The 61,322-nt window shown below is 43.2% G+C and overlaps 2 protein-coding genes across 2 annotated transcripts in view; one reads left to right on the forward strand and one right to left on the reverse strand.

Annotated features, from left to right (window-relative positions):
- The window catches only part of LOC121047480, a 2,769-nt gene extending 1,528 nt beyond the window's left edge, over nt 1-1,241 (reverse strand). The window contains exon 1 of the mRNA XM_040502727.1: nt 1-1,241. This exon is cut by the window's left edge and continues 1,528 nt beyond it. Coding sequence (XP_040358661.1) covers nt 1-996 — 996 coding nt within the window. The 5' untranslated portion in view covers nt 997-1,241.
- A 15,924-nt stretch (nt 1,242-17,165) lies between these two features.
- Nucleotides 17,166-60,494, forward strand: LOC120843835. The gene is made up of 6 exons (XM_040215280.3): nt 17,166-17,425; nt 37,086-37,224; nt 37,899-38,041; nt 54,511-54,628; nt 57,099-57,224; nt 59,830-60,494. The coding sequence occupies exons 1-6, from the start codon at nt 17,389-17,391 to the stop codon at nt 60,107-60,109; spliced, it is 843 nt and encodes a 280-aa protein (XP_040071214.1). The 5' UTR covers nt 17,166-17,388; the 3' UTR covers nt 60,110-60,494.
- The last annotated feature ends 828 nt before the right edge of the window (nt 60,495-61,322 follow it).

Here is a 61,322-nt window from a genome sequence, read left to right on the forward strand (position 1 = left end):
CTGCACGTAGTCAATCAAGCAAAGAATCAGCAAATAAAGGCAGAGTGATAGGATGAATAGAATGATAGTTACTGAGGAATTTGCGAAAATATCGCCGGGTGTTAAGACGCGAGTGGCATTTGCCTTGGCGTAAAACGTTGGATAGTCGTACAACAAAATATTTGGAAAATCGAAATAGGCGAGAAAGACGTGGGCACAAAATAGTTTGTGAATGAATACGTCAATCGAACCCTCGGCCAATCCTTCGCTGATCAATTGGATAAAGTTGGTATGGCGGTGAAAATGAAGAGTGGCGTTTGTCGCGCGGAGCAGACTCAGGACATGCATTAATAGAAGGGAGTCGTTGAATGTGCCGAAATATTTGTTGTTGATGAAGCCGATACGAACATGTTGACCCGATAGGCTCCGAAGTTTGTTTCGATTTTCAAGGAACTGAGGTGTAGGCCCATTCTTCCTGCGGATCGAAGATTCACGAAGTGTTTCGCTTGGGGTTCCAACGGATTGAGTTGCGCGAAGAAGCGAAGTTTCTGGCGTACGAAACGCAAATGAATTTCGAATTGTTTCGTTCTCTGTTTCATTGTACGAGCTGGGTTCGATACCTTCTTCGAGCGATAAGAAGATCCACTTCACCATGTACCTGTAAACGTAGCTCCGCTGCATTTGTTCCAAACATACGGCTGTGCTGTTTCGTGGGCTGGGCACTAGGACCGTTGTGTGGAAGCTGTACATTGTGTTTGAGACCAACAAGCCGCGCAGGCCTGGCTCGTCGTAAAGCCACTTGGACGCTTTCACCGGCAACTGTTTCATCCAGAACAAGTCAACGTCGTCCCAGAAACCCTTGCAAGAAACGAGCACAACATGGGCATTTTCCGATTGGATCTGAGAACGAAGTACAGTCTCGAGTTGCGAGGGGTGAAGTTCAACGACGTGTTGCATCAAGGAGAACGAGACGCCAGCACTCACCAACAATAGAAGGGCTACGTTTGAGCAGAGCATGGTCACTCAGGAAGGTGGTTAGTTTGTGGTCGCGAAGAGATCGGCTGCAGTGGCAACTTCTGTGGTAAGGTGCAGAGTAGCTACGGTTCTTGTCGTCAACTGCTGTTCGCACAATATCCAATTTACCTAAGCAATCTTCGAGAGTACAAGCAGGCGTACGCGGCACGCAGGCACCAAACAGAGAGCCTAGATTTGAGGGATGGAGTAAATTTATCCATGGAGCACTTTTGCATTTTAATGGCGAATGCCTCGTGCACAAAGTGGTCGAAAGAGCGCATGCTTTGCATTGTCGCGGGGAGAGAAGGAAAGCGCGGTCAGACGATAGACGCTTCTGAATCGTCCTCGCAGCAAACGTGACCGACAAACCACCCGACCCTGATTGAACAGTTGGAAACACTCTGTAATCAATTCGCACTAGCGCCAAATGGTTGTTCTGCTTATTTTTAATTGGAACGCACAGAGGTGTTCTTTGAATCGTATGCGTGTATGCATGCACTTTGAATGTTGTTCTTTGATCGCACCGCACTTGCGCAAAATTCACTTCGAAGAGCACACTGCGGGTCTCGGCTTCGTTTTAACTTACAATACACTTTGTCGAACGCTACGAGCTGTGTAAGCAAATCCAGCGCTTCCCGTGCACCACGTGACTTCATTTTTCGCGCATGACTACGCAAAACCGGGAGGTCACGTGACCTGCTCCGCGCAGTGAATTGGCTCTAGTAGGTCGCAACGTTCGATGCAGTACATCAGAAGTCGAAACAGAAGACGAACGTCATTGACGAATGTAGTATGCATCAGGCAGTAAGGAACGCGATGAGCGTCATCTATAATTCACGCTGCTCTCATTGGCATGAGAAATAAGAGAACCGCGGCGCTTCGTGACTGCAAGTCACGCCAGTGTACAACAGTTCAACCAGCACTATGTGGCACTGCCGGAACACTTAACATTGTATGAGGAGACAGGCAGCACGATTAGTCGATATCCCATTTTGGTAATACTGCCTGCACTGAGATTACATTCTGCACTTTTTACATTGGAGAAGGACTCCGCTAAGTAAAAAGAGAAAGCGATGTAAAATGGTTTCGAAATGCGTATGCTAAAAAAGAACCACAAATTATTTTCACACTTCTAAATAGCTTTTCTTTGTTTAGACTTTCTTTATTGTCTGAAAAAAAAAACATATTTGATAAAAAAATAAAAACAGTAAAGATCCAATTTTTCCGTTGCAATAACATGCGACAGATTGGCATTATAATTATAAATATAAACCAAATAAAAGCAAAGTTTACCTTGATCGTTCTGATAAACCCGGAAAGCACGGAATTTGTCGTGCGTGTATTGCGCGCGCGTTATGATTTGATATGCTTGGTTCCGGGGAGCCTTGGATGGCTTCGAATGAGCCGCACGCACGACACCCCTGAAATATCCGAATTCATCGGATGAGCGAGTGGTGTTTATATTTCTCGGGGAGTAGAGTGTGACACGAGCACGTCTTAACGAGAGGTTTCCCACGCGGGTTCTGCATCTTTGGCGGGTGCTTGTCTGGTTCTGAATTCTCAGTGCTCTTGGGGACAAGGGTTCTCGCGCCCTTTACTTCTCAAATTGCCTTTTGCCCGGAGTTCTGACGTCGCACGCCCGCTCCGCTATCCCCCGCTACGTCATCGCTCACCCGCGGATGTTCCGAGCTCGCGATGGCGAGATATACGCTTTGTCGGGAACGAGCTGCGCGCGCCGACGGTCACCTGCGGACTGAGTATGCATGCCATGGACTACGTATCACTCGCCGCCGACAGCCGCCTGCAGTCTATAGACAAGCGCAGTGTTTCCAAACAAGCCCGCTTTGCCCATAGCTACCGGGTGTGGGCACTGCGCCGCGTGTAACCCGAGCAGAATGGCTGAGCGTCCAAATTCATCCTCAGCCATGGTTAAGATTAAAGCGCTCGAGGAACGAGGACAACAGAGAAGAAACACACCACAGACTAACGCTTACTCGTTACTGATCGATTCATTGTGGCCTAGTAGACAAATAAAATACAGAAAAAGAACACTCCTCCAGATCGCCTGCGCGCAACCGACTTCGATAAGAAAAAAAAAAAAAAAAGACATCTCGAAAACACGTTTGTCAACAACACACATCTAAACCACGCGGGACATGGCAGATTCAATAAAAAAAATCTGTCTCATTCAGAGCAATAGACGGATGGCTAATGCAGTTCTCTCCCCTTGTTTCAATTTCAAGAGCCTCCAAAACTTCCCTGGCCCTTCTGCTCTTTAAACGCACCCGAAATCTCGGAGCAATCAAGCAGAGTAGAGCAGTCGCACCTGCTGCAATGAGTTGCCAGGGGGCCCGAAGGTGTTGAGCGTAAGGATGCGCTGTGCTCTGCTCACGAAGTCTGTGATTGACACATCTTCCGGTCTGCCTCCCGTACACCTTTCCGCAACACAGTGGGATACAGTAAACGAATCCTGCTCGACTACTGATTTACCGGTTCACGTGCTTGGTTACACAGGAAAATTTTCTTTTTTCTTTCGCTACACGGACCCTCTTACATAACTGCATCAATTTGTTGGGCGCCTTAAAAGCCACTGGTACGTTATACCGCTTTTGCACGTTTTTTATTCTGTGCGAAATCCCATGAAGATAAGGCATGACAACCGGTCTGAGTGGTCTCTTTCGTGCCACCTGACCTGACGTTACCCCCTCCCCTGCAGCACGACTCTCAAAACCTCTTTGAGCACCCTTGAGGGAAAACCTGCGTCTTATAATTTTTTATCTTCGTTAAAACTTTCCTTCACTGCATGAAGGCAAGACTTGCTGAGAGCCGATCCAACACTGGACCTCCCTCACTATTCCTCTCTTCACCAACTTCAAGTGGGCTGAGTCGTACGGAAGTAGGCCCTTCAAAGATCGCGGGCTGAAAGACTGCAGCGTATATACATGGTCTCTTTTCAATCGGAGGGACAAGTATAAAAATTGTGTGCAACCCACAGATGGTACCTTAAATATAAACTTCAATTCCTTTCCCAGTGTGCTTAAAACGGACAATACCGGATCGATAACATCCGCCCCCGCATCTTTGTCCGCAAATATATATATATACATATATATAAAAGAGATCGTCCACATATCTAAAAGCTTTGTGTACTAGATGTAAGACTTTTGTCTATTCGAGGGAAACGTCGAACTGGCCGATGAAAATATCGTTTAAAAGGAACCAACGCAAATGTCGTTATTTTGAACGAAGAGCCTTCACACTGCAACGTCATAGACTTCAGATAATAACCAAGTAATTAGGAAATACCTTTTGAAGTAACTTCAGCAAAGTTCCGGGACTTGACTTCACCAGTCGAGTCGATGTAGTCCCTGACAGTTACTAAAAGGGTCCCTTGAGGAGTTGAATGAAAAAATCCTCAACGTCGACCGAGAACACTTGTCAAGAACCTATGTTTTCATCACTTAAAAAACTTACAACCGTTTCCGAGCTCCGTATCACAGAAGGGTCGGAAACAGCCCGCATGAACAGATGCTTCTGTAGAAAACTCGCCACCTCCCTTTGCCGCGAGCCCCGTTCCGTGACTTCATGACCCTGAACGGGCAGCGGGGTTTCTGTGTCTCCGCCGTAAGGAAAGCGTCGAGACCAAACCCTCGCTCCGACTGACCCTTAAAAAAAATGGTTTGCTCTCTCAACGGGTAATCGGTCTCTTAGCTGTAGATGAGAAATTTAGCCAGTGCAGTACAACCGCTAACCTGGGGTTTTTAACGTGCATCACGCATTGGTGATCACACGAACGCGTGCCAGTACGAAACTCATCCAGATCGAAACGGGCGGGGGCGGCGTGGATCGAACCCAGGAGGTTCCCAGCGCAAGTTTTCGCTCCACGCTCCGAGCTGAGACGCGTTGGCCCACTCGGCCACTTCCTCCCCTCCGACTGACCCTTGTAGCCAAGTTTGTTACTTATACTCTTCACCTTACTCCCTTCGCCTCTTTGAAATCTTTTTTGAATGCCAGCCCGCCTTTTCTTCGAACATCAACCTCGGGAGCACAACAAAAGAGCCATCTTTGTCCGAGACAAGTACGCTTGCATCCGTGGTCGCCAAAGAGTCGATCACCGATGGCAGGCTGCCCCTTCACTGACACATCTATCAGACTCATTCTCACCCACGATATGCCCCATTTCTAACTAACGACAACAACAGTGGAGGCTTCATAACAGGTTCGAAGGCAAACTTGGGTCTTTTCCCCAGCATTTTTATTTCATTTCATTTAATTTCATTTACTATACTCTCAGGGCCCGAAGGCCCTGAGAGTAGGGTAGTGGAGAGGAGTGGGGTAATTATATATTAATGCAAATTAACAACAAAAACAAACGCAAAAAATACGGTACAGCATTGCTATGCAACATTATTCAGAACGGTTTTAAGATCTGCAGTGCAAGTGAGACTACGGACGTGAGTGGGCGATTCCGGTCGACAGAGGTCAAGGGTAGGAAGGAAACATAAAAGGTAGAGTTCATGCAGTAGGGGATTCCTACTTTTAGTGGATGATAGGCACGCGGCGATGTGTATGATGTTTCTGAAAATAACGAGGTTCAAAGTGCTTGGTAAGAATGATCACTCTTGTGAGTTACGGAGAGGCGAGATATTTTGCCACGAAAGGAGTGGTTGAACAAATGTAGATATGCTTTCATGGAGGTGACGCTGCAGCTGTACGGTGATAGTTAGAATGTATAAAAAGTGCGGAGAGATTTTGAATGGGTTCAATGAATGATGCAAGGGTGACGCCAGGATTGCATATAGAGCTTGCATATTCGAGTTTGGCGCGAACTAAAGTTTTATATAGGAGAATTTTAAGTGAAACAGGGGGCAAAGGGAAAATTCCTTTGGAGATAGCATAATAAGCGGTTAGCGTTGTTAGTGATATATTCGACATAGTTGTTCCAGGAGAGATCGTTAGTTATATAAACACCGAGATATTTATAGGTTGACACAGAAAGCAGGTGGAGTTATTAATGCAGGAGAAGGAACAAGTGTTATTTTGACGGGACACTCTCATGGATCTAAATTTATAGGTGTTAAGTTTCATAAGCCAAATATCGCACCAGCGGGTGACGTTAATATCGGTCTCAAGAGCAGATGTTTCAGAGTAGTTAATGATTTCCTTCTAATTACAGTCATCAGCGAATAGGCTAATAGACGAGGATACGTGCGTGGGAAGATCGTTAATATTTATAAGGAATAAAAGTAGACCTTGTACGGAACCTTGTGGAACACCGGATTTGGCACGTGAGGTTGAATAATTAGTTCCTTTAGCGTGAACGAATTGGTAACAGTCTGATATAAATGATTTTATCCAAGTTATCATACTAAGATTGATGTTAAGCTCACGGAGTTTGTAAATAAGCCGCGCATGAGGAACCTTGTCGAAAGCTTTTCAGAAATCAAGAATATATGCACTCAGTCCTTGAACCCCGGTCAAGTGTTACGTGCATACCTCGGCAAACCTCACTCATGAGGGTCCTCACTCACCTTTACCTTCACAGGTGAGGTGAGGGTGAGCGAGTTTCTGGACCAGGAAAATTCATGAGTGTGAGGGTGAGTGAGGGACGTGAGGACTGTGAGCGATGTGAGGACCGTGAGTGCGTGAGGGGTACGAGTGCGTAAGGGTAGTGAGGGGTGTGAGGGTCATGAGTGCGTGAGGGCGGTAAGTGCGTGAGGGTGGTGAGGGCGTGAGTGAGTGAGGGCCTTGAGTGCGTGAGGGGCATGAGGGGCGTGAGGGCCGTGAGTGCGTGAAGGGTGTGAGTGGTATGAGTACGGTGAGGGCCGTGAGGGTGGTGAATGCGTGAGGGGCGTGAGGGCCATGAGTGTGTGAGGGGCGTGAGGTTCAGTGAAGGTGAGTGAAGGGCTGAAGGTGAGTGTGACTGTGAGGATGAGAGTGAGTGAGGGGCTAAAGGTGAGTGTAGCTGTGTGAAGTGAGGGTGAGTGAGGGGCTTATGTGAGTGTGGCTGTGAGGGTGAGTGAGGGCGACCTAAAATGCCGACCTTTGGTTATGTGATATGTCATGAGTATAGGTTAGGAATGGCTTTTCACATTAATAAAACTTTCGAAATTCATGTTGCGCTGAATTAAAAAAGGAGTTGGAGTCTCGAAAATTGAAAAGATTAGTGCAAATGATGTGCTCAAAGATTTTACAAGGAATGTTCGTTAAAGAAATGGGACAAAAATTTAAAGGGTTTCGCTTATCGCCTCCTTTGTGCAGAAGGATCGCCTCACCACCTTCCAATATTTTGGTAATCTTTATTCTTCAATTGATTGCGAAAATAATTTAGATAAAATAACGCATGAGTCCATATTAGTGTTTTCCAAAAACTTAGCATTAATATTATCAGTGCGTGCTGTTGAAGAGGTTAAAAAGTTTTCGATAATGATAGAAATATCTTCACAGTCTATGATAACGGGATACATGGGCAAAACTTCAGAAGTTCTAAATACCGGACAGTCTGAGGTTACCGTGCACAAAAAAGATATAACAAACACATCATTTAACACAAAAAGGACAGAGTTCACTGGGCATCTCTTGTCCGTCGGTGTCCCAAAGTACTATGCCAAGACTAGTAGGAGGGTTGATAACTTTCCAAAATTGACGCGAATTGTTAAGTAACATTGACGGCAGCGTATTTTTAAATTAATATAATTTTGCCTCTTCGACTGCTTTCTTGTCTACGTTGCCTACAACATGATAGGCTCCCTAGCGTTGTACATTGTCCGATAGCTTTGCAGCGCAAAATAATCGTTTCTTCTTATTTGACACTTGCCCAACAAAGTCCGGAAGCAGCGAGGTCTCATTCAGGGTTGCGGGGATTGGAATATCCGCGACGTTTCTTGGGGAGAAGGGGTCTTGTCCTCTGCCACAGGAATTCGGTGACTCCTTCCACCGTCTTCAGGTAGGTCCCGGGGGAATCCAGGCTCGTAGAGGGTCTCCGCCGGAAAACACGCCGACTTCAAGCATTCCTTGAAAAAAACGTACTTGGAGGCAAACTTCTGTAACACAAGATCTTGCACAACCGCCTGGAATGCCACACAGGCCGTACAACGGCAGGAAGTCTAGTGGAGGGACCCCCATGTCGATGTGCCACGTACGAAGGGGCACGAGACCTACAGAAATGTAAAGCTAAAATTTTCAAAAAGAGCGGGTGTTTCGGCTAGTTGGTTTGACGTCATATACAGTATTGTGCGCAGCAAGGACGAGGACAAAAGGGAGAACAGGACACAAGGAGGCGCAACTCTCAACTGATATATTAATATTTTTTTAAATACGTGTTCCGATATTTGTATTCTGAACCATCGTCAGAAAACAAAAACTACAAAAACAAAGAAACAACCATCAGAGAGCATGATTGGGAAAAACACTATCTCGTTCTCAGCAAAACGAGTTCCTTCTCCAATAGCCCAATCGAAGGCATAGCAACACACGTGTCTCCTAGATAATCAATGTTTACGGCTTCTACAATTTCACGTGTTAACGTTGACTTGCATTTTCCTATTTTTACGCATTCATCAAACAGTGGGGTACAACCGCATGTCCTGCAATGTAAGTCAAGAAAGCCACCGTTTTGTTTCTGCACGTTGTTACAGTGCTCGCGAAGCCGATCGTTTAGGCAGCGCCCTGAAAATGTTTACCAGTGAAATGGGGTGCGACAGAGCCTTGCTGGGAAAATTAACAGAGCCCGATATACAAGAAATGAACTGCAGAATTGTGGAAACTTGGGCCAGTTGGTAGTGATCCATGGCGAAGATTAAAACGCACAAGGACATATTTTCCTCGGACAGTTGAATGTTTCCCTGGAAAAAAATGAAAGACGTTTACAATCTTCTGTAACGCCCAATTAGAGCGCAGCTCTTGAGGAGGAGGAGATAAGGGAAGGGTACGGAGGGGAATTTACCGTGAAATTGTGGGACAATGTCCCGGTAAATTCCCCCGCTAAATTTAACGGCGAAAATTTTCTCGCTAAATTTGGTGGCAAGTTAAGTTTAGCGGGAAATTTCCCCGCTAAATTTGGCGGGAAAATTTCTCCGCTAAGTTTGGCAGAAAAATTTCTCCTCGAAATTTAGCCGAGTAATTGCCCCCCCCCCCCCCCCCCCCCCCCCCCCAAGTTAGCGGAAACAATTTCCCGCTAATTTTGGCGAAAAAATTATTCGGTTAAATTTGGCGGAAAAATATTCCCCGAAAAATTTAGCAGAAAAAAATTGGCGGAGTAACTTCCCCGCTACGTTTAGCGGAAAGAATTGCCGCTAAATTTGGAGCGAAAATTTCCCCGCTAATCTTAGCGGGAAAATTTTCCGCTAAATTTAGCGGGTAAAGTTTCCGCTACATTTAACGGGAAAATGTCTCACTAAATTTAGTGGGAAAATTTCCCCGCTAAACTTAGCGGAAACATTTTCCACCAAATTTAGGCGCCGTTTCGGATTGAGCGGTGACGCCGCTCAATCCGAAAACGGGCGCCGAGCTGCTCTCTAAGATACAAGGGTCTTAATCTGTAAACAAAGTTTTTAGATATATGGACGACCTCTTTATTTTTGCGGACAAGGATGCTGGGTCGGATGTTGTCGATCTGGTATTGTCCGTCTTCAGCACAGTAGGTAAGGGACTGAAGTTTACATTTGAGTTACCGTCCGAGGGTTGCATACAATGTTTAGAGATTAGTCCCTCCGATTGAAAAGGGACCATATGTATGCAGGTCTTTCAGCCCGCGATCTTTGAAGGCTCTACTTCCTTAAGACTCAGCCCACTCGAAGTTGGTGAAGGTCCGGCTTTTGATCGTCTCTCAGCAAATCTTGCTCTCATGTAGTGAATGAAAGTTTTAATGGACAAGTTAAAAAACATACAAGACGCGGGTTTCCCGTCAAGGGTGTTTGAAGAGGTTTCGATAGCTTTGCTGAATAGGTTGGGGGGATCGGCAGGTCGGGTGGCACGAGAGAGACCACTCAGACCTGTTGTCATGTCTTATCCAGTGGGATTTCGCACAACACAAAGAAAACGTGGCAAAGCGGTATGACTTACCGGTGGTTTTTAAGGCACCCAACAAACTGGTGCAGTTACGTAAAAAAATCCGTATAGCGAAAAAAAAAATTCCTATGGAACCAAGATTGTGAACCGGTACATCAATTGGCGTGCGGGAATGGTTTACTGTATCCGTTATCTTGCGGAAAAGTAAGGCTATATCTGTGACACTAAGATTTTGGCACGTTATAAAGCTAAAGTGTCAAAGGAAATTAATGGGGCGTTGTAGGTTATGACTGAAGGAAAAGCCATGAATAAGTAATACGTCCTTAGCCTTATCTACAAGTGGATACATATCTGAAATGCGGGCTGTGCCGCAATACGTTATGACTTTGTGTATCTTGATGGCTATTATGTACTTGTGTTTTCAAATAAACTTCAGTTGAGAGTGTGCCCTGCCTCGTCCCTCTTGCCTAATGTGTTTTTTCTTTGGCCCTGTTTTTGTTATTTAATACCTAACTGGCTTAGACCACAGTTGTTTAGCAAGCGCGACATATAAATATGACACACGTAACAGTTAGCACAAGATTCAATGAAAATCATAGCACACCAAAAGTAAAAGGATGGTCTTTGTAGAGAAACGTGTAAACACGTGTTATGTACCGGCGCCGCCGGCAGGTGGACTAAGCAGCCGATGCCGCCTAGATTCCCTTTGTAGGCTCCCTACTGGAGCCAGAGTTGCGCGTTCAGACCCGTAGCGCCATCTTTCCTGCACGGCATTCGGAGTCTGCTCATCACGTGACTGAATTCGGCGAGTAGCGGCGCCACGCGTTCGAGGCGCGCGGCGCACTCAAAAGCAGTAGAACGTACGCCGGGGCGTGTGCAACGTCTACTTGCCTGCACGGCATTTGAGTCTGCTACTCACGTGATCGGATCTCGGCGAATAGCGGCGCGGCGGCACGTGGAAAACAGACGCGCAACTCTGGCTCTCGTAGGGATCCTATGCAGAAACTCTAATGCCGCCAGCCTCGTGACAATCGCTTGCCAGGGACAGCTCGGGCACTTGTTACTGGACCGAGAACCGCGATGGACGCACCGTCCACACTGTAAAACTGGCAGCAAAGCTTGTAGTTATCAAAACGACAACTACACACACGTGTATGCATCTCCACCCCTTCGTGAAAGGCTCTAATCCCCGCTGTCTTCTACGCCCACCTTCCTAAGTTCAGTGGATATCACACAAACGTAAAATGGCACGAGGTATAACTTCTTTAGAACAGCTCAATTAAGCTCTCTTTTTCTGTCAACGAACCGAGGGACAAAAAAAAGTCATTCTCATTATACACGCTACTGTTTAATAGGATGCGGACTGTGCGCTTAAGGTGCCAGTTTCATTTATTATTTATATCTGAGATTATACTTGAAAAATCGGAAATAATCCGACTCTCCGCCTTAATGTACGGAGCGCCAGACCGAAGGCACGAACGTGCTGTTGTTTATTTTTATTATTCTCTTTTAGAACTGAAAGGCAATAGTAACAAGTAACAAATGAAGCTATAAAAGTGGGCGCTTGTTAATACTGAACAAAATACGGAAAACTTTCAGCCTCCACTCTGGTGAAGAAGGAAGATCAGCGGAGCTGTAGCTTCTGTTCTCGAAGGTGGCTTTCGATCTGCGCTCTTAATTCTTTCGCAGGAGAATTTGAAGCACTCGAGACAGTGGAACTTTAGGCGATAGCGACTTCACGGCGGTTGCGGGAACATTAGCGAGTTTTAGTAGACCGTGTTTCCCGCTCCGCTAAGCCCCTCCGCTACCCGGAACTCTACAGCCAAGGCCATCGGCGCGCAGGCGCAGTGGCAGTTTCTTCGTAGCGGAGGGCTAGCGGAGGGGGAAACACGGTCTACTAAAACTCCCTACTAGCACTGCTGCGCACATCGCCGCTCGTTCCGATCCCGCTCTTCTGCCTCCGAAGAAAGGTTGCCGCCATCTACGAGCGACGGTGGCAACCAGTTGTCTTGTTGCCGCCGTCGTTCATAGATGGTGGTAGCTGTCCAGAGTTCGGTGTCATCATTTCTTTGCTGGTAAACACGATATTGGGGAACCTAGGTCTTAACAGCTCCGCTGTAAAAGGCGCGGATGCCGCGTTCACGCTAGCTGTGTCGCACAGTGTGCGTCCAGTTTTCATCTTTGTATAAAGTTTTAACATGATAATCTAAAATTTGCAGACATTTTTAGCACGGAATCAGGATAGCCAGCTTGGGTTTGCATTCAGAGGTCATGTACTATCAATACTAAAGTCGGACAACATACAAGTCCCGCAATGCTTCCGCTGGAAATATAACTATATGCCCAATTCCTGATGAGGACCGTATACGGGTCTCCAGCAGGAAAATTTAGCACTTGTTTCTCCGCGGAAGTGAACGAACGTTTAGCAAACTTTTCTTGGGCATATGCCAACTACACTTTGCAATCAATCTTTCTGACTCTTGAACGTCACAGAACTGGACACAAGATAAGATATGTATAGTTGTGAACAAGCATGTGTTTAATTTGTGTCTTGTTGGTAATCACTAGAGCCGGGATTTCCGAGACAATTTTTGTTACTGAAATCAGAACAAAATCGGAACAGAAAATGCCATAATAAATCGGGAAACTTTCCGGGACAATGTACGCCTTTTGAGTACGCTCAGAGTGTTTATTAGCGTTGAAATATTTATTCTGCTTTTTTATTACCAAAACACACGTTCTACTCACGTGCCTTAAGGAAATGGTCAGGAGCATTCCAAGTGTTCGTGTGCTTAGGCTGTGCCTTTTCTCTGTTAACAAAATATTGAATTCGGATAAACATCGCTCAACTTCTACAGAGACAAGCGGCAAAAACCTGAAGGCACGTTCGGCATCCAACTCATAAACGCCATTTGGAGTTTTTCCGTGAACGTACCCATTCAATATCCGGCTTTTTTCTCAAGCGACCTAAGAGGTTTATGTTTCGCAGAGTCGTCCAACTTCTCTGCCACAAAATCCAAGATTCCAAACTGCGTGTCTCTACATCGAGCCCCGCAGTATCCAGCCTTGCAATGGCAGTTCGGAATAAATTCGTAGTTTTCGATACGGTATACAGGTCACTGGCAGGAGCCGCGCTGGTCACAATTCCTTGCAGCAGCTTCGCGGCAGTATGTCCCCTTTAATTTCTTCTCTATATTCTGCCACATTGTCCTGGTTTCCTTCGTAGTACATTGCTTCTCTTAGAAATATGCCCAATCGGGTTGCCACGGGATCTGGAAGTAAGGGTAGGTTTGTAGTGGAGGTGAGCAGCGAACGTGGCTTCGCAGATTTTGAGGGCACTTTCTTTTATGTCAGACACAAATGAATTTACCGTAGGGTGCAACTCATGATTCTACTTTTTCACGCGGTGCAGAGCGTGAGCAATGCAAGTTGCAAGCCTTGCAGGGAAGGCAGCTGACTTATATAATGGGGCGCATACGGTTTGAACGCGTTGGAGTCGTTGGCGAAACAATGCCACGCGGACTCCTTGCGAATGCAAAAATATTAAGAGTGAGTAAAAGTCACATTTTCAGCTGGCGTTTCAGTTAAGCAACTCGACACTGAATGGAAAATTGAGACAATGAAAACATATTGAATCTTTCGGGACAATTAAGGCCCGTTCACACTCTTGCAACCGAGTACGACCGAGAGATACCAGACCGGTTTTTAAGCCTCTTGCGACTTCTTAGGACCAACTCCGCAGCAGCGCACCCGGTTTTAAAGGCCGAAGTACACTTCGCGCTTTCCACTCTTGCCCGCCTCCTCCTTTCCTATAGACCTTTTCATTTCAGTAGTTGCTTGACCGGCGGGTAGAGGGCGCTGGCGCACTCGCCGCCATTAAGTTGCTTCAATTTGGTCGGTTTCGGTTTCAACGTGCACGCGATTGTCATGCTGTTTGATGCCACTTTCGATTAATTTTGCGATATAAATTTCTTTCTTGTAGCACACAGCGAATGAAACAATAGTACTGAGCCACTTGACAAACCACGAAGTGGTTTTGAGCCTAAATTGCGATCTTTTTTTACGAACACTATATGCGTCTGATTCCGTTCATCGTTAATTTCGGCCAGGTTCCGCGGTGAAACAACTGCGCTGATGCACAGGGAAAAGTACCATTGTCCACGGCCGTACTTGCGGACACCAATTTCCAGAAGAAAAATAAATAAATAAAGAGCAGGACAAGCTCCGCCTGCACCGTGCGCTCCTTGCCTGCCGCCGTGCTTTGGCTGTGCGTGCACCGAGTGGTACGGAAGGTAGATAGCTCGCGCTCAAGTCAGAGCTGCTACTGCTAACCTTATATTCCAACAGACTATATTGCATGCGTGCTTAGTGAAAAAGCAGGTCGACAACATGATTAACAATTTGCTGAATCACCAAGAACAGATGAACTGACAAGTTTACTGTTCGATATTCGGTTTCCGTACACCAACCTTTCATAACTGCGAGACTGGAAACGTCTTTTATAATGACTAGGAAAGTTTCTTATAATCACGTAGATAATATAAAAAGTGATATTGTCTCGACAGGTTTTATTTAAGGAAATTAAGCGCTCGAGAAATATTTTGATACACCAGCGTAGGCTGACTAGAAAATTTCTTTAACTAAACTACTCATTAACAGCATTTCAAAATATTGGCCTTATGAAATAAACTTTTTTGTTCTATGGACATTTGCTTACGATATTCTCAAGGTATGAAAATCGTGCGATAAGTGAATGCCAGACTTAAAATAAAGTCTAATATTCATCTTCCGTAAAATTTGCCGAATGAAATTAAAGAGCGCAAAAGAAATGATCTCCGATAAGCTTGACTGAAGTTGAGCGCCAGGCGCCACCCAATGAACGAAAGCTGTTCACTGATTTGAAGCGATGCGCTTTGCACATTTTGACGTCGCCAGCTACTGAAAGTAACTTCTTATTCGCCGTCGACAACCGGCAGCACTCGGGTGATTTTCATGGTGAAGTATTCTTTTCGGCGTCACATTTTGTGAATCATAGGCACTATCAAGCTGACTGTGACAGTTTCTTACGCGGGGAGTCCAAATATTTGTGTTGAAATAAATTAATTAAATCTGCATAGTTATATTAAAAAAATTACTTAAGCAATTTAAAGACTATGGACATGGGACCGCACGATATACAATTCCGTGGAATTCATAAATAAACCGATAAAGCGAATGCTTATATCGCACACGCGATTAAGAACGTAAAACAGATATAAGTGTGATATAGCGAACAAACAAGTTGCCTAATGTTAAAGTACCGTTATTTCTAGCATTAAAAATAATTCAAACTAAACGTTTGTTCCCGCGTCTTGTCCACAAGTTCTCTAGTGTAATCGAAAGAAACTGTTTTCGATTTGTTGTAACTACAAAACACCATGCTTTCGGGAAAAACACGTGGCTAATTACGCTGAGTGTTTTTGTTTCCTTCCTTGACACCAATGCGCACTCATATATATAATAACATTGAGCTTCCTATTGCAAATGTTCCGCCCTTATTAGTAACCAAACCTCAGTTCTCCTAAGATATTGATATTTGAACCCTCGAGGCTCTCTTCAAGTCATATATGCATTCAATGTGCGCAAGTGCTAACGCTGATTCCTGTATCCCGCACGCCGACGGTAAACAAATACTCAAAACGTGTTACAAAATTAACTACAGAAGATGCGCGCATAATGATGTAATGGAATTGCATGGTAAGTATGAGTATCTGACGACGCCTTACGGAGTAAAGCGGGAGACACATGTACGACGAAACCGTCCGATCCGACGTCCGACCGCGCAATACGACGGTCGGAGGCGAGGGTTTTCAACGCTCTCCGATGCTACGAAAACCCTCGCCTCCGACCGTCGTATTGCGCGGTCGGACGTCGGATCGGACAGTTTCGTCGTACATTTGTTTCGCGCTTAAGGCAAGAGACGCGGTGAAACGCGACGAAAAACACGAGTTCAACGCATCCGCCAAGGCGCGGACGGGAGAGCGGAGCAACAAGTTGAAGCAACCTAATGGCGGCCGCATCACGTGATTCAAGATGGCAGCGCCCATGCGGCGGAGGGTGAAAAGGTCTATATCCTCTCCAGTTTTTACCTTGCTCCAACTTGACTCCCCTCGCAACTTAAGAGAGGAGGAACGCTAAAAGGATTATCTTCCTTGCAGAAAACCGAGGTTGTACGTCGGCCTTTAAGACGTCGCAAGAGGCTTGAAAACCGGTCTGGTCTCTCTCGGTCGTACTGGCCGGGTTGCAAGAGTGTGAACGGGCCTTTTGGGGTAAAATCGGGACAACTCAGGACTAAAGTTGATGAAAACCTAATGGAAATTGCTCGATAGATGTGTACTGGTAGCATACACTGTCATCGGGGCACTTTTGAAAGGCGGGACATGTCTCAGAAATCCCAGCTCTAGTAATCACCTACGCGACTCAAAGACTCCCGAAAAAAAAAAAAAAAAAAAGAAAGTTCGATTCGGTTCTAACTTTATCGACCGACCTCTTCGCCGACGCCTATTTGCAGCATTTATATCTCTGTGTGTAATTTATTCATATATATATATGTCCGCTAAGTTTATACGAACTTGCTTCTTTTCTATACATTTATTGTCCGACAACAGCGTGTGTCCACGCTCCCCGTCTTTGTTATTTATTTATTTATTTATTATTTATTTATTTATTTATGCAATACCCACAGCGCCAAATCAGGCATTACAGTTATCGTAATCTGAGATTAATTTTTTTTTTTTTTTTCGGATAGAAGGCAATATGACGAATACATGGGCTATGAACCTAGCAATAAAATGAAAAGAAAAAAAAGTCAGCAGGTCACGTGACTCGCGTCTACCCCCCCCCCCCCCCCCCGCCCCCCTCACTCTCTTTGTTTCGCCTCCTCCCTATATCATTTTCTTTTTCTATAACAAACATTCTCCGGAAAGCGTTTTTTTTTTTTTTTTTTTTTTTTTTTGAGGATGTTTGTTGTTTATTGCTGGAAAACAGCCGACACCGCGGAGAGGAACGATCGTCTGCCTCCGCGTTTCACGTTGCAGCCGCAAGGGTGGCGCTGCGTCCGCGTCCGCGCTCGGCGGCCCGACAATTTCCCGACCTCCGCGAAATTCATTCCATCCGGCGCCCTCCAGCCAAACGCGCACTGTGATGCGACTCACGGTGCGCCCGGGGAGTTTGATCCCGTGAAAGTGCGGTGAAAAGCTGTTTTTTTTTTTCTTTCGCTGTTTTCGCGTTTCATATGTGAATCTAAATCGGTGCGAGTAGACATAGTTTCGTTGTCGACATAAGTGTCTCGACAACGCGGACATCAAGTGTGACACCGCGTCTTGGAGTTGACTACCATCGGGCACAATGAAGTTTGTGTGGTTGGCTTGTCTCGTCATAAGTGGTGAGTTATTTCCTCCTCTTCATTTCAGTTAGTACGAGAACTGGTTTTCTTTGGCATAACTGACTCATATGTTTCTCTTATTGTCGTGTGATATTAAGCGAGGAGAAACTACAAAGTCCCTCACTGACGATGGCTGTGTGCAAAGCAGAGCTTATTGTTTCAAAAAAGAGCGTATCACCTCTTTGTAAAACGCCGTAATGCGAACGAAGTATGTGAGGTGACGGCGAAGCTTTAAGTAAAATAATAACAAAGAAACGAAATGAAGCAAGGAAAAAGTTAACAGAATTCTAACATATCAGGGTAAGATCTTTGAATTCAATTATTAGTAATACGCCGATGTTGAAATGAGTCTGCTTCAAAACACAGAACAAGGCACGTCTTTATTTGCATAAAAAAATTCTGTTCTGTGTTTTTTTTACTATTAAAAATAAATCAAAATATTATATCTGCAACCACTTCCAACAATACCAGCTACTCTTGTTATGAATTTTGTTCTTGGACTCCAGACTACCGCTTCGTCAAAATTCCATACACTGAAAGTATGCTAATATTGCACCTTATTAAACAAAAGTATACTTCACAAAGTATACCTGAACTATATTTCAAGTTTACTAATAGTAGATCTAAAGTCTTTTTCTAGTTTATACAGCCTAGCAGACGGACTTCCAGCGGTCCGTCTGCTAGGCTGTTTATATTGCAAGGTCGGTCCAGCCCTTGCAGTATAAACGATCGTAACGTTCATTTGTCTGGATTTCACATCTAAGACGCTGTCATAAAAAAAATTTCAATAATCCTTAATTTTCTATTTGTAGCATGCCGGAAAAAAAAGAAGATGCCATCTTCCCCGATCAACCTCTTAAATCGACCACATTTTATATTTTATGGACCGAGACAGCGAGTGAAACAAATAGGCGAACGGGCATTTACTCGAGCGAAGACGTCGGCCTCCTTTTATGTTCCCGTAAACACGTTTCGAAGCGTTTTTGCATAACGGAAGCCTACAGGACAATTTTCTTGCTATAAACTCGTCTTGCGGAACACTCCATTTTTGTTGTTTGTTGGGGTATTCTATAAAGAGAGGCGGTAGCTTCAGTTCGCCTACTTTTTGGTGCGTGGCTAATATGAATCAAAGGGACCATGCAAAGGGAAGCTCTCGATCAGATTCTTCTCTCCTGCACACGATTATTGCACTAAGACATCATTGGGACGTTCGTGTGATTTGCAGCAGGTTCTACGTTTCATATTGTTACACATTGGGATAACAATTATACTTTGATATTCCTTCTGTGAGTCACTAAGCAGATTATTCGTCATCAAAATCTTTTCGTATTCTTTTTTTGTTTTGTTTTTGTTTTATTAATTTTATGAAGGGGCGTAGCCGTCTAGTCAAAAGGAAATTACATATAGTTGAATAAAACAAAAATGGTGAGTCTGATTTTTTTTTAGTAACACTTTTAAATAAAAGTGGAAGTTTAGACTTGTTCAGTGCTGTCAGAAAAACGAAATGTTGTTTTACACACTCTTAAACTGCTCATATCACTGAAATTTGAGTAAACATAATTTTATAAAGGGTAAATTGAGATTTAGAAACTCCGAGAAATGTGGCATCATTTACCGTAGTCAATCAACTCTTCTCCACTTAGCGGTTCATCAAGTAATATGAATATTTATGGGCACGTAGCCAGGATTTTGTTTCGGGGGAGGGGGGAGGGGGGTTTCGGGGGGGGGGGGGGGGGCGGGCCCCATGGGCCTCCCCCCTGGCTACGTGCCTGGGCGTTTCTATATAACTGCAGCAAGGTCCCAATCTCTTTCTCTTGTCCTCTACTTAGATCTATTTCTTCAGTTTATTTTTCATTGTTGCTTTGCATCCGTCTTCTATTTCCACTTTCCACTCACGGAGAATCACTTCAGTCTCTTTCGGATAAACAGCCCCTTCACTTTTTTACGCCTCGTCCCCGCCTTTAATGTAAACACGGTGTCCTTGTTGACCAGTAGAAATAGAAACATGAGAAAGACGGAGAACGAAATATTAATAACCAAAAGTTTCATTTGAGATTATCCAATCAGCTTTCTTACCCTGATCACTTTTTCCAGTGTCCCGAATAGTATATTTGAATGAGTGTTCAACCTCTTCCCTTCACATTCGATCTCTCACAAATCAAACAGAGAAGTTGCAAGACACCTTGCAGTTTACTGCGTTAGGCGTTCATGTTCTCCGGTTTTCACGGAGATTAAGATTCTGGCTCGTCACCGCAACAAAGAACAAAGTGACTAGAGAAATTGATGAGGCGTTATTTATTTCTACCTACGGAGCAGACTCGTGTGTTAGTGCCCCGTCCGTGGCTTTGGCGGATGACGAAGCTACTTTCATTAAGAAATTCGTCAGATTTGCTTAAGTGCTCGGGCGTGCCTTAAGGGGGTGGATTATGTTTTATCTATCTCGCATCTTTTATGTTTTTCTTTCTGTTCCTCGCAGGAATAAACTTCAGATGCCAGTCAGCGTTGTGCTCGTTCATTTCTCGTTCTTGCCCCCTGTCTCTTTTGCGCTGTTTCCAAGTTTGCATTATGAACCAGTTAGCCCAACTTCACGCCTTGTTGTTGATGACTGTCATCATCTGAAGAATGGGATATCTGCCGTACTATGGCGGTCTTCTGGTACTGATGGAGGAAGAAATTGAAGATGATCCCGAGTCCTAAGCCGATGATGCGAGGTATATACATTCATAACGTTAGTACGGTACGCACCAAAAATTTAATACAGGTGCTGCGTAATCGTTCATTTCTGAGTCGCGTCCAGGCAATGTGTTAGAGGCACACAAGCGGCTATAAAGCCCGTTCATGTATAAAAGCTTATTAATGCGTCTATGTGTGTTGGAGCTTCGTTCTGACTATTTGTATCTTCGATATAATCGAAACTGCAAGAGACCGAGAGAGAACTGTGCGGTGAAGAGCACGTTTTCATCTTCCATTGACTTTCGAAAATGAAGGTACCCGATAAAATATTGCAATCTGCAGGTTCGTTACCATCATAAGTACGGCAAACGGTCAACTTTTATTCGATCCACCAGACGCCACTGAATTGCGGTATCGTATACGCGGCCGAAACCTGTACCTGCCTTAGGGTGGCAGTTTGCCTCAGAGCTACAGAGGCCGCTGTTATTATACCACGTAATGCGGTCGTTTCATGTTACGAGCGTTCTACATAAATATGATTGAAGCATCCGGAGATGTGGGTCTATACGACATAGCAGCCTTTTGTCGCTAACACAATAAGCGATTGTATGTCCAGACATCACAAAACAAAACCACAAATATACCAAATCCACTTTCCAGGCTCCGGGCACACGTGACCTTATACTGTAACAAGAGGAGAAAAAACAAAAACAACAGGCGGTGTGTTACACTACGCGAAAGAGAAGCTTATTGTAGCTCATTATCAGCGGAAATCAACGTGTCAGATTCAACGCTTTTTCATGTGCGTTTCTCGGAGCCCGCGTGTCAGGCCACTATGGGTTTTATTCCTCTATTTTTATTTGGCTATACGGCGCGGGCTGGTCTTTTGTTGGTCATCCGGTGCTTTATGGTCTAGAAGCTGACCTCGCCCGGTGTGATCACGTGGTTTGGGCGGACCAATCAGATTACGGCAATAGGGATGCGACCTGCTTTAGGCGGTCGGGACGGGGCAACGGTGCAGGGCCGTGCTTTTAAACTCGGACCTCGATGTTTTTTTGTTTTTTTTATCTTTTTTTTGTGTGTTGTGATTGCGGTTGAGGCTTTTGCAAATTAAAAACAACAATTGTTTGAAGGCCGTTTCTCTTTGCTGTTGGGCGAGCGTAGACCAAACAATGTGGCGGGCAGAGAAAAGTTTAAAAAGCGATGTGGGCGAAGAACATGTTTACTTCCTTTTTTTATTCATTGGCTCGTCGTCGAAACTTCGAAAAACACGTACTCTGTCCCGAAATTTTGTGATTTATTTTGACTGCGCAATAAAATTCGTAGTAAAAATGTTAAAAAAAACTCGATAAAAACTATATATATATATATATATATATTTTTTTTTTTGAAGCTCAAACGTATTGAAATTCTCATATGCTAGTTGTCTACATACTTGCGACAATGGAAAACCTATCCTGGTACTGCAGTACCCGAGACTTTGCAAGGATGGTACACTTAACCAGTATTCAACATTGAGTTAAGAACAATGACCTCTCAAAGTTTATATTGTTTACATGCTGATTCAATCGTAATTTATTCGAGTATTTCAGGGAAAAAATAAAGAAAGCACGAAAAACTGGCTGTTGAGATCTTGGGGTACCCGTGACATTCGCTGCAGTGTCAAGAACCTCATCTGCACATTTGTTAATACCTACACATCATGTGTGAACATTCTCGAAGGGGTTTGTTACGCTTTTGACTCTCACATTGCACGACATATCGAAGATTTACACCTAATACTCCAAAAGATCGCATGATAGGTCTGCGTGTGTGTGTGTGTGTGTGTGCCTGCGTGCGTGCGTGCGTGTCCGCGTGTGTGTGTGCGTGTGTCTAACACTTGCCCCGCAACACTACTGTTTAACTTGATGCAACAAATGCGCACAACCCGCACTAAAAAGAAAACAAGTCTGCGAGTTCACTTTTCTGTAGGGCACAAAGACAGTCAATCATTGCGAACAACGGGTGACTTCCAGCGTGCAATGAAGACCAGAATACAATTAGACCTGAAAGATGCGATATGCGTGCAGGAGCAATACGCCCGTTGTTTCATTTGCTCACTGTCTTGGCGCGTATTGCACATGCATTTTTTTCTCTTTTTTTTTTTTTTGTTAGATGTAATTGTATTTTGAGTTACGTTATTCGCTGAGATTCCTTCATTGTTCGCAGCGATTGGCTGCCTTTTTAACCTCGACAGACAGACTCTTTTTTTTTTCTTCTTCAGAGTACACTACTTTATTAGTTTTCATTACAGCTTCTCAGCTTTGATAAAAAAAAATAACAAACGGTATGTTACGTGCTCGTGCTCGTATGTCGGGCTCTGTACATCAACAACTTGAGTACAGATAATTATTCTTGCACGTTGGCGCCAATCAAAAGTGGTAGTGGCTGTAACTCAATAATAACTACCCCGAAATAACGATAAAAAAACAACTCAGATACGACATTATGCGCACTTTTCTGCACCAATAATCATTTAAATGTTCGCAAAAATATTATGGTGCATTCTACCTGACGTTCACAGTATTCGCAATGGCTACCGCGATGACGAAGATTCGGCGCGGATTTACTCTACCGCGAAGCCGTTCAGGACAGGTGCTTCTGAAATCGTAGCAACAACAGCAGCAACGACCAACGCCAATAACAAACTACAAAGAGAAACAAGCGAACAGCGGTGCGGGACTGACTTCCGCGTGCACTTCCGTTGGACTCGCTTGGAGGTCACAAAACTCGGCGAACCAAGCGCAACAGCAGCTTTCATAAAAGTATAAATAAAAAGCGTTTCGGGCAGTCGAATCGTTTGATCAGCCGAAGGATAAGCATTCTGTAAACAGGGTACAAAGTACGCTCACGTGGCGTTTGTACAAGTGGGTCATGCATGACACGAAGGAGGTATTGTTTCCTCCAAATCGATTGGTTCGTCAACCTTGAGCGACGCCGAGAGCGCGTGTCTTGTTTTGGGGGGTACGCGTTCCGGGCCAAAGTCAGGCTCGAAAATACGGTTAAATGGGGATTTCTGGACTAGGCTATGAGGTCACTAACTTATATGTGTGACCTTGCGCCAAAGCAGATTTAGGAGGGGGGGGGGCGATTCCTCCCCCCCCCCCCCCCTCCCTTCCTAAGACTTTCAGTGTCAACCTTTTTTTAAAATAAAAAATGATATACCTCAGGTGAAAAGTTAAGTTTTTGGTGACCAGAGCAGGTAAATAAAATATATCTGGGCAACGTTTCTGCCTAAACGTCCTATCTCAGCCCCCCCCCCCCCACCCCAGCCTGACCCATAAACCGCCCCTGACGTCACGTCGGTCGAGGCAGTGGCGCTGGCTGTCAGCCGGAGAACGCGCGGATGCTGACCGGCTTCACGGGAAGAAAATATTTATTGACACGTTTATTATTTTGCGTTAATCCTGAACAGTTATCGACTCTTCCGTGCTACTTAGTAGAATCTAATTCCGCGTTACCCAACAACAACACATAATTAGATCTGCGCCTTTTTTTTTTACGCTTTTGATTTTGGATCTGGTTCTCAATTGACACCAGTCTTCCACACGTTCCTCGAACAGAAGTAATCGATTACAATGAATGTTACTCTCAATTAAAAAATATTCACTCAGATTACTCGATTACTTGACATCTTGCGAACTTGAGATCAGATTTTTTCCGCCGGTCTGAAAACGGTCGTTTTCGTATTGTCCATTGTTGATTTTAGATTTCACCGAATTACGAGCTTCTTCTCAATGTCTCATTTCTGGTAGACCATTCTCCTGTCAGAAACAAGGTTCGAGAACTTCATGCTAGGAAACTTGTAGAAACAAAGGAGGCATCAAAAAACAAAAACAAGAAAAAGAGGAGGATACTCACTGTACAAGTCCAATTGGCACGCGTGCAGCTTATGCATACGACACGCTTAATAACTCTGACTTGGACTACTTCGCTTCTTTTGAAAGGTTCAAGTATATTACTCATATGTTTTCTCGCTAGTTACATTTTTCTCTCGCTTCATGTACGTGCACCCTTATAAGGCCTACCAGCTGTTTGGGTGAACAAAAAGAACCCATGACTGATTGATTGTTTTTGATTAATTGCTTTGTGGGTGTATTTATTGATTGACTGATTAAGTCTCCACGTACTGAACTGTCTGCGAGGCTGTCTTTTTTTTTCGGAAACCACACTCCTTATCTCGTTTACTATTCCATATAGAATGCTATTTATATTCTGATCTTTAGTGAGACAATTTACAAGCATTTAAGTCATGCGCATCTTTCCTGGTAGTGGGGAAATCCTACGCCCCTGTTTTTCTTTTCTTTTTTTTTCTCTCTCTTTTTACATGAACGCTGATAAACGCTTATTTTGTGTCCGACGCCGAAAACTGATACCCCGTAACTCGGTTTCTTTGCCGTGACAGTTGTAATCCTCCAAAAGTGTGTCATCAGGCGATGGACGTACGCTTACGAAGTGTTCATCTCGGATGTTACGTAAATCGTAAACTAGATATAGATGAAAAAAAAAAAAAAAAAACGTTTCTCGTTTATTTTATTCTTCCCGTTAAAGTTTCTTTTCTACCCAGAGATAAATTGCGTTTTCGTCCACTGAAGCTTTCATTTTGATGATACAACAATATACGGTTTGAACTCGAATTGTCCTGACTTACGGTCGCTGACGTTGTCTCTAAATAAATTTCCCTGAAAGTTTCGGCGGCTCTTGTTGACATGAAAAAAGTGACCTCCGTTCAAAAGGATATCACGATTTTATTTAAATTTTCTCACCTAGGTGAACCACAAAAAAAAAAAAAAACGACGAATGTCAGCCTTTTTATACAAACTTAAATTAGCTCCCTGAAGAAATATACTTGCTTTCGTATCCACTGGTGACTCAGTCACCCAGCAAAACATAAATATAAATGTAGTGTTTTCCCTATTTCTTTCCAAATTAACCTTCGTTTTTTGTAAGAGTGTAGAGTACTTCTTGTTGGCTCTGAAGCTGCAAAGAGCGAGCCACCTCGTGCTGGATTAGAATAACCGAAACACACTACATTTTGCTTTCCGATTTCGTAACGCCGAAAGAGAAGTTAATGAATCCTTTCGTAGTTTTACTTCAACTCAGCTTATTTCACCAAAAAACTGAAACAAAAGTAATTTGTTAAACTTTTTTTGTGCTTATAACATGACAAAAACAGTGAAGTTGTAATGGGTTTGCAATGCTCGCGGGCATCATCGCAAGATTTAAAAGGATACATGAAAACGCAACTTTTGTTTTCCTCGTTGTTGCCCGCTCTGTGTGTTTTTATTTTATGTATGAACTGCTACGTGGACTCGGAGAGGTCGGAAATATGCGTAGTTACCTGCGCTGATTACTTACAACCTCAATTAATTATTTTCATTTGTAGACCCATGGTAGTTTAGTTCTTCATGACCTGAGCCTCTTCTGGATCTTTATTCTGTCAACCCAACGAGACAAAAGTAGGGTTCCTATTCTACGTTCATTAGTTCAGCCACGTTTATTGGCCTAGAACCATTACAAATATATCGCACAAGACGATTATTGACCGTTATTGATCTGTTCGTTATCCTCCGAAAACGGCGCCTCCAAATGACGATTATGACCCCCCTAATTTCGAGCTCACTTGTTGTGAAATGCACGCGTACATCAAAGAGTGCTGACGTCACCCTCTTCGCCAGTCGAGCTGCAGCCACGGACGACGGAGCATTAGGCAAGATGAAGTGACGCGTGCCCCGCGTGTTAACACGACCCGTGCCCCGCATGTTCGCCATGTGTGTAGCACTGCCATCCCGTCCGTCGTGTGGGCGGCTCTCGCCGCCGCCACGGTTGCTGGAAACACCCCGTGTATTGATTGCTGCAAGGCCGATGTTCTAGCCGCGTCTCGCTGTCTCTCTCTCCTCTCTCTCTTTAAGAGCGTGGTTTGAACTCTCGTGGTGATTCAAAACCGGCAAAGAATTCGGAAACGACACATGCAAAGCACACTTGGAGACGTTTCTTGCATGCATGCGTACCTGTCTGCAATGCATTCGTAAAACTGATCAGTTGTGTTGTTTCATTCTGATTAACAAAAGTGAAAAACGAGACCATAGTATTGCGGCCCGGTTGCCCTCTTACCCTTCTGTCCCATTTTCTTTCCTTACGCTTTCTGCTTCGTAATTTGTTCTTGGACATTCTTATCGACTGGTGTAGCAATGTCATTGATTGCGGAGCGATGATTAGAGCCCCAGAACTCTTCACGCCTTATATAAAGGGCATTTAGCGTTTCTGTCACTGGAACTGCATTACAATGCAAAGTGGAAGCTTGTCTGCTTTTTTTTTTTTTTTTTGCAGGAGTTACGGTGACGTCAGAAAGACGCAGAGCTCTGATTGGCTCTGATTGAAGGATAGTGGGTAGACCTCAAAGCAAGCTACCTTGAGGTCTACCTACTATCCTTCAATCAGAGCCAATCAGAGCTCTGCGTCTTTTTGACGTCACCAGAACCCCTGCAAAAGAAGAAGCAGACGAACTTTCGCTCCGCGTGGACTAAGCTTCCTGAAATCCGTCACCGCACGCGTTGCATTCTGGGAACCTGTGTGCCAGAGGAGTGGAGCGCGTATGGATTTTGCTTCCACTAATTTCCGCAGTGCATAACGTGGCGTTACGTCGCGATGAGGCGCTTCGAGTTTTGGAATGAGTCTGTGGAAGTAGAATACCGATCACCCTTCTCATTGGCTGAGCTTGATTAAGGAAGACTGATGACTGGCGTTTTGAGTGCATCGTGGGACAGTATGCGCTTAGGAACCCCTGAGAACACTGTTGTCATTTACAGGTGGGAACACTGGGGATGAATTGCTTCCGTGGCACATATACTGTGTTGTAATGTAGCAAGCGGTACCGATCCTTTAAATTTCCTGGGGTTTCATTTTTTTTTATATAAATACTGTATATAGTTTCTGAGAGCTGAGGAACGACAGAGTTTTACTACTTGTGGCAGCGCTCGTTGCTTTACGGTTGGACACAATAATATAGTTATAGAGAATTTGTTTATGAAAATTGCTACAAAGTGTTTTGACCGACAAGATCAAGGACTGCTTGTCTGTGGGGCCAGTCAAACCTTTTTGTGTTTATCGGGTAATGCGTGATACGTGAGAGTATTCCCAGTGTTTAGATTATCGGGGCTGGCAACGTACCGTTCATTGTTAAGTTGGCGATACTTGTAGTAACTCAAATGTCCTGAAATAGCCGTATTTTGTTTAGATCTCATAGGTATAAACGCTCTTAAATTACGGTATACCGTCTACTTTCCCGCAGAAAACTCGGAGAGTCAACCGACACACTTTACGAAAGAAGCTAGACGCAGCCGAAGTTATGAGCTATTGTGACCAATCAACCGGCATCAAAAGCGCAAATCACTGGGCCTTTTTTTGTTTATGATCGGTTCACACTCGAAAAAAAGTTAGTGCGTCTACTTTCACGCACAACACTCGGAAAGCCAATCACCGCAACTTACGGAGGCGAGGCAGCTCATGACACTGCCGAAACATCTGTTTAGACCAAAAAACGCAGTCTGAGTTGTGACATTAAGCATTACTAAACGTCACGCTCAGACTGCGTTTTTTGGTCTAAACATATTTTTTCGGCATTGTCATTCGCTGAGCTGCCTCCGTAAGGTTGCGGTGATTGGCTCTCCGAGTGTTGTGCGGGAAAGTAGACGCACGGGCTTTTTTTTAGAGTGCAGTAGTGCTAGTAAGCGTTGTAGGTGAAGGGGGGAAAGTGAGAGCGTACATCATGCGCAGTGCGACATGCCCGATCTTATTTTAAGGTCTGTGGTTACAGCAAAGAAAAGCAGGACGTGACTTATGGTGTTCGGGTTTTCTACCTTATTATTTGTTCTTCGTGTTCATATTGGTAATGCTGCGATTTCGTCGGCTGCGGAGCTTCGATAAAATGCTAAAAGCTCGACACGCTCGACGTTTTTTTTTTAAGTTGTCAGCGACGACAGCACATTTCCGCCCGCGTCATCCGCCAAGCCTCCGTAAATTGCGGTGATTGGCTCTCCAAGTGCGATGAGGTAAAATAACATCCGTGAGAATATTTAAGAATGTATTGCTTCACACACACCATATGTCTGATATAACCGATGCTCGTTTATCTCGTCCACCGCCAATCGCTTCCCCGTTTCATTAATTTATTGATCTCTGCCTCTCCCCTCCCCCCCTCCCCACCCCGTACAATTTGCGTTCCCATCGTTGCTCTCTCGATCGTCCAAGTAACCAACCGGGAACAACCGAAAAGAGTGTCGCGTTTTCACGCCCGTGTTGTCTAACGGTTTTCCGAATGGGCGAACCTAAAAGGCTACCGAACCCAGCAATTATACCCGCAACAACGTGGCTCCAACGGCAAATCTGTCAGGCAGGCAGGTAGGCTGGCAGACTTCTTCCAAAACCGACGCGCCCCATCGCGGCGAAATACCACGCATTGCACTCTGGGAACTAGTTGGCCACTCAGTTTCGGTTTCGACTGAGCAGCTTCATCTCATGCTATCACGCCGCGACCGAACGCGCTGCTTGCGTTTTCGATTATCTGACTTTTCACGAACGTACAATACACTCATTCTCGAGCGATACAAAACGAAGACCGGGGCACTTTCCTTGGTTCCCGAAACACGGGATATTGTGCATGCGTATGGGAACGTAGTAAGTCGTGGCTTAGTCACCTCACCCCACGAGTACATCTTTGAGCTCAATGTCAGTAATCCCGTCTAGTACCAGTGAACTACAACTGAAATTTGTTCGTCTGAAGCCTTACACGTATTTTGTTTGCCAAACGTCCGCTTCTTGTTACTTCATTGGGCGAAAAGCAAGCCGCATCCTCACAGGGTGTCAAAGTTGAGCCCAGCGTTTACGCATGAACTTTAAAGGAAACGCAATAAATTCGACTTCACTACTGCACAAAAGTTACTATGATGTCTTCCTCGTGTCATCATATATCTCCCACTCAAATTTTATGCGGATAGAAAATTAACATTTCGCAAACGCTGAGATCGGCTATGGCTACGACGGAGGCCATAGTTAGCGTCCCCTACTCCTCGCCAAGCCTTTTTGGACGAGCTTTTACTGACACCCAAGGTCTGTGCCTGAACGGTGTGTCTGAAATTATCTCGGCATACTCAGGCAGGAAGAAAGCAACACATAATAAATATTATGACCATTAGCAACCGTCAAACGCGCTTTGAATTCGTTCGAGCACTTGAAGAATGTCGCACCGTGCGCCGGACGGGCATGAACCCCTATGCGGTGCGCATAGGGGTTCATGCCCGTCTGGCGCACTTCCGGCGAACGGTGCGACATTCTTCACACAAGTGCTCGACTTTTGCTTTCTTAAAACGGTCTGTATGCGCGAAATTGCCTATATGATTGCAGGATAACTTTATGCGCATACGCGATGTTGAATATTAGTGGAATGCAAGCGCGTGGGGACTTCACTTCGTGCAGTGTTGCGGGTCAGTACAGATAAGAGATAAGAAGTGCGTTAAAATTGAGCTTTTCGATGGCGCCTCCGAGTTTTACCTCGCATACTCAGGCATATTAAGAAAAACAGTAATTGCAAAAAGTAATATTTCGTCTATGGACGCACGAAACAAACTTCCTGATCAACAACACTAATGTGAAGGCGCGAGCACGATGTATGCATACTTATTGGTTGCTACAGCTTGTTGATTTGTACGCAAGCAAGATCCCCGAGCTTCGCAGCGTCGAGATTCCCAGCACTGGCTCGTTCACATACCCCGATTGGAACGCTAACAGGAAGGCTCAGGTACAAAAATACAACAAGCATGTGTTAAGACAAGCTATACGTCTCAGGCTTGTGCTAAAGCTTCGAGGTCTGGCAATTTAGGTTAGTTTAGAGACCACAAATGACGCTCCCGGGACCAGAAAACAATCTCTGGTCGACGTGTCGATCGAAACCGAAACCATGCCACCCTCCTCCCTGGCCAACTAGTTCCCAGAGTGCAACGCGCGCCGTGTTGCATGCAGGTCTTTATGGAAGTAGTCTATTACCTTTCCCATGCGAGTTCAGCGGAAACGGGGACACGTCATTATTACTTCCCGGACCGCACCCAAACCTTGACTGTTTTCTCGGGAACGAGCACTGATTCCCCAAAACCTCCCCCCTCCCCCTCTGCGCGGTTAAGCATCCCTACTGCGAGCGGTTCATCGTCTGCTCGTACACACAGGGGGACTCCGTGACATCACGTCGTAGGCAGCCAGCTCTCTTTTTGTTCTTTTGGGGTCGAAGAGTGGCGCATCGCCCAGCGCTGCCAGGCCTCGAATCGATTAGATTTTGACCGTAAATTCAGGGCGCTCCAACAATTAGGCTAATGCAAGTTCTGCATACCACGTCCTGGACGTCCTGGAGTGATCTCACCCGTTAGCCTCTTTTTTTTTTTTTTGTATTTTGTAGTTGAGGCGTTGTAACGCCGTATTTGACCTTGAGTTACATCCAGTGACCTTTAACGACCCCGTCTCGCCGTTGACTCGCTTGTTGCGATGAGCACGAGTGTTTTCTTTTTATCGCGTGATTTTGCGGTTACGGATTTGTCCGACCGTGACGTGAACATGACGTCGTTTCATTTAGTTAACACTACACTACACTCGTGGAGAGCGTTAATTTAATGGTCATCAGTTCCAGATGAAGGCTATTTGTGCTGCAATCTCGTCGGTGTTAATAGTTTCATCGGGGTTTCGCGTTCGTGGCTTTCCAAAAGGCCATTCATGGGTGGATGGATGTGGATGAATGTTAATGTTAACCTTTGTAACGGGCGGAAGCTTGCGCCACCTAGCCTAAGTCTAAAAATACATTTGGAGGTGGTGCTCACTGTTGTCAACTTGATGCTGTGGTCACACTGTTAATGCGTCATGCAAAAGACAGACTGGAGACATTGTCTGATGCGTGTTTTTTCCTCTCATGAGGGTCCTCTCACATTGGCCATACGAAACTATCTGCAGAGACATGTTCGAAACGTGCGTATACGATACTATGAACAAATGTATACTTTCAGGCGCGTATTTTGATGATGGAGTTATGCGGTCTGTTCGAACACCGTGTCTTTTGTATGATATATGAGTAGGACATTTTGTATTCGGGTCGTATATATCTTTCGAAAATCGGGAAGGGAAGGGGTGTAAAATTTTTGCGTTATTCTTTAAGCTGGTAATAGGGGAGAAATGGTGTTTTTGCTAGAAATTATTGCGGAATTTCGGTTTTTCGGGTGACGAATAAAGCCCAATAAGTATAACTGACAATAATAAGTAGTGATTGGCTTTAGGATGTGGAATGTTTTATTCACACAAGCAAGTCATTCTTCTCCAGATAATCTGGTTATGACGTGGTATACGAGCTCAGTTGGTCATTTCAATTCTCAACAAAATTTTGTTGACATGCTTGATCATCGGCATGCGGAATCCTTTGTAACCCGATAGCAAATCTATCTGTTCAGTCTTCAGATATACCTTAACCGAGAGAAGGTTTTCTCAACATCAAAGCTTCCATATCCAATGCACAGCAACGTCACAAAACATGCGTGGGGTGTAAATACAGGGAAATATCGGATTTTACCCGAAAACGAAGGACTCTAGGTACATGAGCAGTTTGGCGGCGGTTTACGCCCGAACGGACACTTTCAGAGACAGAGCCTTTAACAACTAACTACCGAGTTTTTATGAAGGCCTCAATTATCCCCAAATCCACACCTTACTGGCCACTACTTCACATCAAGGCCGCGGTGCTGGATTCGTTACGTCATCTATCGAAGGTCAGCGCGGTGCACAAATTGAACACGAGTGTCAATGTATATCCCGTGCTGGCTACCGATGGGTGCCGCAAAAAAATCCAGTGATACGGCTGGTTATTTAAGAGCTGTTGTTGTACAGGTAGTCCTCATCACTTTAAGACGACCAAAAAGGGGCTGGTCATTGGTGCTTACAGTGCGTCACGTGACAGAACAGACGCGCAGAAACTGTTTTAAGAGTGTACGGTCTTAAGAAATGCTTGCATGTCTGCCTTTTCCGCAGAAATCTCAAACAGCCAATAGAAAATTGCACCTGCAACTTACGCGTGAACATGGCTTTGGCAAGCTTCCGTTTGCACGGGCTTGACTGCACCAGCAGAAACATGGCGGCGGCCAGTGAGTCACCTTGCTTGCCCTTGTTAAGCGTGACATCTATACTCGTAGTAAAAAAAAAAGTCCGGCTCCCCGCGGAACGTTACTAATGTTCCCCTTTACGTGTTGAATGAAGGTATATGTACATCGTTGGCGAAATGAATTGAACGCAATTTAAACTGGCCGAAGAAATCGGCCTCTTCACTTATCGCGCTGGGATTTACTACAGCGCTGCCGTAAGGTGTTAAGAGCTTTCTCTAAAACTGTGGAAAGATTGGCTCACCTAAGTCAATCACGAAAAATAATAAAAAATAAAAACATGTTTTCCCCATCTTTTGCATGTACACTAAAAATATACTTTGCGTTCCTGTGGCGCTTATTTGGGTCAAATGAAGTGAAGATTAGGTAAGCCAATTCTATATGAGTTTCATGTCACAATTTTTCTAGTCGTAATAAACGCCAGAAAAGCCCAGAACATTTTAATAATGATTTTGAGAAAAAAAAAAAAAAAAAAAAAAAGCTTAGCGAGAAACTTTTTATAAACAAAACCAGTTTTTATTTTCTTTCTTTGACTCCGGAGTTTTTATGTATTCATACTGTCAATAAGGAATGCACCACCTCCAAGCACCCCACTAGTAAATCCCAGCGCGATAAGTAAAGAAATCGATTTATGCGGTCAGTTTAAAGTGCGTTCGATCCATTTCGCCCACGCTGTAGGTGCATCTTATAATATATTTATGTCATTCGACCGAGACGTACGCGTTTCAAAAACAAGAAGCATCGTTTTTTTTTTTTTTTTTTTCAAGGACCAAATATTGTAAGAACTACTTCGCGCAGTGCATGAGTAACTCACAAAACTTCCTTTTTGTTCTTGATGTGACAACGAGTATTGTAGCTGCTGAGCCAATTATCTGAGCACGCCATTGTCTGCAAACGCTTGCTCTTAGTATCTATTGGACGTGACGACTCCTCAGGATCCGACGTCAACTCGGCTGAGCCCGTGTCGAGAACGAGAGCAGCGTCAACGTTCGGCGAGGACACGTATCCAATCACACGATTTGTGCGCACAAATGGCGTATGCCAATGTTGCTTGATGGCATTTTGATCATGGCGTGTTACTGCAATCTATGGAAGGGGTCCGACGAATGACGAGGTTAGAAAAAAGAAATTTCGTCGGAAAATGAGGCGCCTGACGTTTCACGTGCCGGAGGTTTTGCACTAAGAAACTTAAGCCCCATCCAGCGAAATACTGTCGGAAAGCTTCCTAGAAGGTCTTGTACCGCCTACTTTGAACCAGCTTCTGCTATAATCATGTTTTGAATTTGCACAAAAAGGTTAACGGTAATATCCCTTTTTTTATATATATATAGAACGTAGAACATTGGCGTTTGAACAGTTTATGATTTACGTATTCAGGACTCACATATAATTTGGGTTCCCACCTTTCCTCAAAGAAAAAATCGGCTATTACGGCGGGGAGGGGGAGGGGGGGGGGGGAAGAGGGGAGGGGGGTGTAGGTATGCATGCGTGATTGAACTGGTAAATAAAAAAAGGAGTGTTAACAATCTTAACAGAGATTCAATGTATGTTGAAACGAGTTTTTGAAAATGAAATTCATTGACAGAGATCTATTAATACGTCATAGCACATGTAAGTACACAAATACACAAGACTGAACTTAATAACAAGCATAGACGTATACCGCATATTCAAAATGAAAGCCCCAGAAACAAATCTCGCACACTCATCCTGTGAAGCAGATGGAAACCGAGAATTGCTATGCAAGCAGATTTCGAGCGTAAATTTATTTTCAAAAATTGCTGGTTTAGAAGTTTTGGTAGGGAACGCGGTTATAGAACACGACCACCGGCACGAGCCTATAGCTTAAAGTTTATGGTCACTCATAAAGTCGTGTAACAGGAGCATGTTTTCAAACCTCTCGAGTCATGAATTACAAATTGAGTCCTCGAATTCGAAGTAAAGTCTTGCTCACCATTCTTTGATAGCCTTCGGTAAATTGCAATGGCGCTCTACGTGCTACACTGAATCGTAAACGCGCTGGCTTTTTACGAAAGTGACGTCTTTTTTGCGGTTAAGTAAACAATTTCAGGGACCAAAACATTGTATACGAAATTAGCTTAAATATAGACGATGCATATGCCTATATACCTGATAACGTTGATGGTCCAGACTCGACTATAATTTTAAACCCCCCCCCCCCTTTTTTCTTCAAAAAAAAAAAAGAAAGAAAATTGCGTTTGGGTAGTTGGAAGAAATGGGCAAATGACAGTCGTGTTTAGATACAGGCCGGCAACCGGCCCTTTTATTTAAAAAAACAAAAAAAAAACACAAAAAAACGACCATGCCGGTCAATATTTGGGCAGGTGGCAACCCTAATATATTGGGGGTTAGAAACGGTTCTTACGTCGACAAGAAGGTTGACAACGTGCGCTTTGTTGACTTTGCAAAATATCCGCTGGAAGTCAGCGTAAGTCCTCGCTGTATGCCAATCTTTAAGGACCCCTAAAAAGAAAAAAAAAAGTTTTTTTATAGACGGTTTGGTTGGGACACACGTGTCGAGAAATAAGTTTTCCGCGAAAAAACAATTTTTTAGAGCAATATTGGCGGTGAGAGATTTATTTGAAATTCTGCGCGCGAAGTCCATGACGTCACGGGTCATTCCGGAATGACCATCTCGGTCGTGAAGGCGAAGCCAACTCACCCCTCCTCCACAAGCCCGAAATGCCGAGAGAGGAAACAAGTGGAAAGGAGGTGACCACCGACTAGATCGCGTCTCGCGTCGTCAATATGGCTCTAAAAAAAAATGGCGTAAATTTAATTTTTTTCACGCGTGTCCAACCAAACTGTTAAGTTTTTTTAGGGGCCTTTTAAGGCGGGTTCACACTTTTTGCGACTGCTTATGACCGAGCGCCCTGTGATCTTTTACGAGATGGATGGATGGATGAATACGGCTGAGCCCTTTGGATCGGGCGGTAGCTTACGCCACCTAGCCATTTTGTTTTACCATTTAAGCTTAGAATATTTAAATGTGAAATCTATATTCACTCCGCAGTGCAAAGAAGGTGAGGCTATGAAACCCCCTTGCCATCAGTGGAGAAGAAAATACCTAGTTTTCTCTCGATTTCTGCCACCATTCACTTAATCTTTGCTTGGTAATCTCTACAGTCTTGAAATCCACTCTCCCTTCGCTGTCTCTAAAACCCAATGACTTTATTAAATCTATGTTGTCTTCGGTAGGCATAGGGTGAAGCCCTTTACAGTAGAGTATCAAGTGCTCAGCCGTCTCCTCCTCCTCTCCACAAGCAGTGCACACTGTATCAATTTCCTGGTACTTCACTCTGTATGTTCTGGTTCGCAGAACACCCGTTCTTGCCGCAAACAGCAATGAGCTTCCCCTAGAATTATCATAAATGCTTTCTTTGGCAATAACTCTTTTGTTTAATCTATAGCTTACCAGAGCCGTCTTTGTCTGCATTCCCTCTAGCCACCAATCTCTTTCTGTGGCCTTAACTTTCTTCTTAACTGAGACTTGCTCTTCCGTATCTTCGCTATAGCCCAAAAACTTTCCTCTTAATTTCCTAGTGCGCTGTCTCCACTTTGTGTCTACACTCCTCATGTATAAATAGCTGAAAACCTTTCGTGCCCATTGCTCCCCGTCCATTTGCCTCAACCTATCCTCAAATTCTACCTTGCTCACCGCTTCCCTGCTCTCAAACGATGCCCATCCCATGTCTCCTTGTACTCCCTGGTTTGGCGTTTTGCAATGTGCCCCCAAAGCCAGTCTACCTACTCCGCGCTGTTTTATTTCTAGTCTCGCATGCACTTCGGATTTCATGCATAGCACTGCGTTTCTAAAAGTCAAGCCAGGCACCATGACCCCTTTCCAAATCTCTCTCACCACCTCATACCTGTTGTAATTCCAAAGTGCTCTATTTTTCATTACAGCTGCATTTCTGTTGCCCTTACCTATTATATACTTTTCATGGTCTCTGAGATATTCTGCACCATCGCATATCCATACTCCTAGATACTTGTATTTACTAGCTCTCTCAACTGTAATATTCTGTATCTTCAGCCTCTCAACTTCATCCTCGTTAAAAATCATGACTGCCGATTTTTCGCTACTGAATTCTAAACCTAATTCCTCTCCTTCCCTACCACAGATGCTCATTAATTCCTGCAACTCTGTCCTGTTGTTAGCCATTAGTACAATATCATCCGCATACATCAATCCCGGTAAGGATTGCTGAATTTTTTGGCCTAGCTTACTGTAAGAAAGGTTGAACCCAAGCCCACTCTTCTCTAGTCTATCCTCCAATCCTCTCAGATACAACATAAACAGCAAAGGCGATAACGGGCACCCCTGCCTAAGGCCTCGTCTTATCTCTATTTTCCCTGTCGCCTTTCCTTCCCATGTTATAATCACCTTGTTATCTTTGTAAATGTTCCGAGGGGAGAACAAACTGGCGCCATCTATCGGGCAGTTGGGGAACGACTTGGGGTTTTCACATATTTTATTCTTTTTTTTTTTTCGCGCATTATTCGTTTTTAATGATTTCGAAAAGAAAACATTTGGAAATGTTATAAACAACAATTTCTCATAATATTACGTACATTTGATTCCTCAAATACTGCAGAACCTTCGCTCTAGTTGAATGCAGTTCCAGGGCCACGTCGTAGATGGCGCCAGCGTGCCATCCAGCTGTTTGGCCTTATTATCAAATACAGTTGAAACTTTTCAAAATGTCAAATACCCTTTTTTTTTTGCTGTTGTTTTGGTTTAGTGGCGGCTCTGGCCAACGCCAGAGGACCGACCAGCTGCGAGTCCAAGCTGCGCAATTGCACGGACCTGGTGAAACCGTTCCTGAACGATCTCCGCTACATGTTCCCAACCACCATCGTGGACGTCGACGACATGTGCAAGTGAGCCGCGCTCTTTCGCAACAACCTGTCAGACTTGCACCACACGCATTAAACGTAATTAGATTACTCGCGATCAATTCTTTCGAACATGATCTCGTAATTGTTTTATAATAGTGCTCCGTCAATATGAGATAATACTTACGGGTAATTTGATTACTTTTCGAGGTAATAGATTGATTCGTGAATATTAGACTTGAGACGTCGCTATTTTTTAAGCCAAAACCATTGTGAGCCTTTTTGCGCTCAATTTGTAAATAAGATCGAGGAGAAAACTTTCGTGTGAGTAACCTTCCGATAGGGATCTGAGTTACACTTTTTCCCATCAATTAAAACATGCGCATAAAATAGAATGCTTAGAATGCAATAATCTCGCGTCATAAAAAGTAATTTAGAAAATAAGCTTATATAAATTTTGTGAAGATATTCATATAACGAGCAGTCACTGACCAAGGCATTTCTTTACTAATTTCATGTCCCTAAGCTACAGGACTTGGCTCTGCTTGAGCACGGATCTTCTCCATCAGTGTAACGTATGGGCTAAGAACTCGAGATTGTTGCTGAGAGCTCGTAGCTTTGGCCGTAGACAGAGGAAAAAACGAATGTAGTATGGTTCCAATGGAAATTGATGTTTGATGGAGTAGTAAGCAACTATCTCGAGTTATTGCGGCTTTCAGGATGTGGAGTCGGTTCGTGGACTGCATCCGGCGCTACGTCACGGACTGCGCCACCGAGGACCAGAGGGCCAAGTTCAACAACGCTGTCGGAGATTCTATCGACACCGTCCACGCTATCTGCAGTTCTGAACGCTACCAGAGAGGTGAGCCCGTCTCAAATAAGGGCTCACCACGTAAAATGAACCGGATGAGATGGGCGAGTTGTCAAAGAAAGATAACTTTTTCCAGCTGGTGGACATCGTGCTGGTGTCACTCGAAATAAAATATATAAACTCATCCTTTGTATGGCACACAATAGCCAATAAGAGCAAATCGATATAGTTTGTCTTCCGATGTGTGTATTCAGATAAATCACTGCCGATGCCAAGTAATTAGGAGTTTTCAAATGCTTGGGAACGATGCAAGCCGTGTTAGTTCTTGAAGTCAAAACACAAGATAACCGATGTTTAATCTGTCCCTATCAGGTAATTTCCTTTCATAAAAAAAAACGTATTACTTTTTTGTTTTTTTATTTCTGAAGCAGGTAGTTAGTAGTACTAGAAATGCCGCACAGAAAATACTCGTAGAGAAGTAAACTACGCCATCGAGGTAAAGTTCAATTTCCTACAGTGAGTCGCCGAATGCTGCGGTAGTTTTACATTGTAAAAATTCCTTAGATTCACTCTGTATTCTTTGGCAAACTAAATCTGGGAATCTCACGAAGCACTTCGACACGTTGCGTGTCGAGGACTTTTTCAGTATCTCTAGTTCCATGGCCGTTACTGCCTACCTTACCGATAGCAACCCGGGGGGCTGTGCTGCGTTCAGTATTGACGTTGAATATCTCTACTATTCAATGCGCCGTGATGAATTCATGCTTAGCGTAAAAGAGTGCATTAAGAATTTCAATGATTAAATTGTGTTTAGGTTTCAACGACAAATTTCTGTCGACATCTTTCTCGAAGTGTTGTCGTTTTATTTGAGGTCTACCTTTATAGGGTGGCACGCTAAGGTGCTTGTACAGACGTTCGGGGTATGCATAGGGACTAGGGTAGCACCTGTTTTGTGGGATATCTTCCTTGCAAAGGTTGACAGGACACTAGAGAGTTTGGTGAAGGCGCTCACAAAGAAGATATTCAAATAGGTAAACGATTATCTGGTTTCCGTGGAAAAAAAAGGGACTTTAGTTGGACCCTTGATTTAGTGCTCAACGCGTTCAGGGAGCAATGTCTGGGTTTGGGGTTCACATTTGAGACCCTAAGAACCATACAATCCAGTTTTTGAATCTCTGCGCAGACGTGAGCAAAAGCCACGTGTGTTGGTGGAATCATCCCAGAACCTCAAAAACTCTCCTTGATTTTCGATTGGGTACTATAAGCTCGTCATAAGAGGTAGTACTGAGTCATGTATCCGTTGGGTGTTAAAAAAAGTCCTGCTTCCACGGAGTGGAAAGGAGCCTTTCCGCCCAGGTAGGGAGACTATACTCCGTTTCACCTTCCGTCCGAGCACAGCGGACGCTAGATGCCATCCCAGCCAATGCGGCGTTGAGGGAGTGTCATGCGACCTTGAGCTCTCTGTGTCGCCCCGCCCCACCGGCAGGTCACGCGACTTTCTCCCGGCGCTGGATCGTCTGGGGTGGCTCGTGGCGTCCATTGCGCTCGGACTGAAGGTGAAACGGAGTATAAGAGACGCCGGTTACCCAGAGTCGGTAATCGCCTCGGCTGCGGAAACAATAGCAAAAAGTATGAAAGGGGAGGCGCGGGGTCTAGTTACGGAAAAGAGTAAAGAAGTATCTGACAGTCATCCCTTACATGCACCGCTTGTCGCACGATTTTAAAAGAGCCGCCTCAAGATATGGGCTAGACGTTGTGTTTTCGGCACGTAACATGGTGAGCGGAATATGCTCCGCTGTGGAAAAACGCGCGAACACAAAGAAACACCACATCGAGTTCATACCATGCAAAAAGGGCGTCGTATATTTGATAACCTTCTCGTGCGGGAAGGTGTACAACGGGCAAACGGGGAGATGCCTCAACATTCGCCTCCGGGAGCACCGTAGTTCGTTAACAGCAACCGCGGGCTCACACTGGCCATTGTACTGCCGTGGCTGCGCATGTACACCTTTACAAAAAGTGACATCGTGTTGTATAAAAATAGAGATCAAGAGACTCGCGAGATCGTAGAAGCTCACAGAATAAAAAAAAAAAAAAAAGGAAAGCCCCACCTGCGTGAGTCAGGCTTTCTTGGCATTGATGGACAGTGAGATAGAACAGCTACACCGGGAAGATCGGCCATAGAATTGTTTAACTGATAGCACACTATTCTGGGATGCGCAGGCATGCCATTCCATCAAGGTTAAAGAGTCATGTGTTTCCGTTCGTTTTTTCGCGGTTTATCCAGCATAAACCCTCAGTTGTTAGTTAGCGCTTGTATCGTCCACTTCTTTCCACCGCCCGTGTAACATTCGCGCTGTTTTAAGATGAGCTAAATAAAACTTCAACAATTTGACGACTCATAGCTTGTTGCAATCTCAATGCACTTGCTGCCTGAAGACATCCTTGCTGAATCGTAGTTTATTTACTATCGTAGTACCCCGAATCGGTTATTGGGCCTTGGTCGAACTACCTGATCAAAATCCGACGAGAATTCAGTTTTATTTGGAAAATCGGTTTACACATCTGGTGAACTATACCGCGATTTGGTCACATCTAAGTATGGTCGTATGGTTCAAATGTGCAGCCAAAACAGCTAATGCCGGAGCTGCTTTTGTTAAGAAACCAAGCAAAATGTTCATACTCTAAACGGAGCAAAAAGTCCATTTAATATATTCAAGGTTTCCCGCCTTAAAAATAGATTATATTGTTACGGGTTTCCTACGCTGAGGAGACAATCCCTATATAAAAGTATTAAAGGCTCCCTTGGTATAAATTTGTGAAAACTGACGCGGTAAAGCACCGGAGTGATCAGTCGATTCACTTATTATGTATGCTCTTCATGTTTAGGGGGTAACCTGAGACCATGGTTGCTTTCTTGTTGATCATGCGGGTCGATTGGCCTGCAAGGGAGCCAGCTCAATCGCCGAAGGAGGAAGGAAGAAAACGGCGCATAAACACGCCACATTCTTCGGGATCGATGGGAACTGATCGTTATGGAGGGGGGCTGTTGAACCGACCCTGACGTTTACTACCAGTGTCTACTCATCTGGCCACAAGATGGCCTGGAAAGTTGTTTTGATAAAAGGAATTTGAAGCAGCGCTTCAGAATATAATCAGGTATGATGAGATGATAAAATAATGCACGTACGAGCGAAAAATGACAGAGCGGTTTAAGGAGAAAAGGTACATATAAAGAATATATCTAGATATAAGAGCGGTGCTATGGAACAAAAAAAAATAATTAAAAATGTAAAACAAAGAGTTTCTAGCGACACGTAGACATGGCCAGATGGTGTTGAAATTATGCATTATGCTGGTAACAAAGTTAGACCTTAAAATTAAGAGACAGAGAGGCAGAAAATAAAATAATTACGGACCGAAAAGCTCCGGAAGAATGGGGGCGAAGCAGATGGTAGAGGATACGTAGCAGAGATGGGGAAAGTGAGAGGCTGTACTGGGCAAACTACAAGATGTACGTACTTAGAAAACAACCGACGTTGTAAGCCTATTTATTTGTGTTAACACAGTGCTTCCCAAACTCGGATACTAGCTTGACCCATCTAAAATATAACAATAATTGCGTCGCAATCCCTCCTTCTCTCCCCCCCCCCCCCCCTGGAACTGGCCGCATCGCAATGACAAACTCCTCAATTTCAGTGCATGCGTATTAATTCCCCAAATAACGCTAAATTGTAGTTCGACAATTGATAAAGTCAGAATAAATCAGCCACTATAAATTACACCCGCCCCCCCCCCCCCCCCAAAAAAAAGAAAAAACAACAACAAAAAAACAAAAACGCATGCCGGCGGTTATGGCGTTTTATGATGACTACGCTGAGATTGTTCGTTAAAACAGTCCCTTAAAACGAGGGTATAGCCCGAAAAACGCAAATCCCAGTTGCAGATTGATGTTGAGCTGCGATATGTACTTAGTTTTTGTGGACGCCACCGCAGAGAAGTCAAGTTTGTTTTTTCGAACTCCCGCTGAATCTGTCGCAACCTCTTTTGGGGTCACGACCCACAGTATGCCACATACTGCGGTAAACACTTTGTATCAAATTCGTAGTAAAGGAAAACAGGCCCTTCTGGCTTGTTTTCCTTTACTGATTTACGATGAGAGAAACAAAAATTTGTGGAACAAAATTAAAAACTTGAATGTTGACTCGATGAATTAAGGGACGCTTTCCAATGGTGATGGCAAGAATTTCAGTGTTTTTAAAGTATTAACGTTTATTAAAGCAGCACTGGTTTTTACCTTTTTGTTGTGGGACAGACAGTGTTAGTAATGGCAAGGACGCGAATGCCAAATCCAGTCGAAGAACTATCATGCGATACAAGTTAGCTCCTTCGAGTTTAGGGCAGGATTGTGTACGAATAATTTGTTTTATATTTAATTTAAAAAAAAAAAAAGATTGGCACACTGCACAACTGTATTTCGAATTTCGGAGAATCCCGAAATCATCATATATAAACTCCGATAAACTCCGAACTTTGTGGATAAAAAAAAAAAAAAAACTACAAAAAAAACCTTTCCGAATTTTAGAAGAAATAAACTCTGAAAACATGGAATGCTAGTTAGAACTAGGGGAAGATATGACAAAACGGATGAATATAAAAAGGGGTACTAGGCAGGGATACCTTATCTGTCGTGTTTAAGTTTTGAGCTGTATGGTCAACGCCAACATGAGAAGGCCAAGTTTACTGCTGGCTAAGATAGGTAAAATACCGCATGAAATGCATTCGACCATGCTGAACTACCCGACTGCCACATTGCGACATTAGGAAGTGCGCCACTTCGTTACCAAGCTCCCCTTTTAACAGTTTCGTCAAGTTCGTCGAGAGCTCAGTGCTCTTTATGAACTACACAGAATAGTTGTAATGAAGGCTAGGAGTTAGCTCGCAAATTTAAGCAAATATATTTGGAGAGTCCCGCGCCAGACGCAAGTGGAACCAAGATATCCACTCTACTTTGCTCATCTGACAACGCCGAATGATCGTTGAATCATTCTCACACGCTTCAGGGGACACCCAGTTTCATCGCATTATTCCATCGCTTATTTTTTATACTGCTGGCCTATTCTAAACCATAAAATGCGTAGTATAGTTCGTATACAAGTCATAGAGCACAAAACTGGCGGTCATCGACATGCAACGCCGAATCGACGCCTACTCCAAGCGGACAGCGTGGTAAAATCGCCAACCAAAGCGGATCGGCGGAGGAAGTCCGTCCCCCGGCGACAATGTACTACCACCGGGTGCGGCCAATGTCCAGGAAGCGTAGCATGGCCTTACAACGGTTCGACGGTACGCCAGCCGCAAAAAGAAAAAAAAATTAATAAAGCGTACGCTGGAACGGTCGAATGAGTAGGCAGGAAACGGCCACTATACTCACCATCCAATACCCTCTCTCTCTCCCTCTTTCACACACTGAGTTTCCTCCTTTTTCTGTGTGTCGTGGTGGATAGTGATTAGACAGGATACCAATAGAGCACACTTTCTACGACGCGGAAATCGACTGCATGGAGGTCATATACGCGACCGACGGTACGGTTCCGCAAAAATCGGGCGAACGACGGCTTCGTTTGCGGTCCGACAAAGTTTGGGGCCGAAGTTGACGGAGCGCACCGGTCGGCCTATCACGACGATGACTCTGCGCTTTTTTTCGTCGACGTCCAATCGGCGCGCTCTGAGAACTTTCGATTCTAACTTTGTTTGACGAGCTTAGGGACCCTGGACGGCGTCCACAGTGTACCGGAATTTGTAAGCTTGCGCTGGTTGGCGCCAGATGGCGGCACACAAGAACTGATCTGGCCTTTACGTAGAGCACGTTATGTGGAGAGATACAATAGAAATGCTGGAACGTGTCATTATGGATTGCAAAGCCCTAGTCACACTCGTTCGTTATAAAGAAAGACACGGCACACGCTGAGAGACACGATGACGAAATTATCGGCGGAAACGCGCCGGGCATTTTTCGAAGCAATGTCTGCTTCGTGCAAGTGCATGTTTCGAACATGTCTGCAGAGAAATCAATCATACATCATACAAGCAAAGAAACGCGTCCCAGACAGTGTCCGGAGACGGGTCCACCGGGGCTCGGCAAGTCCATACCACCGCACGAAGGTGCAGACCGCATCATGAGTCCCTTGAGATTCAAAAAGGGCGATAGGGGAGACGCAAGAATTCTAAAAAAAAGTTGAACTTGAGGAGTCTTGTTGTACACGTTACTCGAAAGGAAGTAATCGATTACAATTACAATAACTCAAGGGTAAAAAGTATTAAATTGGATTACTCAATTACTCGAGATGAAAACTGATATGTCATTACTTGAAGAAGTGTAACCGTTAGTTTTTCTATGTCTTCAACTTTTCAAAACGCGCTTTTTTTCTGACGGTTTCAAAACGGGTTTTTCGTACTGTTCGTTATTGGATTGGACTGAATTGGATTGGAATGAATTTGAGTCACCGAACTATAAAACTACTTATCGTCTTAATTATAAATTTTAGAAAACCATCCTCCGGTCGTAAAGTGGTTCGACGATTAGTTGGTAGGAAACTTGTACCGTATTTGCTTGTCCGAACGAATGGCGCCATTAGGAATAAAGCGGAAAAGTGTAACGGTTCCGAGTAATTTTAATATTCCCAAAAGTAATCGGATCATTCTTGTAATTACTTTTAATAAATGCATTTAAATGCTTGCATAATTACTTTAAAAAGTTATATATTAGCTTCAAAGTAACAACAAGTTAGCTTTCTCGTTACTTGGTATATACATTGCAGGCTGTAACGAAAAGCTTTATCTAAAATTGCAGGAAACGCGTTGGTTTCACTCGTAAAAAAATGTTAAAACAGTCCGCAACCTAGCGAACCAATAACGCCTGAGCTTTCTGCCACAACGCTCAGGAAGTCCCTTTTTTTTCCCTTTCGAACCGTAATGTCTCCCGTTGCGCCCACACTGCATGCACTAAGCACCATATTCACGGCGTCCACATATACGGTCAGGGAATGGAGCGTTGAGACACTTAGCTTTTAGGCTTACTGAGCTGCTCCAGGTGGAATAAACTGAAAGAAGGCTGTAAGAAAAATGGCTAAAATCAAGAAAGGCTAGAGGTTAACTTGGGAAAAAACTGGCCTCTACAGCGTGTAGTACTATAGAAATATTATTTAAATAGGTGGCGCAAGCCACCACACAATCTAGTCCATCCATCCATCCATCCATCGATTCGAAAAATTAAAACCACCATGCACATGATTAGCCTATTTAGCAGACGACCAAAAAATTTCGCATGCGTCCCGGCGAGGCCGTACAGTTTAAAAAGCTTTAAATGCCTAACCAAGCTTGAGCCTCGTGTCAGGGTTTATGTTTGTCGACGTTTCTCCAGTTGTCTATATACTGTATACGCTCTTGTTTATGGTGGACTTTAATGAAATCATTGTGAGTGCCAGGTGATGGGTGTATTCGCAGATAGAACCTTTCCTTCGTAGTTTCACACCCTGCGAACACGTCATAAATGTTGTTTTATATGAACACTGATTTATGCTTATATTCATATAGTTGATTGTGATTATGACCGCGCGCGCAACTACTATATTTAATTGCTTATTTGTTTGCTCCATCGTGGTTTGTACCTTCGGGACCCGAATAAATTACGAAGGGGAGTATCCAGTAGCATTTTAAAGAAACAGGCCCATGTGATATGGATGCAATAATATTAATAATTATGGCGATGAATGCAGTGCGGCAAAGCAGTGAAAAACTGTCTGACGTATGAATGACCTATAATTTACTTTGGTATGACACCGCGGGATTTCGACTTCATGAATCTTGGTGACATGACAAGTTCCACACTCTTAAGAAAAAAGGGTGTAAAAGGGTGTATCGTTGCACCCTTTGTCCCATATAATACACCCCAAAACTTCATTTCGACATACAGCGCCCTATAGTCGAACAGACGGCCCCAAATTTCGCAAGGGGCTTGATAACGGTGCGATATAACTTCTTAAATAGCTAAAGTACGTATCAAGGACCATCATCATCATCATCATCATCATAATGCCTTTATTTGTGCCAATTAACAACCAACAAAGGTCTACAATGTGGCACAGTGAAAAAAAAAACAAATTGCGCAACTGTAAAACATGCTCAACTGATAAAACTAGCATGCAACAAAACACGACAGTACATTTTTAGCGACGGAAAATAATCTCATCTAATTGTCTACTGAGATTTACGTAGCTATCAAAAATATCAAACTTTTCATGCCCAAGATTGTTTACACTTGTCTGCATTCTTGTTGTTGGTGATGTCATGTGTTGATTGTGGGGATAAAAAGTGAGAGCTGTCCTATTTGAGCGAGTCGGTACGTTAAAGTTCACTGTGAACAAAAGTGTTGAGTCAATGTCCCCGTGAACTATTTTATATAAGAAGGCAACATCGCGCAATAATCTTCTGAGGGATAGACACTGTAGGCCAAATTTGTCGAGCAGGAGTTCATAGTTGTAAAAATGCCTTCGGCCAAGGTATTTGTCATAGATTATGCGCACAAAACGTGTCTGAACTGACTATTTTAGCTGCATCATGTAGTGTCAGTGAATTCCACACCACAGAGCCAAAGTCTAGTCTCGATCTGATAATAGAACAAAATAAACGAAGGAAACAAGCATAGTTCGCAAACTTTCTAGTTAATCGAGTAATCATTCCAAGTAATCTAAATGCAGAACAGGCAATATGGGCGACATGGCAGCCAAAGGATAGAGTAGTGTCAAAGTACACTCCTAGATCACGAAGCGATGATACTCTTAAAATGCACTTATCATCAATTGAGTATGAATAGTGTATAATTTCACGTTTTTTACTGAAAGACATGACCTTCGTTTTTTTCTGAATTGATGATTAAGCAATTTTCCCGACACCAGTCTAAAATATGCGTGCGTCACTCTGAAGAAGGTCACAGTCATCGATCAAACTAATACTTAAAAAGAGCTTGATGTCGTCTGCGAATAACAGCACGTTTGAGTTTACTACGCAATTAGATATCTCATTGATAAAGATCAAAAACAATAGTGGACCCAAATTGGAGCCCTGTGGTACTCCCGATGACGGATAAAAAGGATCAGAGAAGTTATTTAAAATGCGTACGACACAACGACGGTCAGTCAGGTAGCTTTCAAGCCATAATAAAAGCACAGGAGAAACGCCATTACGTGACAATTTGTGCAGCAGCAAAGCGTGGTTCACCTTGTCAAAGGCTTTCGAGAGGTCAAAATAAACAACGTCAACTTGACCGCGATTACAAACAAAAGGCACTGAATAATCAAGGAAGGTACAGAGGTTTGTCTCGACTGAGCGCCCCTTGATAAAACCGTGCTGAAAAGAACTGATACAGCGCTTGAAATAAAAAGACAGACGGGTGTGCATCACTATCTCAAATACTTTTGAAAAAGGACATAGCAATGATACAGGGCGATAGTTCCCAACTTGCGAAGTATCCCCCGTCTTATGAATAGGAACAACAATAGACTCTTTCCACAGAGATGGAAATATACCCTTACTCAATGAAATATTAAATATATGCTCTAAGATAGGCGCAAAAAGATTCGAGCAACCTTTAACAATAAAGTTAGGCACATGATCTGTACCAGATGTTAGTTTCGGCTTCAGTTTCCTTATAGCCGCCAAGATCTCGCTAACAGTGACTTTGTCTACTGCACAAACATCAGAGTAGACAGGATCGTCAAGAAATGCACTATCTTTAGGAACATCGGAGGAAAAACAATTACTGAAATAACTTGCAAAAAAGTTAGCGATATCCTTCGGGTTAGACAGATAATCAGAATTTCTTCTTAGACAGATACCGTGTGTACTGCCTTTTGTATGTTGTCTAGCAAATTTCCAAAACTTATCTGGTTTGTGAAAAATACTATTTTCTACTGCGTTTAAATGCACACACTCGTCATGAATAAACAATTTTTTAACAAGAGACCGATAAATGCTGAACTTAGCATACCACATTTGCGATTCATTTTTTTTTGTACAATTTGTGACAATGTGATTTTTTCTTTATGTAATATATTAGATCTTTAGAATACCACGAAGGATACTTTCTAGGTTTCGATGACCGTTTTGGAATAAAGTTTTCCATTCCATTTCTCACTACCGTCGTAAACGACTTCGCCGCTGAGTCGACAGAATCGTCCTTCAAAATGGATGACCAGTCGTAATTTTCAAAAAACCTATAAAGACCAAAATAATCGCCTGTGTTGAAGGAGTAATACGTCTGCTTTGGGAGAGCTGCAGATTTCAACGAATTATGGAAGGCAACAATAAAGGGTGGGCGAAAAGCGTCAACCTTAACAAGTGAAACATCGGCAAGAGTTAAGCCGATGATTGGCACATTTGAAAGAAAAAGATCAAGGACGTTCCCAGCGCTGTTATCAAACCCGTTTAATTGACTAAGGCCATTAAAATGTATGAAATTCAATAGGTGAGACGACTTGCTTGCTGTCATACTGTTTTGACTAGCAACAAATCCTGACTGCCAGTTGGCACCAGGTAGGTTAAAATCACCATAAATGTGCACCCTGAACTTTGAAAAGTCAATTTCTTTTTCCAATGTATCAAAGTGTTCATTAAAAATACGATTATCCGATAGGGGAGGGAAATAATAAAGAAAACACCGAGTTTTTACAGTAGGGCCAAGAAAACCCCGCTTATTTTTTTTCTTGTCAGTATAACGTACATTAGTTATTTTAACAAGTTGTACCACACGGCTATCAAGCCCCTGGTAAAAATTTGGGCCGTCTGTTCGACTGTAGGTCGCTGTACGTCGAATCGAAGTTTTGGGTGTCTTATATGGGACAAAGGGTGTAACAATGCACCATTTTACACCCTTTTTTTCTTGAGAATGCAGAATAGTTGGGCCTTCAAGAATGCGGTTTCAAAATATAATTTGCTAAACAGACACGTACTAGAAGACTTGTGCTATAAGCAAAGGTGAGGAATAAGCTATTTTTTTTATCAAGGTTGAAGATTAGTTACGATGATAAATACAATGAATTAACACCTCGATCTATCTTCGAAGGCTTTCAAAGCACTGACAAGGGTCTCAGTGCTAGGATCTTAGATAACACATGTCTCTTCAAGGTTAGGTCGAACTGAAATTTTGAAAATAAATGGTTTCCGGGTTCAGAAGGCAAAGTAAAAGTTTTGTTTCAAATAGCGAAGTATTGGGTTTGCGTTTGAAATGGCGTGTTCAACATGCACGCCGGATGAGAGGTTGTACTTACTGATAATATTGTCATGAACGCAGGTGACGAGAGGATGAACAGTGAACTGAAAATAAAAGTTTAATCGGCGAACTTGTGGCAACCAACATAAAGAACGAGCGTCGAGACAGCAGAAAGCAGGCGGCGATTTGGCGGCGTAACAGCAAGCAAGAGCGAGAATGACTCGACAAGGTCCCCCGCAGCTTCTTATCTAGTGTGCGTGACTATCTCAAGTTACGCCTCGAGTAAGAATAAACGCGAGTCTTCTAGAATTCTGTGACCGAGCGTTGTTTGCTCGGATCTACGAGCGGCATTAATATTTACGAAGTTGCTAGAAAGTGGACGCCTGCCTGATGATTGAAAGTTGGGAAATCTAGATCCAATGCATAAGAACGGTAAAAAAAATAGTGTCGAGAACTACAGGTTTATTTTCCTAAAGAGTGAATGCTGTAAAATATTGGAACACATAGCTTATTTTACACCTCATGTCATTTAAATTAAAAAAAAATCATTTTTTACCTCAGTTTAACGCGGTTTCCACGCAGGGCTATCATGCAACACGCAACTGCTGGAGTTTTATCACGACCCTGCCTGTGCACTTCATAAACGTTTTGAAGCTGATTGTATTTTTCTCGATTTCATTAAAACTTTTGACGTAGTGAATCACTTCCTTTTACTGCATAAACTACTTAGTGTAAACATCGATGCGAATATTTTGCAGTTGATAGCCAATTATCTCGACAATAGGAAACAGTGTGTCATAATAAATGGAGTTCATTCATCATATCTAGAACTATAACTTCAGGTGTTTTACAAGGCTCTGTTTTAGGCCCTCTCCTTTTTCTAATCTTTATTAATAATATCCCGCATGGAGTTACATCTAGTATCAGGTTGTATCCTGACGACTGCGTTTTATACAAATAAGTCTCCGAAGACGATGACGTTCAGGTCCTACAGAATGATTCAAATAAGATAACAGAGTAGTGAGATAAATAGAAAATGTATCTTAATGCATCCAAATGTGTCCATGTTCGATTCTTTAGAAAACATAAAATTTACTCTGCAGTTTTTAAACTAAACAATCACCCTTTGGAACTTAGTACTGAGGCAATATATCTCGGGGTTCTCTTAACCGATGATTTAAGACGGAATAATCACGTGAAGCAATTACGTTCTAAGGCCAGCGACATGCTGCATCTTTTGCGTCACAATTTCAGAAACGTTTCAGCTCACTCGAAAAAAAACCTCTACTTTTAGTACGTCCTCCCAATTCTGGACTATGCCTGCATTATTTGAGACCCGCGTACACAAATATATATATATAAACGGAATCAAACGAATTCAGAATCAGGCTGCGAGATATGTGCTAAATAACTATAACTGTCACGATAGTGTCTCTCAATTAAAGCTCCAGCTCGGATGGAAACCTGTACAACTAAGGCGAAAGTGCCTCCGTCTCAAGTCTACGCATAATCTATATTACGGTATAGCATCGGGAAAGATAAATCAAGATACCTATTCGCACCCTATCATGCCTCTCTTCAGGCTAGCAATAAAAAAAAAATCCGAATATTTTTCACACGTACTGTATCCATTTCCCCCCAGACAATTAATGCTGGAACGTGCTGCCCGACTCACTCGCAGAGCTTCATAACGTTCAATCCTTTTTTGGTTAAATCGTATTATTGCGGTTCGTTTTGACGGTTTACTTTGTTCGACCTGTGCTTGCTGTTGATCGTGTTCTCATATTATTGCTGTATATATTGGCATGTTCCTCCTGTATGATTTTTAATTGTTGTTATTTTTGTTCTGCGATATGTTTTGTTTTTATTTCCATCACCCTTACTGTAATGCCCACTGGGCGATGTGGATATCAAATAAATGAACAATAATTAAGTGTGTAAGGTGGCTTTTTAAGACCCAGGTATTCTTAACTACCTACGGTTACTGATAGCTTCAGATACGCAAGGCGTGGCAAGTCGTTAGTATCTTCTTATCGCTCAGCAGCCCACGAGGACGAGGCATTAGGTTGTAAGAACTACTCAGAACGGATCACAGAACAAGAAACGAGACCATAATACTTCGCGCCCCGCATTTTTTTAATCAGTCAATCACCATACATGTTCTAACCATACGTTAAAAAAAAACACTTAAAAACAAAACAAAAAAAAAACATGTTTTTCAACTTGACGACAAACGGGCTAAACTTTACAGTTCTGAACATTTAATGATAAATGGCAGATTTGGCACTAACTTGATACAGAATCGAATGCCATGGTAAAGGTACGAGGGGTCAGAGATATTTTGCGGTACTCTGTAAAAAGGTCCAGTAAATGAACAAATAGAGAAAAAGACGTGATGTGGTGAATAATAATATGAATTTAAAAGAAGCAAGATCGAAGGCAATATCATTTAGGAATTCCGGACGTTACCACAATTTTCTAAGAGGCCATGTTATTAGCTTACTAATTCTGAGAGTTCAGTATTTGCCATACCATTAACCGATCCGTAAGCAGGAGTCCGATTGAGGTAGACTAATTTCAGCTCTTAGGTAAACATCTATATGAACTATACATTCTTGTATATGTTATTTGCTCTACGAGAAGAAAAACCACCGATGAAGAATCGATGGAATTGACTCGTTCAATGTTCCTGATAAACTTCTGTGCGACTTGGTGATTTCTGTTTTTTAACATGATTCCCGCACGATTTATATTGACGAGCATGTCTGTTGTTGGTCAATAATCGTTGACGTGTTAAAAATTGGCCACAAACAGAAAACGAAAAAAAATCCCGTTTGGGAATAGTGTGTGAGATCGACAGTAAATACTTTAGGAGCACATACGTTTCCCAGATTGCTGATAAATGGCTCTGAACCAGGGTGGAGAATAAAAATCAAGATGATTTAGATCATGACTGAAATTAGGATTTACATCGTTATTTCAACCAGACCAGTTTTACTACGTTTATGTACATCAAACCTTTCTTGCAAAAGAAACCCCGAAAATGATTTTTAGCTTTAATTGACTCATTGTCTATCATTTGTTTATTTATATGTGCATTTGTTTTGTACTGAAATTAAAGAATCATCAAGCAAGGAAGATTTATATCAGGCTGAGCATAAGCAAAAGTTAGTTCCCTTCTGAGCGAATAAGAGCATTGGGCTTTCTTTCTACCTTCCAGTTTGTTCGTCAGTTATGTAACAGCATATTTCAAGCAAATCAAAACATGAAAGAAACGAACAAAAACTAGAAGATGTCTTGTTGCAAGCAAATGAGAATACAAAAGAAAAGACAAATAAAACTTTGTAAATAACTAAAAAAGAAAAGAAAAGAAACTAGCTGTTTTTGTTTTAGTTTGTGGGAGTTACAACAATCGGAAGTTGTTCATTTGACTGTACTCTAAATTTACGGTAATTTCTTCTTCCGTATTGTTATCAGTGATCGGACGGATTGATCAATCATTCCACCATGTTTAAAAGTGCATGCAGTGATAAAAAGTGACAATTTTCTAGTGACAGTGATTTAAATAAAATAAATTTGATATAAATAAAACAATCAGATTTTAAATAAAGTAAATCTGATTTATTTCATTGAAAAAAATGGCATTCCTTAGTTTGTTTGGAACGTTTGTGAAATATGCTCATGCAATCACCTTATACCTTTATAAGGTCAAGTAGGTTTTTCCGATATCATGGTTCCTCATAAAAAAAAAAAAGAAACCTTAGTTGCTATTTATCAACGTTTTTACACAGTACACATTGAATGACACTTAAATTGTAGGCGTAGCGTGTGGCTCGCGGGTAACTGTCATTTGATGAATGAATTCGCTAAGATGAGATGATGCGTCTATCTTCAGCACCTACAGTTGGCACAATTTCTTTGCCGTGCTTTGAAAAATGGCAAGCGAGGGTCACGAACCACGTAAATAGCACGAATTTTTGAAAAGCAAAATAGTTTTTGTTTTGGTTTGTAATATTCGAATAGAAAAGATCGCAAACAAATATTACTAGACCTGACGCCACGCGCCGTGAAGTGTAGCCAACATTGGGTGCGGCTGAACGCTGTCACGACTCGTGCCGCCATCTCTGAACGGCGCTGTGAACTTCATCAAGTTCTCTCGTTTCAGTTTCCCTCGCCATGCTGTGTATGCATCGGAGCGGGTCGTTCAACTTGCAAGCTCCTCTCAATTCGGATCGTTTCTTCTTTTTTTTTTTTTAATGAAACGGTTACGCAAATAACACAGATTTTTTTGTGTGTTTTCTTTTATAACCACTTTTTGTAAGAACTTTTTTTTTACATGTTAAGCTAAAAACGAGTGTAGTCCACTCTCCAAAAAAATCAGTCCAAGTGTTACAAGTCACAATCCGACGCGTGTGCACACCAGACTTTGGTACAAAATATGACAATAACATCATCCATGTTATGATGAGGATATATAATAACATTCTGACCCACAAACCTCGGAATGATATAATATATGGTATGCTATGGTGTGAAATCGTGTGGCACAATAGGCACGGAATCAGAGCGGGATATGATATGCCCTGGTTTGGGATGCTGTGGCATGTACAGCCACTTTGAGTACCACCAAGTTTTCACCGCCGCACATGCCGCTAGCGGCTCTTTGTTAGCCGCGTTGGCGCTATGCATTTCATTTTCAATCAATATGTCGACGTTTATTTCAGGGCTTCCCAATCTTATAGCTAAGTAATAAATGGTACTGTATGACCACGTGGAAACTGGTTAGTATGATATATAGACGTGGCACATCATGGCATTGAAGGAATTGTCCAGCCTTATTTTGCGCACAGCGATAGGACGCTGCACGACACAATCAATATGACACGGAACAGATGTTACGGTAGCATGCCATAGTAAGATATGTGGAGCGATAATCCATCAAAACCGTTGAATTGTGGTGCCACAGAAATGCCTTGCGGTAATCCTACTTTAAGGTAAAGAGGGACTTTTTGCACTGCCTCTTCTCGCCTCGTGATCGGGTTTTCGTCTTTCTTATGCACTAATGCCGCGCTCTGATTGACTGAGGAGTGGCTCATAACATTTTTCGACGTATTTTGACCTGCGGTGCGGTCTTGTGCTTATCTTTTGTGCTCATATTTAATCGCGTTTTCTATTCTTCGGGTAATCATGCTTTCCCTGTGCAATCAAAAGGCTGGTTTAAGAGGTGCATGTTCTCTTCGCATTTTTGCAGAGTACCTGCAAAACGCTTCCTGCTTCCGTAAGGTATCCGTGGACAACTGCGGCACATTCTACACGGCCATGGTGGATCAGGTCACCAACCCGACCTCCAGACACGACCACATCTGCTGGTAAACATTTTCAACAAGTTTGGCTGCCGTTGTCACTGCATGGCTTCGTTCGCACACACTGGTGCGACTTCTTATTTTTAATGAAATGATTAACGACAAAATGAGGTCTCTCCTTCTTTTTGGGCTTCCGTAATAACGTCCGCTAAGAAATGCTCACAATAGAAACGTTTACGAATTGTTTTTGTTACAGCGTCATTTTAAGCTGTGGTGGAGTTTAGAAGTTCAAAAAGTACCCCTAAGGACGTTATGTTTTTATCTTTCAAATTTAATGGTTATCACTTAACGTTTTAATTGAAAGCTTTCGAACCTTAAAAAGGTACTGACTCTGATGGCCGGTTTAGATATCTGTGTTGCGTGCTTGACTCCAACTGCAACCGCTCGTGCATGTACAGGGTGTCACAAAAGAAAATTTACACGGTCTTTTTTACCACAAAAATAACTAGACATCGCCGAACGCTCATTCTCCGCCCAAAGGTAGTGCTATAGGTCACAACCAGATGCCAACGTTTCAGCCCGATCCGATAACTTAATCAAAAGTTATAAGTGATTTTCTGAGAATTTCAATGGGAAGATGGCGGCCAACGGGGTTTTCAAACACATGGGGCTCTATGGCACCAGAAACCGAAAACGGGCGAAAATGGGCTCCATTTTCCCATCGAGATTTTCAGAAAATCACTAATAACTTTTGATTAACTTATCGGATGGGGCTGAAACTTTGGCATCTGGTTGTGACTTCTAGCTCTACCTTTGGGCGGAGAATGAGCGTTCGGCGATGCCTAGTTTATTTTTGCGGTAAAAAAGACCGCGTAAATTTTCTTTTGTGACACCCTGCATATGGAACTGATGTAAAGAAGAACCGCATCGTCTGTGTCAAATATGACATATATGTCTCCAACCAAACACAAGATGAGAAGACGTGAGCCTGCACTAGTTTTCGCTTGTCATTAGTTAGTCACAAGTGGCGTAAAAGACGCTGTACAGTACCCGGTCGCCAGCAAAAACAAGCCATTACTGGAGTTGCAGTGGAAGTGAACGCAGTTCGAGCGCTTTCCTGAATGACTTGAATATTGCGTGTTCGTGTTTGGCATAACACAAAAATGGGACATTCATGTTAGAAACACAAACAGTAACCTTACTTTAATAAACGTAAACGACATCCGCGAGGTATTATTGCTTTAATTTCAGATATTTGCACCTAGACGCCAACATTCCTATTAAAATAAAAAGCCGTTCTATAGCTTTGCTAGACTACCGCAACAGTAGTTAAAGAACTATCTGCGTTAGTGATGGACGGACTAATTTTAAAACAATCGTTTCTCAGGTATGCGCAATTAATGTACTCTATCTATAGGTGCATCAGAGATTACTGTAAATTTACGTAGACAGTTGACTTCGTTTTCAGAAAAGGGAAAGCTCTGAAAACCCCCGCTTTGTTCTCGCAAGAATTACGCTCTGCGACAAACCACTATGATATAGTATGGTTAGGGCTCCGTGTTTTCGAAGTTTATTTTTCTTGAAATTCGGAGGGTGCTTTTCGGAGTTTATTTTTTAGCGAAAATTCGGTGTTTATCGGAGTTTATTTTTCATAAATCCTTAATTCTCCGAAATTCGGAGATTAATTTCGGAGTGTTTCATATTAAAAATAATAAATAATAACCGGATGCAAACGTGTGCCAGATAAAAAAATAAAACGCGCTTGTATCAATTAATATTTTTTCAGTTGAATTTGGCGTTGGTGTCATTGGAAATACTAATTTGTCCCACGACAAAAGTCGCACACACGTGTGGCTTCAATAATTGTCGATACCTTAAAATATATAAACTGCCGCAGGCAGCCGCAAGGAAGCTCGTAGTCACCCTATCAATCTATCCCGTTGCCGCGCGAGGTGGATGTAATAGGGAAGTTTCAACTGCCCCTCTTCCCTATTTTATACAACCTCTATGGTCCATAGCTTTCACTGTTACCCCCAGAAACATACCCTCTCCTTTCTCTAAATCCCAAATCCCATGGCCCAAACTGGAAACCAAAAGAGTGGCTTTTGTCGTGACACGAATGTTACGATGACCTGTTTGCCTGAACCAACCTTGACGAGACAAGCCGTAGGACCTTTTGACAACGGTCCGAGGCTTGAACGATAATTATAGTGTCATTTTCCCAGGACCATTGATCCTGCGCTGCTCAAAATGTAAAAAAAAAAAAGAGAAAAAAAAACTTTTTTTTTTGCTGTGCGTGTGTGTGGGTGTGTGTGTGTGGGGGGGGGGGGGGGGGGCGCATGGGCACATAACAATTCAGAGTTTATCGGATAAATCTGAATTGCCAAAAATTTTACCGGCGAGTGTTTTTCGGAGTTTTTCGGATTTATCCGAAAACACGGAGCCCTAGCTATAGTGAACCCTTCGCTGTGCTATGACTTTCCAAAATATTTCTCCTCACGCCGCGTAATTCTGTGACTGTGAATTTCTTTCGCAGCTCGTACAGTCAGTTCAAGAGCTGCGTGAGCGAGCCCCTGCTTCGGTTATGCGGCAACAGAGCCAGAACCATCATGGACCACTCGATGGCCTTCCTCATCGACCGCTGCGGGAAGTCCTACTACTCGTGAGTATATATATACTCGCCGGGGCACACATAATGTGTTGATTATTCTTCACTTAGAGCACTTTCATGAAGAAATGAGAAATTAATGTCAGCCGCGATAAACAAAAAAATAGAGACACCTGTAGGGTTTATGAATACATTTGCACTTCCAAACTAACACCCACGAGAATGTCATACTTTTGTAATTAACGAAAATGCAAAATCAGAGGCAGGATGGTGTACCATATTAATGCCGAACCTTAGACTCCAATGAACATACAAAGACGGAAATAACCATGAACAACATATTACGTATATAACGTTATATTTTAACATGCTATATGTTATATGTTAAGAAGGAAAGTGTTAAGAAAGAAAGTGTATATCGCCCCTCCTTTTTAACATATCGAACATATCGAGCCATAATCGACTGGAACAATCTACCGGCTGACATTGCAGCTGAACAAGATATGTCTAGCTTTCAAGAACTCTTGCGCAGTTATACTAATACTTAGAATTATTTTTTATTCCTTCTTTTTATATTGCCTTTATATGCTTTTTGTTTTTTCTGTGTGTACTATGATATATTTTCTTGCACCCCTCCCCTTTTCCCCTTATGTGATACCCTCCCACAACAGACCTTTAGGGGTAATTTGAATAACTAAATAAATAAATAAACAAATATCCTCCGATTTCAAGAAGGGTCAGTAATGCAGGCGTATGGTTCAGGAATTTCGTGCTACCGTTATTTTTTCAATGCTGCCACCTTTGCAATAGATTGTGATTTGAAGGGTCACTAATGCCTCATCTTTTTTTTTCATTTTTAATTCTGTGCTGCCATGAAGAATACCGTAAGTACAAGTTATCTTGCTGTATCTCGAATTGAAGCAAAATAAGACGTTCGCTTCACCCCATAAATGCCACTAAACACTTATTAGTACGCTCTTGATTTCCACCGCCCTATGGTTGGAATGTTACGGGTGCGAGTTTTGCTCTTCAATTTCAAGATTTATTAGTAATTTCTCTGATTGGTGGGGTTGCTCAACTAACGCGTATGTAAGTGACCAAAAGTGTATATACCAGCTTTGTAAATTGCGCATTACGTAGGTTGCATATTTGTGTTTTCGTTTAAGATAATTCTCCACATTTCGCCTTCCTCGTCCAACATAGTGCACTTTCAAAATGTCCCCCCATTCCACTTTTCTTGATAAAACACACCCTCCGTAAAGCAGTTTAGTTAGCCATTAGAAACACCCCTCTTCCTGGTACAAATAAAAGTATTGTCACTTTTTTTAAATGTTTATCTTCATTCGTGCGCGTCTCTCTCCCGTCATGGGAGCATAATACTTTTGCATTTGCATTTTTTTTTTTGACATCCTTAGCAATGCAACAAAAACACGTGAACTCGCACATTCTGAGAAGTCTATGAGTGCATGCTGCGACATAATGCACTCGAAACGCCAATCATCTATCTTCGTTTAATCAGTTCAGCCAATCAGAAAGCTCATCGGAACGATACTTCCTCTCTCAATGGCACGAAGGCATACAGTCCTCCTACCATTAAAACTGCATCATCGTTAAAAGACCAAATAAAATAATATAATTTTACTTGCATTCCCCACGGACAAAAATGATACCGATCGCCCTTCCAATTAATTGAACTATTAAGGAAAAAGAAACTATTAATATTACGAGTGAATCGCTGGGGCAGCAGACTTGCAGGGGCTTCTTAAAATCCGTTCAGATATATCTACGTTTTAAGTACAATACCGACTGCGTAAGACCGCTCACGTCCGCTTACGACGAGCGCTGTCATAGTAGCACGCGGTAGCATCTAGTCGTAATGGTTGGTTGACACTCTCGCATGAGTTCAACCGAGTGCGACTGCAACGGCTTGCGTCTTGCGGGTTGCCATCGCAACAGCTGCATCGGCTCCAACAAAACGGGGTAAAAACCGGTTTTGTTTTAGCCGACGCAGCTCTTGGCATAGAAACCTGCACGTCGCAAGCCGTTGCAGGCGCACTTTGTCGGACTTGACGCAAGTGTGTGAATCGCCCTTAAGCATTCGTAAGTGACCGTAATGTAGTCGGTCGTTCTCGAATTGCAGATGTCTGAACCAGCCTTTAAGGCTGGTTCTTACATTTGAGTTTCGGTGTGATCAACCGCGTACCGACCGCTTCTGGCCGATTATGACGAAGAAAAATAAATAAGTTTGAATCGGAATCTGAATCTGAACACACTGGCGTTATCTATCAGCTAGCTGCGTATATTTTACGCAGCGGACTGCGTATATTTTACGCGTCACTCATTCAACGTCGGGTCGAAATAATAATGATAATGTTACAGCCGACCATTTCTCATCGCTGTACTGCTTTAAATGTATCTCGAAAATACTGCAAAACCTTCAGTCTAATTATACCGGGTTGGAAGTGTTTCAGGACTGCCTCATAGGTGGCGCTCGTATGCCATTGTGAGTCCTCTAGTCGTAAGCGCGCCACACGTGGTCGCAACGCAGCCGATCACACTCAAGCGCAGATATGTGAATCGCCCTCTAGAGAGTGCCCTGTGCAATCCACCAGAATTGCATGGTAATTATACAACCGGTTTCCCCCTTTCCTACCCGAAGTCTGTCCTACAAGTGTCCCCGAGCGAGGGCGCTTCCGGCGTCCAGTCTTCTGGAGGCCTCCCCTAGCCCCGACTCGATGATGGCCAGCACCAGCACCAGGAGGCCCAAGAAGTCGGTGGTCTCGGTGACCACTTGGTACCCCAGAACTGTCCTCCACACGGTGGCTCCGACCCCCAGCAGTCAGGTGTCGCAGTACAACTCAGCCCGAGTGCATCGGTTCGGCGGTGCCCTCGCAGTCCTGGGTGTCATGCTCAACCTTCTCCTGGTCCGGTTCAGCTGAGACCAAGGAGTGTCATGTCGTTCGAAACAAGAATCGAGTTGCTTTCCATAAACGCCACGTCCACCGCCGTGGTGTAACTTGCAATGCGACCACTTACCAGTCAGTCAAACTAATGGAGAAGCCACGAGCGCAAATTTGTAGATTTGGAAGACCTTCAGTTGTCGGCAGGAAAGAACTTAATACACGGGAAGGCCCTTTGTCACTCTCCCTGTTGAAATTTGGTGTGTATAATGTCGCGATATTTGTTTGTTGCGAGCGTTGTAGAAATAATCTGTGGTGAGCGCCTTGAGGCACAGTAGACGCTACGAACGCGAGGTGGAAGCCTTGGGAGCCGCTCGTTGACTGGAAGCAGTTTAAAAAAACTAGGAGCTCCCATCTTTTTTTTGTGCGAATTTCGAAATGTTTAGGTTTCATGCGCTGTTTGAACATGAAGTAATCCCGCCGTTATGCGTATTCTTAAATCAGCACATCTAAGCAATCGCGTGAACAGAAGATGACGTACATACAGGTAAGGGCTCGTGATACAAAAGTTAATAACGTTCTATTATATTTTATATAGAATCTTATCGAATTTTTTTAACTACACACCAAGTTTCATAATGTCTATAAACAATATTTTTGATAGCAAGCAGTACGTTGTAATGTTGATAATCTGTACCTAATGACCCGGAAACATTGATGACCTATCCTAGCACTTTCTTCTTTTTTTTTTTTATATCTTTGTTAGCTCTGGTATTGGAGGCCAGTATGCGTGACAGTAGTGCTGAAGAGTCTAATAAACAATTTCTTAAGGGTAGATGTTTTGCTTTCTACTGCTGAGCTAAACAATTCTGTTTATGCTTTCTTGCCTCTTGTCCACGCCTGCGCTTCCGCTGTGCGTCTTATTCGTCCAAGGTACTTTAGAAGACACGTTCGCGCTCGTAGCTTTCGCATCAAAAACAAATATCCTATCTTTTTTTTATTATGTTTTTTTAAGGAGTATTTGGCGACAGGCGAGTTAAGACTGACGTAATGTTAAAGTGTTGTGTTGTCGGCCGGAGGGGTGTGAAGTCTTCATGAGGCCATGCATGCATATCTGAACAAAACTTTTTTTTGTTGTTCTTAATAGGGAAAGAAGCTGTGACAGCAGAAAATGTCCGTAGAACAACACTATAAAAATTAGGTGACCTGTTAATTCTTAAACGCATCAATCATTCTCAGCGCCCAGACAAAT

Source organism: Ixodes scapularis, unplaced genomic scaffold (assembly GCF_016920785.2).
Source record: "Ixodes scapularis isolate PalLabHiFi unplaced genomic scaffold, ASM1692078v2 PGA_scaffold8__174_contigs__length_109621045, whole genome shotgun sequence".
In the NCBI taxonomy this organism is placed as follows: domain Eukaryota; kingdom Metazoa; phylum Arthropoda; class Arachnida; order Ixodida; family Ixodidae; genus Ixodes; species Ixodes scapularis.

Bases quoted from the DNA above. Each gene is read 5' to 3' on its own strand.
- LOC120843835 (XM_040215280.3), top strand. From the start codon at position 17,389: ATGAAGTTTGTGTGGTTGGCTTGTCTCGTCATAAGTG. The intron at 17,426-37,085 runs GTGAGTTATTTC...GTTTTGGTTTAG, and splicing joins GGCTTGTCTCGTCATAAGTG to TGGCGGCTCTGGCCAACGCC. The intron at 57,225-59,829 runs GTGAGTATATAT...TCCTACCCGAAG, and splicing joins TGCGGGAAGTCCTACTACTC to TCTGTCCTACAAGTGTCCCC.